The 72,089-nt window shown below is 41.8% G+C and overlaps 1 protein-coding gene across 2 annotated transcripts; it reads left to right on the top strand.

Moving 5' to 3' along the window:
* Positions 1-28,319: 28,319 nt before the first annotated feature.
* Tbx18 (T-box transcription factor 18) lies at positions 28,320-55,888 on the top strand. 2 transcript variants are annotated; one of them, XM_050118912.1, is made up of 8 exons: positions 28,320-28,629; positions 29,602-29,806; positions 31,759-31,860; positions 34,702-34,873; positions 42,279-42,446; positions 44,770-44,834; positions 51,150-51,244; positions 53,132-55,888. In XM_050118912.1, exons 1-8 carry the CDS (start codon positions 28,320-28,322, stop codon positions 53,854-53,856), a joined length of 1,842 nt encoding a protein of 613 aa, XP_049974869.1. In that variant the 3' UTR covers positions 53,857-55,888. The 2 variants fall into 2 exon arrangements, with proteins under 2 accessions (XP_049974869.1, XP_049974870.1); XM_050118913.1 differs by lacking the exon at positions 28,320-28,629 and adding an exon at positions 29,044-29,147.
* Positions 55,889-72,089: the final 16,201 nt, after the last annotated feature.

A 72,089-nucleotide genomic window follows, 5' to 3' on the forward strand; every position in this document is an offset into this window, starting at 1 on the left:
CAGGAGAAAAATTAAAGCCTTCCTTTCTACACATTAGATAAAACTCAAGACAAAGTTGATTGATTAAGATGTTATTATCAGTGGGGGATGGTGGCACAAGCCTTTAATCCCAGCACTGGGGAGGCAGAGGCATGCAGATTTCTGTGAGTTTAAGACCAGCCTGGTCTACAAAGCAAGTTCCAGGACAGGTAGTGCTCTTATATGGAGAAACCTATCTCATAAAACAAACAAGAAAAAAAATAAAACTGAAATACAATTCCAAAAGAACATGGATAAAAGGGAAACCAGAAAGAAGGAGGAGTTAATACTAGGGTGTGTATCACAGTACACTGAAGAAATACAGACGTCTTTGTGAAGAAAAACATATTCAATGGTCAGTCATGCAGGATTTGTACAAAGGTAACGAGGTAGTGTGAAAGCCAAAGTTACATTTCAAGTTTTAATTACTGTGCCTAAGGAATCCATGAAGAAAAAATGTCTCTGATCTGTAAGCTTCTTGCTCAAGGACAGATAGCTGCTGAAATTCTGGAGACTGTTGTGTATGGGAGATAACACGTCAGATGTTTTTCTCTCCCCTAAGTAAGTTTGTTTGACCCATCTGCACCACGTGTGCTTGGTCACATTGTAGGGAGGAGGTTCACAGGCAGGAAATACGTCAGGAAGTACGCTTGCCTCTGCTTGGATGTAGGCTGGAGGCACACCAGGATGTATGCTTGCTCTTGATTGGACGTGATGGAAAATACATAAGTTGCTGCGAAACTTGATTTGGGGCCATCTTCTGGAAATCCAGAGGTGGACCTGGCCAGTATTTAGTTAAAGCTTGTTTCAATTTTGGCTTTAAACTGTGGTAGTGGATCTTATTCTTGACTGGTGGGGTTAACAGTAGCTTAATCTGGAACAGCTAAAAGACAGAATGACCATCATACCCTAGAAGAAGCAGAGCAGTCTGTGATAGAAGACACATCAAAAGAGGCGGTGGTGGCGGCAGGGACTTTGGAACTGCAGGAAGGGGGTGAACTGTGACTGCTAGGAAGTAAGGCAGCAGCTGAGATCCAGGGGATATAAAATGTCAAGCAAGCCAGGCGTGGGGAAAATGCTGCTCCTTGCACCTGTAACATCCAAGCTCATTCTTTTACTGTAATCAGATCCAAATGGGAACAAAAGTTCTTCACTTATCTGCTCCCCCCCCACAAACCCCCAAACTGCCGCTAGGATAAGTGCAAGTCTCCTAAGTCTCATCCTTGAAAATAATAGCCAGTCACAATCTTCTAAATTTTTCAGTGGGACTCTCAGTTGGGCTGTAATTCCTGATGGTAGACTTAGTCGATCCCAGGTCCTTATTCTGCCTCATTCTAGAATCCCCTCTTCCTTGAATGGTTTGTGCTAATTTAGTGGAGCTGGATAGATTGTCATTTCTGAGGGGACTAAGCCTCCAGCTGTGTAGTCTGAACACAACAACATAGATTCCTCATTGTAATTAAGATTAATTATCCCAGCTTTTTTTTTTTATTGAGTTCAGGCAGACTATCATAGTAGCTGAAACACATGGAAGAACAGTGTGATGGTTGTTAGTATCTTGACAGTATCTTGAATCACCTATGAGATAACTTTCCAGATCCCTATGAGGGTAGGTTAGCCTCTGGGAATACCTGAGGGGATTATCTTGACTACATTAATTTAGGTGAAAGACTTACCCACTCCGGGTGGCACCATTCCCTAGACAAAATAGAGGAAATAACTAGGCATAGTGGTATTCACCTTTAATCCCAGAACTCTGGAGGCAAGGCAGGTCTCTGTGAATTCAAGGCCAGCCTGGTCTATATAGTTTCCAGGAAATTTCCAGGAATAACCAACAAGAAGGAAACAGACACTGGAACTTTACCTGGTAAGCCATGGGTAACTTTCCAGGTTCTATCTCACTACAGTACTAGGATCATATTTATACTTCCAGAACATTGGATTATTGGATTTTTTGTATGATCCTATAAATTCTCTTACCCTGCTCATATGGTGTACCTCACTTCCTCAAGGCCTTACCCTACACACATTCTCATATCCCTGCTTGCATTTATATATATATATATGTATATATACACACACACACACACACACACACACACACACACACATATAGTTCAAGGACACCTTTCCTGCGGAGCTGCAATGCACACATCTACTTATCCCAGATAGGGAGCCCAGGACAAACCAAGTACAGATACCACCAAAGTCCAACTTGGTGAAGCAATGGGTTTTATTGATGTTATGTATAGGAATATGGGGGAGGAATTACTTATAGGATTAGAAATTCATGACAGATGGTTGCATTACCAAAGCCCACCCCACATAACCTGGAGCACACTGCATAGACTACAGGTAGTTCAACAGATTGCAGAGTATCCTTTCCAGTTGCCTCAGTTGGTCTAAGGCTCTTTCTGGGAGCATGGCTGGTTTAGGCTTCTTCTAATCACCTGCTCCGGTCTCAGGGTCTTTGCAGTTTTGCTTTGCCTGAGAATCTTCTTTGAAGTGTGGCTTGTTTGAGAGTGACTCTCAGCAGTCTTTATTGCTTATTCTGGGAGAGAGGGGTCTAGTGAGTCTGGTCAGTTTCAGGGACTTCCTGAAGCTGTTTTGAATTGTTGTCCTCCGGCTTAAGAAGCTTCCCTGCAGAATGGAATGTCTTAGAGGAAACTGCAGCCCAACAATATGTCCTGGTCCTAGAAAAGCAAAGTTTCTTTTTTTAGGCAGTTTTGAACTTCCCTGTTCAACCTACGTAGAGAACTGATACAGGTTATTGTCTAGAACAAAGAAATACAGCAAGGAAAGACCTTAACTTTCCATGTAAGAGAAATCTATGGCGTCAAGTAAATGAGAAGAACTTGTTTCTGATGATCAGGGAGTCTGAAAAATTGGGGATTAATTGTTCCCAAGTACATTAACCCATGTGCTAACATATTTCACATCTTAGCTTCTGTCAGTGTCATCTGCAATGCCATCAGATACACCCAGTTGTTCCAGTACCAGAATTCATTCCCCGCCAAGTTTTTTAAATTTATTTGTTTTTATGTGCATTAACATTTTTTCCTGCACGAATGTCTGTGCAAGGGTACCAGATCACAAACAGTTGTGAGCTGCTATATGAGTGCTGGGAATGGAACCCAGGTCCTCTCAAAGAGCAGCCAGTGCTCTTAACTTCTTGGGCATCTCTCCAGTGCCCTAGAATTCTTATTTAGACAGAACTATTGAGGCTTCATATTTTCCTTTCTGCTTTAGAGTTGTCCTATCATGATCAGATTAAACATCTGAATTTCAGCCCAGTCAGTCCTTCAGTTTCAAGAAATGCAAATTTCCTTTAAGCCGCCATGAAACAGCTCTGGCTCATAGCACGATGCTGGTTAAGAGCTGTGTGAGTCTATACTGCTTTTGTGAGGCTTCTGATGATGTCAGAAGCAGAAATTCTAAACTACAGTTCTTATAATTAACACTGCAACCACACCATTCATGTAGTGAAGGCTCAATCTTGTAATGTTATGTCTCATTTGTACCTAGGGAAATTACCCGTGGTGGAAATTCTCATAACTGAGATGCCAGAGTACACCAGAGATTGTTACCAGAAGGTACCTACACCAATTGCCTTTTCTTGTATTTTCTACAGCTTTGTAACAAAATGTAATTGATGAGCTAGTGATATTGGCACCCCATGGCAGCTTGTTGGAAATAACCTTGGGTCCAAGTCCAAAAGATCGGAATCTAAATCTCTGCTTTATAGAATTCTCCAGGTAATTCTTCAGAACATTGAATGCTCCAAGTAAGTCTCAGCATAAGGATCTTAGCTCTAGGAAGCATCTTGAAGCAAACATAATCTGTTGCCATGTAATCCCAATGAGACTGGAGAAAAAGGAAATTGAGACAGAGACAAACATAAAGTAGAAGTACTGACAACTCACCACAAATACTCAAGAAAACACAGTCCAAAAATTTAGTCATGTAATATATGTCCAGAGAAGTACCAAGGAGTCATTGTATCTTGGAACAGACTGTCACGGGGAGGGACGTGGGGGGAAAGTGAGACATGTATTTGCTCAATCACCTATTTCCTATTTTTCATGTTGAAAGATAAACCCAAAGTGTTAACTGTACTCCTAGATGTATTACTGGCTCTTCCGTACAGCCATATAGGAAGTCTTCGCTTCTTTGGATCTCATTGGATAATGTTGGGGTGCTGGAGCCATTAGCTATTGCCAAGCATCCAAGAAAGCCCTCTAGTATGAAAACTGGTAGAACAAAGTAAGTAGATAAAATGGGCATCTTAGAGGAAATAATGTAGAAGGACAAAAGGGTTTTAAAATTCTGATGATAATTGCAGAAAAGACAAAGTAAATTGAAAGGTACTGCTGATTACAGCATTCAACATTTCACTTGAAACTATAATTCAATCATACATCTTACAGCCAAGCTTTTTTATCAGTATCTTCTACTGTTACCAGAAATAATTTTGATATATGAAAATATGAAATACGTTAGTCTTCAATGAGATGAGAGAGAGAGAGAGAAAGAGAGAGAGAGAGAGAGAGAGAGAGAGAGAGAGAGAGAGAGAGAGAGAGAAAGCTGCCAAAGCAAAAGGGAAGTAGTTTTAAGGAACAGTCAGAAAAAAAAGAAATAAAGAAATCTTGACAATGAAAATTCATAGCAGAAATGAAAGTTAAATGGAATAGATGAGGGATAATATTGAGAGACACTCCAAAAAGCATCAAAAAGACATCATGGAGATCTGCTGAAATAAAATATAAAAATTAAAACATTAAGAGGTAAATTTAGGTCTGACAATAAAAACGAAAGTAGTTTTGAAGAAAGGGATACAAAGAAGTAAATGGGGCAGAAATTTTTGAGAAATTTTTATATGTAAAGAACTTAAATTCATAAACTGAAAGAAACTATTTCATGCCTAGCTTAATAAACAACAAACAGATGTCCATCGTCCACATCATTGTGACATTTCAGGACACCTAGGACAAAGCAGCTAAGAATTTTCTGTCAGGAAGGGGTTTGCAAGCCCGACAAGAAAACCAGACTTACCCAGTAGGACACTGAAACCAGAGAGAAACAGATATATGGATCTAACGGCTTTAAAAGTCTACAATAAATTTGGAGGAAATTCTATAGCAGTGAACTTTTCAATCAAATATAAGAGTAAAAGAAATACACTTTCAAATATTAAAGTTCTGAAAAGTGTTGTTTTGCATGTGCCCTTTAGCTGTGGGACAAAGCTCCAGTAACATAGGGGTGTTCAGAAACGGGGAGACTAAGTCCAGATGTCTAGAGGTTGAGAATGAATGAGCTACGATGAAGCTAGTATCCCAGGACAGGAGCTGTGGCTTAAGTACAATTGGGAAGTTGAGAGGGCTCAAGGGATAGAAATGTTCACGTTTAGCTATGCTGAAGGGTGGCCTTTAACAGGTAACCCAACTGGTGGTAGCACGTGAGGCTGTAATAATGTAAACACCAGAGGCAGATTTAACTTCATTATCAGTTACACAGCTCTTTCCTTCGGAGGGAAGACGGGGCGGGGGTGGGGGTAGATGGGGGAGAGCACAGGGAGAGCAGGGATGAATGGTTCCTCTTCCACACCAAATGTCAATTAAAAATCAAACATATGAAACACATGTTTTATATGATATGAGCTTTTATTGTCAGTCTTTCTAGCCTTAATTATGTTGCCATTAAGTGTTTGGCATCATCTGGACCTGCCTTTTATTAATCGCTGGATTGGAGCATTTGTACAATCATTTATGTTTAATTACTCAAAACTCTGTCGTGCTTACTTCTCTTGGAGTTCAGTTATTTAAACACACCGAGCCTTCACACAATCTTTATGTTAAATTGAGAATATTGACAGTGCACTTTTGGCTTCCTGCTAAAGTCTTTAGCAGGCAGTCATACTTTTTCCTATGGGCAGCTGTTCATAGCATTTTTTCAGACATGCTGTGGTGATTTATATTCACTCATCGCACTAATGAAATACATGTTAAAAGATTAATTAAAACGCTTATTTTTAAAATGACCAGAGGGCAATACTTCAGCAGTTACAACTGGCCTAAATGGTTCTCACTAAAAGCAGGGGGGAACTATTTTTTGTGTAATGTGGTATTAATCTCATTGTCTCCAAAAATAGCAAGACCTTTTTTTTTTAATTGGCTTAATTTATAATCCGTAGACAGCATTAGAGTGGCGATCATAGAACTATATTTTGGAGGGTATAGAAAATTAAGAAAAGCGATCATTATTACTATCACTAAATAAATGAATTTGCCAAAGCTATTTTGCCCTTATATAAATATGGCATCTGCTCGGATTCAGCAATTATTTGTTTGCACATCAACCTCTGACATGAATGCTCTCCCATCTCTGTCATAGTGCTTCATTTTCTCCTAAGAACACCGTGTAGAGGTACGTTTTAATATTATCTCTGTTAAAGGAAACAGAAATTCAAAGAGGCTGTGTACATCTTGGCCAAAACCCTCAGCTTTAAACGTTCGGGAAATAGCCACTGTGTTCTGTTCTCATGCTGCTCACGTCACAGGTTAGGGCGGAAGGCTTCGCTAGTGAGCAGAAGGGCCGTGTCTTTTCTGCTCTACCTACTCTTCCTTTAGGATGCCCCCCCCTTTCTTATCCCTAAATGATCCAGTTGTTTCCCAGCTTTGAGGCTCGGAAGCAGTGGTTCTCTAAGCCTGGACCAGCAAAAAATAGAATTCCCAGGAACTTATTGCCTTTTAGCTATCTCAGAACTTTTGGATCAGAATGAGGACTAGTGGGTGTGCTTAACAGGTAATTCTAAAGTTTGGGGTTCTCCACACTTACTGGAAACAGCTCCCTACAGTTACCTTTGGTAAAACCTTAATTCTGAAGTCCTTGGCCTGAGTCTCCATGTAGTTCGCCTCTGTGGTAGTTAACGCTTGATGATTTCAGCAGGTGTATCACTTCTAAAACTGACTTTTGTTATCTTGTGGGACAGATTCTCATCTGATCGCCATTTCTAAGGTACCTTCACTGCTTCTCTTAGTGCCTGCTCTCCTAGTTAGGTTTGTATTGCTGTGATAAAGCACAGACCAAAAGCAACTAGAGAAACAAAGAGTTTATTTCGTTTTAGAGCTTCTAGTCCATTGCTAGGGAGATCGAGGCAGGAACCTGGAGGCAGGAACTGAAGGAGAACCCCTGGAGGAAGGCTGTTTACAAACTTGCTCTTCATGGCTGGCTCAACAACCCAGGATTACCTACTAAGGAATAGGGCTGCCCACAACGGTCTGGACCTTCCATATCAATTGTTAATCAAGAAAATGCCTCACTGACTTCCCTACAGGCCAATCTGATGGAGATATTTTCTCAAGTACCTTCTTGACCAGGGTCCGTGAAAAAATGACAAGACAAAACAAACCATCCAACCAAACAACCAGCACAACTACTGAAACAGAATCCTTAAAATGTCTAAGTTCCCACAGCCTTGAGCATCAGGTATATATTCAACACTGGTTTCCAAACTGCTGTCTCCTTTCCAGAAAGCTCCATTAGAGAGCTGCTTTGCTGTTGTTAACTCAACCTGTGTTTGCTACAAAAAAGCAGGCACAGTCCAGCACTTGGGGAGGGGCTTTTCAGAAGCAGAAAGGGAAATTTACAGAGGCCTTTAGAGCACTACCTCTTCATGTCCAAGGGCATTAGCTGATCTTGACTTACAAAAGTCACCATTCTTACCTAAACTGAGTTGAGTGGCAGGCAAAGTATCATCATCCACATTAAAATTATCTGGTTCTTCCCATTTCCTTCCTGTCTTTTCCTTGGGGACTGGAGCAGTCCTCAAGCTTCCATACTTCTTTAAATACATGAGCCACCCATTCCTTGTGGACAATGCAGTGGGTCCTGTGACAGGCTGCAGTTATATACTATAACTACACCAAAGAAATACACTCTACCCATTTCTCCATTCCTTTTCTATCAAATACATCTTCCATAGTGTTTTCTGATTCATTTCCTTCAGATGTGAGATTTTGTCTCATCTTTACTCAGCTTAGAATCCCTCCGATAAACAACTGGAATGAACGCTTGAATGGTTCCCAATTGCTCACAGAGAACAGACTCTTACACACACTTGAAGTCCTAGATGCAGCTTTAAATTTAACTTCCCCCATCACAGCCTCTCTGGACTCCTTGCTGTGCCCCAGTATGTCAAGCTTTTCTGCTTTGCTGTCCTGATCTGTGTCTGGGCGCAGGGACTTCATCAATGCTTCTTCCTGCTGAGCTGTCCCATATCTGGGCTCAGTTTTGATGTCCCCTTTCTTGAAAGTCTCTTCTAATGCTGCCCCAGTTCCCACACAAGCCACAGCTTTCTCCTTGAGGCTTCTAGACTACTGTGTTGATTTGAGTAACGAGGGCCTTTGGATTTTACTCACCTTGAGAGAAAGGACGGCATCAGCTCACCTAGAGAGCCCTGGAAACTCACCTCGTGCTTTGCACATTAACAGGTGGTTAATAAACCAACTGGACTCTGATATAATCAGTTTGGTTTCTAGACTGCTGCTCTCTGGAGGCAGAGAACATTCAAAGGAGAGCAGTTTGACATCCTAGACAGGTACATTGTGAAGCTGACGTGAAGAACAGAACTACAAGCACCATCCTCCCAAGCACACAGCATGGGTGATGCCAGGTTGTTGTCCGCAGTGTCTTCAGGCTTTGGGGTGGGGGAATGCTTGTTTACTTAAAAGACATTAGATCACATTTACAAATGTTTTTTTGAATAAAAAAGCCATTCTTTCTTAAATATCTTAATTAAAGCATCAGGAATTTAAACTGATATTTATAACATCTGCAATTGGTAAAAAAAAAAAATTAACACCAAGATAGAATTGTTTTTAAAATAATGAGGGGCAATGAAAGGATCATAAGGGTAAAAATGGTCAGAGTACATGATATACTTGAATGAAGCTATCATTTTAAAGTGTATCACTCTAGTAAAAACTTTAAAGATAAATGAAAACTGATTTTTTTTAAATGGGATCTTTTTGCTTAGTCTTGCTTTTTTTGAGGCGGGTTCTGTCTATATAGTCCTGACTTTCCTGGAACTCATTATGTCGATCAAGCTAGCCTCAAACTCACAGAGATCTATCTGCCTGCCTTTGCCCACTCTGCAAAAATGAGATCTTTTTATTTGTCACACAGACTCTGAGACTAAGAAAGAATACAAAAACTTGAATATGAACAGTTAAAACTTGCAGTAGTTTTACATCTTTGTGGCAGCCCAGTCCTTCCCTTGTGTACTGACCTCACTGGAAAGAGTACAGAGCAGCTCTGGTGTGATTTGGTTTTCATTTTAAGTCATATTATGCACTAACAATGTTATGTCTCTCTCTCTCTCTCTCTCTCTCTCTCTCTCTCTCTCTCTCTCTCTCTCTCTCTCTCTCTCTCCCCCCCCCCGACACACACACCAAAACAGACATGAAAGTTTTAAGATTTTTTTAAAAATTGTGTTGATTGGTGTGTAAGTGTATATGTCTGTGTTAGGCATGCACATGTATGTGCAGGTGCCCATAGTGACCAGAAGAGGGCAACAGATCCTCTAGAACTGGAATTATAGGAGGTTGTGAGCCATCCTATTTGGGTGCTAGGAACCAAACTCAGTTCCCCTGCAGGAGCAGCAATGGCTCTTAACCATTGGGTCATCTCTCCCCATAGCCCCATAGGAAAAAAAAATTAAAGACATTTTTTCACAGGAAGTTTGGGGCACTTATAACTACATCAAGTTAAGGCAAGAGCTAATGCCAGAACTTGATGCTTCTGGCTTCTGGCTCAGCCTCAGCTACCTGGATTCCTCACACCTCTCCGATGGTGGCAACTTTAACCCACATCTCTGACCCGTTGGGAGCTCCAGGGCCATTTGTCATCACAGCTAAGCCCAATATGATGGGGAAATATTTCTAAAATTTCACTAGCTCAGAACTGGTGATGAACTTTAGAGTGGGTTCCAAAGTTCCTTGGGGGCACATCCTCCCAATATTGGCCTCCACTTATAATTCTTAGCCTCAATCCCATTCTGGATCTTGCACTGTATGGTCACCAGCTTTGGAAATCTGCATTGCCTAAAGGTTGCCAGTGCACTGTCTCCTCTTGCCTAAAGCACATGCATGTGTGTGTGTGTGCGCATGCATGCGCACACTTGCTCAGAGGAATTTGGATCAAGTCCACTTTCATTTAAATCAATAATCATCATAGCCAGGAAGGGTGGTAGTACAAGCAAATGATTCTAGAACTTGGGAAATTGAGGCAAGAGTGATGATCACTTGCTGTACAGCAAGTTGGAGGTTTAGTCTGTGTTACATGAGTTATGAGGTTCCAGACAAGCCTGGACTTCAGAGTGAGACTGTCGGTAGATAGATAGATAGATAGATAGATAGATAGATAGATAGATAGATAGATAGATAGATCATAGATAAACATGCATGCTGGGTATAATAGTTCATGACTATAATTACAGAATGCACCTCAAACAAACAAAATCATCTTATTTTTGGCAGAACTGAATAATCAATTCACTGAACTGCTTCTTTCCAAACATTTACTTTTAATGGTTGGTCCTGTCAGGCCTGTCAGATGGTTCTATGGGCAGCCTGCTTAGCCAGTTGACTGTCAGTTTCCCATGTAGGTCACACTGCAGATGCTGCAGCTCTTTCCTAGGGCTCTCTATTCAACGTGTGAGTAGAAGGGCTTTCCCTCCATTACACTTCCACATGGCTCTGCATGTCTACAGGCTGTTCTCTGCCTTGGCTCTCTCTACCCTGCAGGTGGGGAGGCTCCTAAAACTTCTCCACCTTAGAAACAAACAGTGTGTGCCCACGGACATCCTGAAAATTGGGGTATAGAGCCATCAGCAAGTGCCACCATGCCTGTAGCTGGATCATGTTTCTGACCACACAGAAATGCTTTCAGTGAAGTCTGGAGGGGAAACCTGATCTCTAACAAAATGGCTGCTGTGACCTGTACTCATAGTGCCAACTAACACGCCACAAAGATCACGGGACCACTAGCTCTGCCTAAGTGTTGTTTCCTCTTGGAGTCTTTCCTTGTGTTGCAGAGAGGGACCACAGCCGCTTGTGCCTGGATGAAAGTGTGGTGAAGGAACACAGGGAAGTAGAGAGAAGACAAGGGAGGATGGTGTGCAAGAGCAACGCCTGTCTGCCTTGACCTCGTCTGAGCACGTGGCCATTTCAAAGCTTCCAAGTTTACATTTCTTTCTATGCTCAGCATCAGTTAACACGTTCTCAGGGTCCACTTTATTCTCCCCCTCCCTTTTTTTCAATTAAAGACGTTGAGGCTCATTTTATATATATAATATATATATATAAATATATATATATAATATTTATATATATATAAACTTCCTGTAAGTCATAGAATGGAAGCAGGGAGCAAAAGAATGGACTCCAGAAACCACTGCTCAGCTTGGACTCAGCTTGGCCCTGACTCCTGCACGGTTGTGTTATTTATTTATTTATTTATTTATTTATTTATTTATTTATTTGACATTTTCGCCTAAAAGAATATTGGCCAAATAGTTTCGCCAACATTTCCTTTAGGTAACGAGTTTGCTTCTAGCCATGACTTCTCTGCTCTACTCATATAGTTAAATGGCCTTTAAATTTTTTTCCATACAGCTCATTCGACTCTAAAGTCTTAAAGGCAGTTCTTCTTCATGCTCCGCACAGTTATAATATAATATAGGTGCTCCAGGCCCCCATTTCATTCCTCCTTTGGCTAGGAGTTTCCTTTGGGTACTTTGAATATAGCCAGTGATCATCAGCCAGTCACACCAATCACACAGTTCTGGCTGAACTTAGACTCACACACAAGTTCAAGAAAGAGACCAATGTCAGAGTATTTAAACAATAAATGCAATTGTTCTAAGAAGAGGCAACATAGGACTCCTTCTAATCTCTTTGCCTCACCACAGACAGCTCGCAAGGCTCCTCGTCTGCGCTAGAAGTGGCTGACGTCCTCGTGTTTTCTGCTGTACTTATCATCTGGAAAATTTGACTGCCGTCGAATATGTGCTAAATGATACGCCAATACACTCTTCGGCCAAAAGGTAAAACTCAAGATTGTGTCGGGAAAACCTTCACAAGAAGACTGCAACCACTTTACATGTGTAAAACTCCTTCCATCGGGGAGCAGGGACCCTGAAACTTCCAACAAAGCACATGAAAATGACATCAGTGGTCTGTTTCCCTCCTCGTAAATGAACCAGACCTAGGCAGAGACATTCAGGCAATGTCAGCTCTTGTCAAGCCAAGACAAGGTTTGACATCTGTTAAACCGTTAAAGACACAGATAAAATGGTGACCAAGATGGAGGAGGGAAGTGTGGAAGACATGTATAAAGTCTGAGAGTGACAGGTCAGGGCTGATTGAGTCCTGGATTTGGAAATATCACTAAAGCATATTGGCTAAACCTTCCCAAGTTCTACATCAGTGCTAACACACTCAAAGTAAAAGGACTGTGGAAGTCTGTAACAGAAAGCCTTGGGGCTTTGAACACTGATGAGGTCATTCCCAGACTAGGTGGGTATCCTTGGGTGCCTCCCAGCCTCACCTTCTTTCAGGAAGCTTGTTTTGATTCTATGGAGTGTAATTTGCCCTGACCTCTAAGAGAACATTGTCCTTGAAATTGCCCCATAAGAGCAGACCCAAACACAGCTTACGATTACTCTAGGTTTGAATCCAAGTTAATCAGGAGAACCGCCTTTCTCTGTCCTGAGGGCATAGTGGCTTTGAAGTTTCCCTTCTAAGTTTGTGACAAGGACAACGCAAAACAGTCATCAAATTATTTTATTTTTACTTTTCTGGGGAGAAGAAATCACATCCATTTCTCCACAGGCACGTGGGCTTTGGAGTCGACTTCTCATCAGCAGAAATTGAACAGGAGTCACAGGAATCTCTTGGACAGAGGTGATGGAGAAAGAATGAGCCTTCTCCATAGGTGCTCCTCTTTCCACGAGAAATTTAGGGGTAAAGTTAGACAGCACAGGTACAGAAAGTTAGCCTCTAGGTCCTCAAGTCAAGGAAAGATGCCCCCAAAGCCACCTCACCCAATGGTACTGGTTTACTCTGCTGCCATTTGGATACACCTTACACTGGATACACCAACAACTCTTGGATATACCTTAGCATTTAGTTTCATGACTTATGAATAACTTTTGAGATGCTTACTTTTCTCAAGCAAGACTAAACCTTCCTTGGTAAATATACCATGAAAACAGACGAATATGCATCCAGGTGAGCTCGGGAAACCTCAGGGCCCTGAGCAAGAACAAGAACAGTTTCCATACATGGATAAATCTTGATTTCCTATAGCTACAAGGAAGTACAAAGAAAGCATCCAGCCAGTGGATGAGGGGATGTGAGTAAGGATGGCCGCAGTGCCTTAACTCATGTCTTAACAACTTCCTGTTGTGATAAAATGCCATTATCGAAAACAACTTAAGAAAGAGTTTGACTTACAGGTCGAGGAGAGTCCAAATGGTGGGGAAAGCATGGCAGTACACAGTAATTCTAGCTGGGGGTAGCCAACAGAAAATGTGGCAAGGTCATAAACTCTCAATGTCCACCTCCAGAAACACTTCTTCCAGTAAGACTGCACCTGCTGAAGGTTCTGAACTTCCTAAACAGCATCACCACTGGGGACCATAAATACATGTGCCTGTCGTAGGTATTTCTCAGTCAAACCACCTCACTCACTGAAAGGAACTTTCATTGCTGTGTGAGTAGGGTTGTGGAAAATAGGAGATCCATAGCTAGAGGAAAAGGCCAGAAAACTGGACCTGGTGAATAGCGCCTCCATCCAACATGTAAGACTCAACTTTGTACTAGGTCCTAAGATGGGTAGTTTTTCTAATACAGTCTCAATAGCAAAGGCAACTTGGTAGCAGATGTTTTAGAAGTGTCAATCTTGTGAGCACTAAGCACCAGGCTGAGGATCTGGGCTGGACATAGATACCAAGAACTGTTTCTTTCAGGTGAGTGCTAGGCACTGAGGTGGGGGCAAGGGGGACACAGCTGCAGCCTAGGAGACGCCAGGAAATGAATTTTTGTGAAAATTCACCATGTTCTTCTCCCTTTGGGATTTTTCTAGGGAGTGGTTTCTGGTTCTGGCTGTAATCTGTTAGAAGAGAAGAATCCAGAGATACAGTGTCAGAGCGCAGTTCCCTTCCACCTCCCTTCCCTTGGTAGACCTTGAGCTTAGACAAGAAAAGGTCACAAGAGCAAGCAGGATTATTTTAAATGCCCTCCTCCAGAACCTGGATAGACCTGTTACCTACTCCCAAGGCTAGGAACTCTCCCCCATGGTGCCTCTATCCTCTGCCACCATCAAGTCCTGCTTCTCTCCAGCAGCACCTATGCCTGAGCTAAGAAATGGACCTGACATCTGTCCTGGATCATTCAACCCACACCTGACAAGATTTAACCAAGAGGAACTTGCATCTCTGCTGTCTACCTAGACAGCTGCCTTGCAGGACACTGCTAGCCTTTTATAGAGTTGTTGGCATTGTTTTAAAAGACAATTATTTTATTTCACTAAAAATATTTATCAAGGAGGCTATATACACACACATATAGAAGAGGGAAAGTCGACTTTATTTAAGGGGGTGGTCCTTGGTAGGACCATGCTTAAGGGAATAATCCCACATCCAAAGAGTGTACGGGCAGCACAAATTAGACTTGGTGGATTATTAAAATGAAAAGAAAAAGAGAACAAGAAATTGGGAGGGATGGGGAATTGGAGGATTGATCTCAAAGGAATTAGCAGAGCACTGAGGGGTAAATATGACCCAAATACATTGCATGTATGTATTAAATTCTCAAAGAATTAACAACAATATTATACTAAAATTATTTAGTTGGGATGGTGTAATTGGTGTTGACCACTTGCCTAGCATTCACAAGGCCTTAGGTTCCATACACAGCACCATGTCCAATGAACGAATTAATTAATTAATTAATAACAAAGTATTGAGTGCAGTGGTGAGTTTGAGGTGACCCCAAGCTACATGAAACTGTCTCAAAAAGAAACGTGTGTGTGAGATATCATAAGAAGACAGTAGATTTTAAGTGTCAAAGTTAAAAATGTGCGTGGGAGTTAATTCAGAAGAAAGCTTGACTACTCTCACTTGGAAGGTGAATTTAGTATCTCAGAACGTTGGCGCTACATGGTACCATTGCAATTACCCCATCTAAAGATTATTTCTGGGTATCGTGGAGCCAGTGACAAAGTCAGCAAGCTCTGACCTCCATTTGCTCATGTCAAGCCCTTGGCCATTCGCCCATCCTAATCACTCCCCCCCTGCATGGAGCTACCTAAAGTGGAAACACTACCTGCTGTTCTGTTTCCAGAGAATCGATGTATACACATCAGGAGGCTTCTGACCTCAGGGAGCTTAGGACCTAGCTGAAAGGAAGATGCTCATATACTTCTTTGATTTAAATTGGGAAATAGACTGAACTGCACTGGGTGGATAAGTAACCCATTCTGAACCTGCAAGTTTCAGCAGGAAAAGGATGGACCCCCCCACCCCCAGTGTGTGCTGAACAGATGGGAGGGAGGAAGGGAGGCAGGAAGAAAAAGAGGAGGAAAGAAGGGAGGCAGGCAGGAGGGAGGGAGGCAGGCAAGGATGGAGGGATGGAAAGACACTTGAGGAGAACACCTCCCCAGTGAGCCAACTTCTGTAGTCTTAGTGGATGATCCAGGACAGAGAACTCTTCATAAAACTCAACCCATTTCCTTGACTGAGCAGTTCAAGGTGAGAGAGAACAAGAGAAAGACAACTTTACCTTCTTCTTGCCCGGTTTCCAATTCTATTGTTAGGAGAACACTGATGATTTTGTAATGACCCTCAAAACCATGGTGACACACTCTCCTTCCCAAATACCCAGATGTATATAGCCGCTGTGGGAACGCATTCACGGAGTAACCTATGCCACATGAAGGTAATCCTGACTACCCCACAGGCTGACGCACAGAGGCCAGGTGGGCCTGCACCCTCTGTACTGACAGGTCTCCGAGGCCACTTTGCTTGTTCCCATTTGCTCCAAAACACAAACATAGAAATGCCCTCAGACTTCACAACTGCCAGAAAGCGAACTGGGAAGTAACAGTTGAGGCACACGGGGCGGGGGGGGGGGGGGGGGGGGGGGGGGGGGGGGGGGGGGGGGGGGGGGGGGGGGGGGGGGGGGGGGGGGGGGGGGGAAGACAATTAAACCACCAGGGACAAGCTGGGCTTTTGAAGCTTCTTAGGTTAGGTGTGATGGTTCAGGACTATAATCCCAGCACTGGGAAGCTCTGAAACTCCTGTGCATTTGAGGCCAGCCTGGGCTACATGGAAGACCCTGTACATTTCTTAGGTGTCAGTCTCTGGAAGGTCCTTTCTATAAAGCAAATGCCTTCATATTGTAAAGCGTATTAGGAAGAAGGGAGGGAAAGAGAAAGGAGGAAGGGGGAAGGAGAGAGGGGGAAGGAGAGAGGGAAGGAGTTTAGGCACTTTGCCAATGTTTGTACTTCTGTTGGAACCCTACGAACTCAGCACTGAATTCAAGATTCCTACGTTTCTTTAGATAATCGGCATTCCTATAGCATGGCTGCTTTGATTTATAGGCAGCAAAGTAAAACCACAACCCAGGAAGTGTTGGGTGAGACAGGGCCAGGTGATTCCCTAATGGAGCAGGACATAGGACATATCACTCCTGCTGCGGCGGCTGCTTTGGACCTCATCATCCTTGTCAACTTAGGGAATATATTATATTCCTTACTGTGAAGACATGGTTTGATTTCTGAGGATCCTGCTTTACTTCTTACCCTTGCTGCTAGGAAGCTCAGAGGCAAATTTAAGCTCCCCTTCCGTAAACTGTCTACTGTTCCACGCGCACATCAGAGCTCTTGTTTTCTTCTCATCTTGACTCTGGATTCTGATTTCAATTTTACGCAGTCTTAAGTTTTTACATAGCATTTACATGCTTGTTGTAAGTATTCTCACAAGGCATCCCCAAACCTTAGCAGACTAAAGTAAGGCATGCATGACATTAAAAAAAATAATAATTTACCTGGGCTGTGCTTTCATCTGTTGTACCCTACAGATTCTTCAGTGCTTTGAATTCTATTACTTAAAAAAAATCTGAAGAAAATTCAGACACCATCTGGCTGTCTTTAGAAAGACAGAGGTAATTCGGGTCTTTGATCTGCACTGCACATGGGCTGAAGGAGGGAAAGAGGACCAATCTCCCTGACACAGACAATCGCTCGCTTTATTAAACAAGTGTCTTGTATTACACACAGAGAGCATGCATTATGTGGACGCACACGGGAAAGTTAGAATGAAAAGTAGATAGGGAGCGAGGGTAGGAGACTCTGGGTTTGAAACATTCCCCTCACAGCTGTTTCTAATAAAGTCCTCTAAAGGCGAGCTTATTTCCACAGCATAGACTAATGCAACTGTAACTGCCCCGAAATGTTGTATTTATTTTTCTAAATATAAAGTATCAGAAATAACTGAGAGTCCATAACCACTGCAGGTCACCACCCTGCAGACAGGTTACTTTGCATTTTTCTTTTAGTAATGCTATCATTCAAGACCCGGGCCATTTGTCACCGTTGACCTAGTAATAAAGTTGTGAACGTAATCACAAGAAAAGAAGAAGAAGAAAAAATAGGGCTAGGGGAAACAGAACCACACTGATGAGAGAAGTCAAAAAGGTCATTGGGGATTGCAAATGGAAAGGATGGCTGGCGAGAGGCTCTTTCCAACTTGCTGTGTGGGGAAAAGAGAACTGGATGGGTCCCGGGAACTTCACCGGCAAGTGTCCCTAAACTGGCTCGGGTTTGGGGAGACTAGGGTGTTGGTCAGTTCACTGGCTCAATTAGCCCTGAGGTTAACTTTCTCATCAGTCTAGGAACGCATGTTTCCATTTCCCAGGTTCCCCTCAAGTTACCTTTTTAATTTCCCAGCGTCTTCCCCCATCCCATGTGGAGGCTTCCGCTTCAATGCAGTTTTGCAGTTTTGTAAGGAATGGGAGATTGCGAGTTTCTTTCAGTGGAAGTTGGGAACAACAGTAAAGGCCAAGTCCTTCCGTGTCTGGGCTGGTTCTCCAACTCACAGCCGTCTCCAATCTGGCAAGAGGGGGCCACCTGCAGAGCTTCACTTTCAGGGGACTTGGAATTTCCCGGGTGTTCCAAGGGGTCCAGGAGATGCCCTGTACTAGACACAGGCAGAGCCTGGATCTGCAGGGAGTGTGGTGCCTGGCAGCTCTGGTACACTGGCTCTTGACTGCACCAACAACTGTCCCCAGAGGGCGCCCTGGGCCGGCACCCTGTTTCCCGACCAGGCCTACAGCTGTAGGAGAGAGTGTGGGAGGGAGAAGGAGGGGTCTCTTGTGGACCCTCGAGCAGGGTGAGTCTTCAAGTCTTCACTTCTGCCTGGGGCACGGGGGTGGGAGGGGGCTGGAAACAGCCACCCAGCGGGATAGTTGACAGACTCTCCGCCACCCCTTCCTTTCCCCGACCAGAGTATATTGACCCACCACCGCCCAGTCATCCATCCAGGGTGGGATTATTATTCAGGCTGTATGCAGAGGTTATGGCTGGGACTTTACTGAGTCTTGTTGAAGCTCGCTAAGGTCAGGGCCCTGTCCCCTTCGTATAGCCCGGGAGTGTTCCGGATTCCTTGCTTTGGGCCAGACTACCACGCCGGTTAGCATTTGTGGCAGATTGGAGAAGCAGCACGCAGCAGCGTGTGCTAAGGCCCTAGATCCCTGGGCCGATCCAGAACTAGCGCGAGCTGCTTCGCAGAGACTCAAGTTCTCAGGTAGCCGCCACGAACCACCGCGGATGACGCTGCCAACACGGAGCCTTGGAGAACTGCCCACACACCAGTAGTGGCAGTGTCGCCCGACCACTGGAACATTTCCCTTAGAAGTTTAATTTTGCGCTCAGTATTCTGAAAGTATTTTTTTTTTAATTTTTAAGGTATTCTTAGTTCAAATGTTCAAAAGGCTCAACAACCCCCTTTCCGGCACTGCGTTTCTTCTCTCGCTTTCCCGCGGTCACTGAGGGTGACCTAAGGAGAATCCACAGGCGCCCGCATGCCAGCACGCCGCTCTGTCTACTGAGTTACCGTCACTTCTTAGGATAACGTGGTGGCAAACCGAAGGGACGTGGTTTCTCGGGCTCCAAAAGTTTCTGGGGATTTTGATGTGCGCTGTTAGCCGCGTGCCTTGCCCGAGGGATAGAGAGGTGCAAACTCTTGCGTAACCCAGGGACAGCTTTACTGTCAACCCGCAGACGGGCGCGAGTGACAGACGCTGCTAGAGATGAAGTCTTTACCCATGACGCTCACTGTGCGCCTCTTCGGAGGGGTGACCCACACGCGCGGTTCCCCGAGGCCCCACTGGCCGCCTGCTGCTCCGGCTCTCCAACAGGTGCGCTGGCCGGGGCATCGGACCACTCTAGGATCCAGCTAGTCAAACAAACCAAGAGGAGACGGAGGGCCGCTTCCAGCTCTGGCAAAAGGGTTGGGGGCTAAGTGGGAGCCTGGCTCCCAGGATGAGGCGCGTGCTCTACGGAGTGGAGGCACCAACAAGCTGCACGGGGAAAGCCCGCACCGAGCCCAAGAGCGCAGAGGGCCTCCCTTGATTGTCATAAAGGGCTTGCTGGTAAAGAACGGAGACAAATCTCCCGACCAAGGGACAGGGCCAGCAAAGGGATCCGTGGAGAGAGTCCTGGCTTCAGCACTCCCCTCTCCACCTCTCCCTTTTTAGCCCGTTTTGGTTGCACACACATCACCTGGGAGAACTGTTGATAGAGAATTAGTTAGGAGTCGCTTAGGAGTGGCCAAGCGTTTCTCACCCTACCCCACGTATCACGCCCCTTCCACGAATGACTTTGAACTCTATGTCCAGTCCGACCCCCATTTGGACCGCGGCTTCGGAGCCACGAGAGTCTGGCAGATGCACAGGGGCAAGTGGGCGCACAACGCGGACTCTGATTTATGATCCTGCGATTCGCGAGAACCCCAACGCTTTGGCTAGGTTAATTTTTGTCATTGTTCCTCATTAGCGTGAGATAGCTCGAAGTTTGGAGCGGGTTTTATTTATCACCCCACACATTTGAAATACAGTCAGACATAAAAATAAGTGACTCTGGGATTCTGGCGCAATATTGGAACCGTCGGGGGATAATTTGGCTAACTGACTTGGACGTTTCACCTTCTAAACAGAAATGCAGCTCTCAGTCAAACTGTAAATCAGATTGTCTTCAGCAAGGGGGCTGGGGAGTGGTGGTGGCGGTGGGGGCAACCAAGACCAGAAGGAACAGAAACCAAAATGAAAGAAAATGCGGATACTGACCCAAGCAACTCAAGCTTCAGAAAGCCTGGCTGGATTTTAATTTCAGGTGTGGAACCTCATAGGAAATGTGAATTCCTAATGTTTTGCCAGCGTGTTTTAGGATACCCAGGAAATTGAACTATTTTCTGCCGTTTTGTGTCAATGCCAAGGACTAAATGACCGTTTTAAAACAAACAAACAAACAAAAACAAACACCACCCGATTAAGCGTGCTCTGGGTTGAAACCGAGCTCCCCTTCTAGAATTGTAATTACAGATGAACATAAAGAGACAGGGTCTGGCCTGGAGTCAGACTGGGAGGGGGTGTCATGAAAGCGACTTAAATTTTGATAAAGAGAAATTTCTCTTGCAGTTCCCTTGTTCCCAACTTGCTCGGAGTCTTGGGAAAGGGATACGATAGCCTTTTCTTCTCAGGGATTCCCCTCTCCATCTATCTGGAAGTCCGAATATTAAACGCTAGATCTCTTACTGCAAAAACCTCTGCAAAGAAGGAACTGGAAAAGAACGGAAAGTCAGTCCAGGCAGCTACTCAACTGATCACAAAGGACAATGCAAAATACAACCAAACTAGACCGTCTTCCCAGGAAGGGAGCATCTGTTACTATTTTTCATTATGTCCTCCCCCCCCCCCACACACACCCCGAGTTTCTCTGGAGCTCAGGCCTGGACGCGGAGATCAGGACGTTCCTCTTCCACTATGGAAAACCAAGCATGGTTTTCTTGATTTCTTGATGCTTACCTGCAGTCATAGCGCCTGTAATCACCTGCTCCACTTTTAAGGCATTTAAACAAATATGTATTGATTTAAACTCACCTTTTTATGCCATTCACGTCACTTTTTTAGGAAATATCTTCAAATGGGAGTAAGAAACCCATGCCCCCCCTTTTTTTTAAAAAAAAAAGTCATACTATTAAATTTTAATTTAAAGATAAGGCAGAGACTTCTGGTAAAAAAAAAAAATCACTTTAACGTAGCTCTGAACTGTGCTGGAAGATTTCCCTGGTAGTAGATGGTACTTAGTGTCGGATGATAATAGTGAATGTACAACTTAAATTATTCTTGCAATCAAAACACACTTCAAAAATTTTAAATAAAATAATTAAGATCAAAATACATTTGATAGGCAAAGGGTTGACAAGATGCTGGGGTTTTGTTTTGTTTTGTTTTGTTTTGTTTTGCTTCCCCCAAATTGAAAAGTTTTTGACATTTGTAAGGCCAAGTTCTTAATCTGATGGTGTTTTGTTTTGTTTTGTTTTGTTTTGTTTTATATCGGTTTCAAGCTAACTTTGCTCAGATTCATTTATCTGCTTCAGAACAGAAACTCAAGAAATGCAACTTAATCTGCTGGGCACCTTTTTCCTGTGTTGTGAGTGATCTTTTGCCAAAATGACCTGAAGTCTTTTTTTTTTTAGGCTAACCAGCTGGGAAATAAAACAAAAATGTTTGTCTTTCTATACATTTATTTTTATTTGTTAGACTTTTCCCTCCTTTGCTTCTAATGAATCATAAAGAAGAGTTCTTTCTCTTTGAATTTCAAACCACAAATATTTTTAAAAACATGTATTTCAAGAACTAAATCTACAGATGTAATACATACTGTGAACCCTATAAAATGCGTTTACAATGCTGACTTAAAAAAGAAATTTATAACTTTCATATGTACCTTCCTTGTGCAATAGGCAACCACCATATGTTTCCGACTTTCATAATTCAGTTTTCCTGGACATCTGTAGCAGGTAGTGAGTGCTTCTTGAAGAACATTTTGGGTAATTTGAGAAGGAACCACACTGAGGACTAAAGGTGAACATAAAAAAAGTTTTTCTTTCTAGAAACGCTAGTTACTATAACAATTTAACCTGAGATAACTGTTTTTGCCTCCTTGACGGATGTGACTGAATGTAGAATGTGACAGTTTTGACACAGGGTGGTGATTCTGCTGAGGGTTCTTCCCAACCACTTCCTAAGAACCTGTGGAGTCACTCTTGCTACCTCCAGGCCGCTCTTTAGCCTTTTGCTTGAAGATTTTCACCGACTCTTCCTGAAAGTCCAATTTGAGAGTTGAAGAAAGGGCTCAGCAGTTCCCAGCTCTGATGACAGGCAGCTCACAACTGCCTCTAACTTGATCTTCAGGGGACCCCCCCCCCCCGCCACCTCCATCTGTGGGCACCTGCGTCCACCTGCATGAACCCACACTCACAGTTAAAAATCATTTAAAAATATTTTTAAAGAAACAATCAAATTTGAACATACATTCAGTATGTTTTATTTTAGATACTTTCAAATATTTATAATAAAAAGGGAGAGAATACAATCTTTTTCATTTTTGACTACTTAATTGTTCATGTACAGTTCTTAAATAATAGAAGGCTTTGTCCAATTCAAAGAGAAAACAAAACAAAAGGTATGTAGGCAGGTCACTGCTTTTGGTCCAGTTTCTCTCATGTACTGAAAGACAGGGACCATTTCCAACGCTGCTTTTCAATAGCTTAATTTGTTTTGTGCACAATTGTAATACTAACCTTAAATTAATCTGCCAAAAGCCCTGTCATTCAAGTAAAGGTGAAATGTGTCTTTGCTAGTATGAAATATGAATAAATTCCATCTACATTTTTTGTTGTTGTTTCAATAGATTACATGGTTGTGCACAGATTCTATTCTTTAAGAAGAGCAGGTATCTACCAATGTAAGGTACAAAAACAGTTTCAATAGAGAATAGAATAATTTTTATAGAAAGCCATAATCTTAAAACTTGGCATAGTGGCTAGAGCCTGTGCTCCCCTGTGAGGCTATATGGCTGGAGGACCACGTGGGATCAGGTGTGGAGGCCAGCCTGGATGTACCCTCTCATCACTAAACAAACAGAAACCGAAGCACCAAACAGAGGTTCTTGAATAGGGTTTATGCTTAGTCCCATTTTCAACCCACTTGTTAAACTGGGAGCCACAAGGTAGGTTACGTTTGCTTACAGGGAGAAATGGGATCAGTTCAAAGTATATGAAGATAACTAATGAAACTGAGACTTTTTATAGCATAGACTTCTTCTCGGTAACTAGAGAATATACATTATTTTTCAGGTTCCTTTGTTGTCTGGTCCAAATCGTTGCTATACTGGTGTAGCAATGCCCAGCCACTCCCCACCCCCACTGTGAATTGCATGAGCTCCTTAGGTCTATCTTACTTTATCAGTTTTAAGAAGATACATTCAGTGTATTTCACATCTCATAGTACCGTATGAGGAGTGTGGGTCAATAAATGAGAAAGAAGGGGGACCCCTTCCTCAATTACTGACTGAGACAGAGCATATATATCTGGAAATAGTTTGAATGAGTTGAGATAGGCAGGTTTTTCACCTAGAGCTCGGTTGGGTTTTCTTCTTTCTGGCTGTATATGGCAAGTTCCTTGTCCCTTAGGTTGGGAGAGGGAAGATGGAGGATTGATTTGCACTCAGACTACACTTCACTTGGCCCTCCAGAAACCATATCTTTCCAGAGCCCAAAGGAGAAGGAAGTCTGTGTTGAGAAGAAGGCACCAGCTGAGCCCTGTAAGGGGGTTCTTGTACTGTCTGAGCAGGGTTCTTGGGTTCATTGAAAGGATGAACTAATTGAAACTGAGGAAACCCATTTTTTAGGAGACAGTAGAAGAAATGGGGGGGGTGTTTAAAGTATGGGGAGTTGGTGAGGGTTGTGAGTCAATAACAGAAGCCAGTTGAAAGGAACCCCAGTTTTGGGTCTTTCCAATCCCTTGGCTTTGCGGTTACATTCTAGGAGGGTGTCCCTTGCATTCCAGCCAGCCCGATTTACTTAGGGAGCCTTGGTAAACGTGTGGGGGTTATGGTTTGTTTGTTGTAAGGGAGAAGCAATGAAACGTGTGACCAGATTGAAGAGATGCGGAGCAAGCGGAGCGGTCTGAACTGTGGGAGGCGTTCCTGTACAGGGTCCTGAATTGGATCCCGCATCTCCTTCTGCGGTTCAGTTACAAAGTAACAACCAAACAAAGTAACAACCAAATACCCTTCGTTCTTGGCGTTTGTATTCTACCAATTGCTCACCCCAACACTCTGGTCAGTTTCTGTGGTTTTCAACCTTTTAGTCAAGATTTGAAAATATTTATTTTAGCATGTAAGAAGGATCCAGGGACCACCGCAAGTGCCCCAAGTTCAGCTGATCGCTCACTGTATCTGTGTGTGTGTGTGTGTGTACTGATACAGCATGTGTGTGTGTGCGCGCGCGCGTGCGTATTATCGTTTCTACTATAAAAAATCAAACGTAAAAGTTAGGATATTTTACAGTGATTGTGAAGTATAAAAGAAAAAGGGTGCCTAGTATAGAACGAAGTCTGGGCAGGTGGGCCTACTTTTAGAAAATCATCAATTGTTTATAAAAATAGGTGGCTTATAGATCAGATAAAATGAACCGCAAGTAACACACACACACACACACACACACACACACACACAGTCGTTCAAACAAGTTCCAGGCTAAAGTGCATCGTGGAAGCAGATGGGAGAGAATGTTTCTCTTCTTCTAAAAAGGATGTTTCAAGAACTGCTTCAAGAAAAACAGAGAACAGATATCCTTTTTTAAAAGCCTACCCTTCCATTCAGCGTCGCCCCCCCCCCCCGTTGTCTTGTGGGATTCTGATTCCAGCTTGCATCATTGCCCTACCCCACCCCTAAATACGGACAACCCAGGATTTTCTGCCTTTCCTTCAGCTACAAGTTCGCCCAGGCTGACTCCATCTTTAGAGTGGCTTTTATTTAAAATAGTGTCTGGCTGGTGCTGGGAAAGGCCCCGTTAGTGAGTATTGTTTCGGTTCTAATCCATCTTTAGTGTAAGGAATACAATGGAAAGAGACATTTTTCTCCCAGATACTTAGCTCTTTCCCGCGTTTTTACAGGTGCTTAGGTGCAGGCGCGCGCACTAACACATGTACAGAAGATGTACAAACACAAACAGACCCTTGCAAATGAAACCCCAGGATTCGGAGATTCTCGGAGCCTCCGCTCAGGAGGATTCATAGTGGAGAAGGGCCTTGGGAGACCGTGCTTCTCTGAAACCCCTTTCTTTGAATCTCAACTTACTGGGGTCTAGTTTCACTCGCCAGCCATGATAAGATTCTTAGTCAGCTTCCAGGGAGTATGGGTCTCACTCTATGTGTACAGTTTCCAACCCAATAAGAAACCACTTGTTATCGGTCCTGGAGCGGGAGCCCTATTCTAGCAGTTGGTCCTGGAGCTGAAGCGCCATTCCAGCAGGCGGAGAAGGCAAGTGACTGCGCGGCCCTGTAGCAAGAATCGGCAAAGCCCAGCCAGGCCCAGGACTGAGGGAGTTAGCGCCCTCATTCACACGCACGAGCTTGCGCACACTTGGACGCATAGGGGCTACTTTTTGTTGTTAGTTTGTACTTTTCCGGGTGTCCGCCTTTTGTTATGCGAATCTAACCTGCGCCTCCAGCTGCCACGGGTAAGGTCGCAAAAAGAGGCAGAGGAACAGAGAAGGACTTGGAGCCCTGTGATCCTTAGGTCACCACTGAAGGCCTGTTTAATCATCCCAAATCAGTTTGAACTGGGCGACATCTAAAAGGACAAGATCATAACCACAAAGCAGGCTTCCGGGCTGGAAATCCGGGAGGTTTCTTGTAACCAGTCGCTCCGCCAACTCCTGCTGCCTGGTCAAGTAGGCCAGAAACCTCTAGTGACTCCACCCCTGGGTCACAGAATTTATGAATCTCTTGGGCTGCAAACTTGGAGAGCCCCTCGGATCGCTCCACTGCAGGATCTAGGAGGGCCAGGGCCCGGCACTCCAGCCTATCCAGCCTAGGGGGCTACGGAAGATGGCTTCATGCGAGCTGCTGGAGCTTTACACACAGTCGGAAGCTGCGAGTGTAAACTCCGTCGACTTCTGAATCCCACTTCATCCCCAGACGCCCCCCCCCCCCTGTCAGTCCGAACTTTGCAGGCTGTCTCACCATGCTCTTCTGTGGGCTCCAGCTTTCGGCCAAAAGTCACAAACAGGGGTTGTTTAGTGTATTTCTTTACGACACAATGTTGTCCTGCGCTCTACTGAGTTTGGAGATCTCCGGACAGCTCTAAGCCAGTGACACAGGCTCTCATAACCCAAAATAAAAACAATGCCTTCCAACTGAACGTCTTTCTCAGGCATTTAAAATCTGCATCCTCAGCAAGTCCTTCACAGAGAAGGTTGTTGCGGGGTTTGCCCTGGGCCTGTGCGAGAATTTATGCACCCCCCCCCCCTCGGTCCCATCTATCCCTAGCATTCTGGTTCTGAAGAAACTGCGGGTTTCTCCAGCTATGATCAAAACAAAAAACAAAAAAATACTAGTTCCAGAAGTGATGCCACTTCACAAGCCACTCTCCTGAAGGCTGAAGGGAAGCCAGAAGAAAGTCGAGAGTTACAGTGTTCAACTGAACACTGAAACAAAACTAATCGTTCGCAGCGTGTTTTATACTGAAGATTTATGACCACAGTGAATTTCATTCTACACGAGATTTTTAAATTTACATCAAATGCATAGCCTGTTAGTGCTAAGAAAATGTTGAATTTAAACAACAGAATTGCATATACGTGTTTGCTGTCGTTCAATTTTAAAGTTCTGCTTTCCTTCAAACTTATTTTTAAAGAAGCACGCCGATTCTTAAAAACCCAATATGAATATGAAGGTACTTTAACTTACAGATACTTAAAAATGTACAAGTGCGTCATAAAACAGGTTTTACTTTGTGAAGTTGTAAGGCTTGTTTTAAAGTTAAGCCCATATCATTAAAACATATAGAATTAAAATTCCATGACCTACGTTTTAAAATAATTACCCCGAAATAAAAGGGATCTCCAGAAAAGAGGCGTTCATTCTCACTAGTTTATATGAAGGACTGAGAGATAATACAATAATTAATTTTAAATATTAAAAAAATCAAATATCCTTAAATGCATCTCACCTAAAAAAATCCTACAGAGTAAAGTTTAAGCCCATGGCCATGCTCTGTGCAGTGGGCATTATTAAATGCGGGACTGTTTACATGAAAAAGCGACAAACATGTTGGCTGTGAGTTCTTGCCCCCTCCAAATGTTGTGCTTTATAGCTACATCGATAATGATGTGGGACTGGGGATTAAAGGTTCCTTGGAACCTTTGATAGTACTAATAACTTCAGTGCTCTTTTTTCGTTTAAACCTGGAGGCTCAACCTTTCCTGGTCCTGATAAGAAAACTCTGAGCGTCAGGGGTCTGGACTGGGTTGGTGGGCGTCCGCGAAAGAGCGCTCAGTTTTCGCTAGGCTGGCACACCCCAGCCAGCTGGCGGCGCTTCTCAGTCCCTGATTTTCCGACCTTCTAAGGAAGTGGGCGCGGGCTGAGCGGAGTCGACGCCTCCTGATTGGTGAGCGGTCTCGGTGATGGACAGCTCTGGAGGCTCCGCCTTCGCCGCTTTATTGACACTAATGAGCAAGTTCTTCCCACCGCTCTCCTGCCTGGAAGTGCTGACAGATCAAGGCAACAAATTTCAATTACAATCCCTAATTTGTGTCCGCAGAGTGTTTTTTTACCCGTGTTAGTCCTCTCTGGCGCATCAGTCGAGGCAGATCTTGGAGCAGCAGGAGGAGGTGGAGGGTTGGGAGTAAAGAAGTGCATCACTGAGCTGTAGGCAGAGACCAAGGGAAGGAAACTTGACTGCCGCGTTCCTGCTTCCTCGGATCCCAACGCCAGAGAGAAAAAGGAAACTGCAATTTTTTTTGGGGGGGGCCGGCCGCTGCGGGGGGGGGGGCAGATCTCGGGAGGCGTCGGGAGCTGCAGAGCGTTTGGTGGGGCCAGGAAGGCGAGCGCGTGCGTGCGCCCCAGCCGCGGGTATATGAGAGAGGGGCGGGCGGGCGCGGGGCGGCGGGGATGGCCGAGAAACGGAGGGGCTCGCCGTGCAGCATGCTAAGCCTCAAGGCGCACGCCTTCTCGGTGGAGGCGCTGATCGGCGCGGAGAAGCAGCAACAGCTTCAAAAGAAGCGGAGAAAGCTGACCACGGAAGAGGCGGCCGGGGCGCCGGACGACGCTGGCTGCAGCCGTGGTGGTGGCGCGGGCGATCAGGGCAGCTCCGAGGCCGACGAAGACGCAGCTCCCCCGCAGCCGCCTACCGGGGCGGCGTCCGGAACAGCGCGGAGCTGCACGGACGTGGAGCGGAGCTGTGGCTCCCGCGGAGCGGCGGGTGAGTCGGCCCCTTCCCGTCCCAGCGGCTTCCCGGAGCATCCTCGCCCGGGTCCCGCGAATCTACGCTTCGGGGAGGCTGTGCTCGTGCCGGGGTCCTCTCCGGTCTCTGTGGCTGAGCCCCGGGTGTCAGGCGCTGACCTGTCGGCCTCGCGCACCGTCCGACCTGGCTCCCAGTGGGGCCCAGCGGGCTACCGCCGTCGTCGCCCCCGCGTCGGGGTTCCAGCCCAAGGTGCTGCTCTTCGCGAGCTAAGTTTTGGCAGCCCCGGGGCGCGTGCCGGAAGGCTCAAGCTGAAGCACTGAAACCGGGTTGGACGCCCCGAAGCCGGGTGTGCCAACTTGGGGAGGCTGCGGCGAGCTCGCCCACGCCCTTTCCCGGGAAGTTGAGCGCTTCTCGGCCCCGGCTCTGGGCGCCCGAGGGCTGGCTTTTCGCCCTCTTCTAGCGGCTACGCCGCGGGGCTTGGGACGCCAGCAGCCGGGAGGATCGGAGGGAGCGGCGTCTGGAGATGTTTCCAGAAGGTGCCTCGGGCCGGGCCCTGCAAGAGGCACGGCAGTTGCTCAACTGAAGGGAGGCCCGGGGCTATCGGGAGCGGGGCGGCCGGTGGCCGTGGGATCTGGAACTTGAGCTCAGGATTGGGTCTCAACCCTAGGAGTGAGATTGGGTGAGTGAATGTGTGAGTGAGGGTGTGTGTGTGTGTGTGTGTGTGAGTGAGAGAGAGAGAGAGAGAGAGAGAGAGAGAGAGAGAGAGAGAGAGATGCGCCCGGGGATCCGGGGCCACGCGCGTGGGGGAGAACCCGGCTCTGGCTTTCAGAGAAGGGCACTCAGAGGGACCCCGCAGGCCTCTAGGCAGCTCCGACCGCCCCCGCGAGCGGCAAGGACTGCGGGCGACTCTCCTAGGGCCTGGCCCTGAGAAGGTCCCCAAGGTCGGTTCTCCCTCTCACTGCTTCCCCGTCTCTGCCCTCTGCTGTCCAGGCAGCTGTGAGGACGGCTTCCTGCAGGGCGCCTCCCCGCTGGCGTCTCCGAGAGGTTCCCCGAAGGGGTCTCCGGTACCCAGCCTTGCCCGGACAGGGACCCCACTGCCCGCGCCGCAGGCCCCGAGGGTGGATCTGCAAGGAGCAGAACTCTGGAAGCGCTTTCACGAAATAGGCACGGAGATGATCATCACCAAAGCCGGCAGGTAAACTTGAGCTGGGGTGCTCCGGCATTCTGGCTTCACCCTACCCCTCGCCTGGTCACAGCTGCGACCGCTCCAAATGGGCCCGGGGCAGTAGGCCCTCTTTGGAACCTTCTTTGCCTTCTATACCGAAGCGCTGTCGATGAAGGGCGCAGCCGGGCCCACTCTTGTTCAAGTCAGGGAGATCTTTGTCAGTATGGATGTTACAGTCTTGTCGATGCTCTGAGAATGTGCGGAGGTGCATTTAAGGCTCTAGTTGTCTGTCCTGGACTCAGTAATAGATTGACCACTCTCGCTTTAGTTATAGTTAACTTACATTCTTTAACATACTTTTTTTAGTTCAGAAATCTCTCTCGGGTTAGTCCTAGCACCGTGAACTTACGGTGTTTTGTACTATTCCGATATTAGGCAGCCATAAAAAGTTACTATGGGCATGTTTGCTATAAGAATAGCAGTGCATTGCTTAAGAATTATTATTCTGCTTTTTAAAAACTGTACACACACACACACACGAAATGCAATCCACTGCCTTAAATTTACTGAATACAAAAGCCTTTGGAGAGAAGTAACTTTTTAGACTATATAATTTGTTCGTCGTTCGTTAGCCAAATAAATGGACTTGTTGACCACATCATACTAATTTGAGGTCGGTGAGCGAAATTTGCGCTTTCAAGTTTTCAGCTCATTTAGTGTAACGAAATCTAAGAATAATATGTGTCCTTTAAAGGTTCTTTAAAACGCACGCACAACTCTTTCGGGGAGTACACATGGTAAAAACCTGGGTAGCATAAAAGTATCCAAACTTATTAGAAATTACAAAAACATATTTTATTGAATCCATATGCTACCTTCTGCATTCTCAGAGAGGTTTTTTTTCCATTAATGATCCAAATGCGTTCTTCAACAACACAAAGCAACAGTTGTCTTATAAAGGATGTAGTTAAAGACCTTGACTCTTTATCTTACAGGTGCACTGGAAGAACACTAAAACAGCCAGCACATTAAACCCCTCTCACGCTTAGTTAATAATCATGGACTTTTCTTTGTCTGGCAGTGGTCTTTAATAGCATTGCTGTAAAAAAAAATTGGTAGATAAATTTGTGTTATAAGGTTAAATTAACAAAAATGAGATTAGTTGGAGGGTCCTAGACATAAATCATTAGAAGAAAGTCCGAAACTTACGTTGTTTTTAATACACAGTAATGTGCTGCTGTATTCCTTGCTTCTGTGCCCCTTTTAAAGGGATTATGCGCATTTACTTCAGCATCCCCTTTAGTACACATATCTGGGAAGTCAAAAGAAAATGGAATTTTCGTTTGCTTTAATTAGCAATAACTGTGGTTAGAAAAGAAAACATTTTGGGGTTACGGTGGGGGAAGGGAATTCGTAAATATATGTTGTGTTTAGTTTCTGCTTCCAATAAAGAAGTTTTACTATACCTTTCAAATTCAGAGCGCCTTTTGCACTTCGCCGTACCAGGCTGCAGACAGGAAGTCCTGTCTCAATAAAGAACATATTGTTTGGTTACAGCATGGCACATTGGCTCCTTGCGGGTTTTTTATAACCTCCTTTAAAATTTCACATTGTAATATATTTTATCGCTTTCAGGAATTTGAAATTTCGATCAGTGATGTATTCATTATTTGTAGTAAGATAAGTAAGCTGGTTGGTTCTGCTTCAAAAGCAAAGTTTCTTTCCATGTAAAAACCCTTTCACTTTTAAGATACATTGAAGTTTCGGTAAACATGGAGCGTGTGCCTGGTGCAACAAATCATGTTTCTAAAGCTATAGTTCTGACGTAGCCTATGCTCTGACACCCAGAATTGTGTTATCTACGTGTATGTTATAAACTTGTCTGCATTAAAATGAAAATTACTGGAGGATTCTAGGCTTTATTCAGTTTCCATTCTTAATCAACCCAACCCCCGTTTCTCCCTCCCTCCCATCACATACAGGCGCATGTTTCCAGCGATGCGGGTGAAGATCTCCGGGTTAGATCCCCACCAGCAGTATTACATTGCAATGGATATTGTACCCGTGGACAACAAGAGATACAGGTACTTCTAGCAGACCCATAGCAACACCAGGACCCTGCTGGCTAGTGACGTTTCCTCCATGGCCCTGTGGTCCTACTTTCCCAAAGTCTGTCGAATTTCCAGATTCAAGATCTAACTCCCATGGGTTCTAGACGCTGAAATGGTGCCTCTCCCCTAGCATGTGTGGAAACTCAGTGTTCGTTTTTAATAGGTAAAGAGATGTCCTCAGTCTCTGAGACTTTGAGTTGAGGCCAATCTGCCATTGCTATGGCGAAATCTATCTTTAATGTTGGTTAGCGGTTCAGTTAGAATTTTTGATAGGAGGTGTTTAATACAAAATTTGCAACTACACATGGTAGTAAATGCTCTATTTTTTTCTATTTTTGATCTTACGTAAGTTTTCTTGTTATATTAAAAACCAGATGTATTTTAGACTTTCATATGAAAAACCGTGTTTATAAGGTAGAAAAATAAAATTTCACAATTCACTGTGACTTAAATTGATCTGTGAGCGAGTACTGAATTGTTATCCCTGTCTTGTTTTTAAGTTGGTAATTGACAATTCTTTAAAAATTTCTATAATACTTGAATTTTGAAACAGAATACATTTGTCTGCGCATCAAGCAAACTCTGAAAAGATGAGTTCTTTAGTTTCAAGCCTGTTTGCTTTTACTTATTCAAGAAAGCAAATTAGAGGTTTTCAATGACAATGCCTTTGGTTTATTGGAAGAGTGTAAAATGCTAATCTTTTTAAGAGGAAGTTTGAGATTTTGGGAGAGCAAAAGACGGATCTCTATTTGAAGACTTCTTTCTCATGTAGTGTAGGTCTAAATGAAATCATCCGGTTTCTATCGCTTTTTAAAGAAATGGATGTTTGTTTTGGTAGAACAAGTTTTTGATGTCCAAAGTATTCAGACTGAAATCTGTATATGAGCACAGGAGATACTAAAAGTGTTTAATAGTTTTATTTGTGTTTTCTATTTAAGCTATATTACTTAGTCTAATTAAATAAGTTATTAGAAGTTTTGCTCACATCTCTTGACGAACAGAGAGTAGAAGATACTAAATTTATTAATTAAATGTGCACGATTTAAACCCATATTCTGATTTGAGTTTTGTGTTGAGGACGATAATGTAATTCTCAGTGAGTTTCTAATTTACTCTTTCCTTTTTCAAGTTTCTATTTTGTTTCTTCCTCCAGTTCCCCCCCCCCCATATACTTTAGATTTTTTATTTTACACAATCCATATTTACTTTCATAGAAGGCAATGAAAATTTACATCTTAATAGATCAAACTATGAAACACAACTTTGCCTTCTTCCACTGTTTTTTAAAGAAACATTTAGATTTGGTGCTTGGAATGCTTTTTGAGGAATGTTTATATGTCATTTTATTCTCTTCGAGGGTGTTGGATTTTGGACTATCTAATATGCTTAATTTTGCAAGGTTTTGTTAATACAAGTTGATTAAATTTGACAGAAACTCATCTTACCTGAAGTGTAGGCTTTTTTTCCCGTGTGTCTCTACCGTTCCTATTTTATTTTCCAACATTTTTCATTAGTATCAGAAATTATTTTTGGCTTATTCTCTGTCAAAGAATGGCATTCGATCCAAGTTAAGAAACCTTATGAAAAATTGCTAATCTCAAAATCTTATACAAATTTATTTATTAAAACCACACCATACCAATTAAAGGAAGGTTTTGAAAATTAATTTAAGTGCTATGCTTATATATTTTAAAATGCAAAGGATATGGGGCTTGCAGTTGAGCTCACTGAAATATGTAGCCGTAGTTGAGACAAAGAGCTTCATTAAAAATAGATCTAAGAAAATGTTTCCTACTCTTTTTAAAAGATGTGTGTTTGCTACACAGGTATTTCTGAACACTTATCACTGTAAATTGTGTGCAGTATCTTAACCCATGAGCAGGAGGCAATATATCTAAGTGTATAATCGCAATCATTTCATTGATATGCTACTTTCTAGTTTTTAAATTCCACATTGGCAGATAATAATCTGAATATTCAGCTAAATTGTAAGATGTTGTTTATTCCTGAAAATTTTATTATTTAAATGTTTTCCTTGCTAAGTCAATTTATTTGTGTGTATTTAAAAAAAAAATAAGCTATTGTTCTTAACTGTGAGAATAGCATTAATTGGCTGTACTAATCAAATGTGCTTTGTATGTTGAATATTGGTAGTTGGAAGCTAGTATTTGCTAACAAGTAATTTTCTTAGAATGAAGAAGAAAGAGAAACGAGAAAGATTAATTACAGCATACATTTTATAATTCCTCAAAAATTTAAATTAGCCCGAATCATTTTATCCTCTACTTACAGTGTTAAAGAATTGGGGGAAAACAATTGTTAATGTTAAAATGACTAACTCTCCCCCAAAATAAACAGTGTGGCATTTTCTGCTCACCTCCCCAACTGTTTATTCCACTAGGCTGTTCAGAGCCGAAAAGGGGAGTGACCTCTCAGGAGGCAGAAACCTTTAAAAGTAGACACTGAAGTATTTTGAGATTTGCTCAGAGGTGAGATTGACAACTTCATAGTGTCTTCGGGTCAATTAAATATTCAGATGGAAAATATCAGAATAGAAATTATGTGTATTGCAAGTGTAGTGCGTTAGAGTCAAGATACTTGGTGTGTATGGGGGAGACAGCCTGTATATTTTCACTAGGCTGTCAATATGATGTTTACTCTGAGTCCATTCCCCCCCTCCCCAGTACAATCCAAAAAGTTATCGTGTGTCCAGAGATATAAGTTTATATTTAGAAAAGGGTGCACACTTGGTCTTGGTTGGTAATTCCAGGAGCTGGGGTAGTCCACACTTGACAGTTGGTCTTTGCCCTGTAGGTACGTTTACCACAGCTCTAAATGGATGGTGGCAGGCAACGCTGACTCCCCTGTGCCACCCAGGGTGTACATTCATCCCGACTCGCCTGCCTCTGGGGAGACTTGGATGCGGCAAGTGATCAGCTTCGACAAGCTGAAGCTTACCAACAACGAACTGGATGATCAAGGCCATGTAAGTAGACAGCCTCTCTGGCAAGAACCAGCAGGCCACACAGCCCAGTGCCCGGCTAGAACCTGCTAAGATTGTCACACCTCTTTCTGTTTGGTCAGTATGTGAACGGTACACGTCAAATCAAGGTTCTATTTGTATCAGAAACCATGCCTATAACTGAAGTGTCCCGTAAAGCATTTAATAGCTTTAAACCAGATATTGAATGAAAGGACCCAAGGCAGAGAGACTCTTTCTTTTTTTTAAACCAAAACATTTATGTGAAATCTCATGAGGAGCTAATTATTATACTGAAATGTGCTTGGAAGTTTGGTCAGCAGTGATTTATTGTGTCCTCTCTGCATCCAGCTCTTTTCCCAGCTGAGGTTCACCACAGTAATGACCTGGGCCTGCGTTGTTTGTCTGCTCCATCTGCGAGTTCCCAATTGTTCTGCAATGACAGCTAAGGTGTCGAGTATATTATAATTCCCTTTCTTCCTAGAGCTGCTGAAACCTGATACGTGGGACAGGGCCAACTGTTCCAAAAAGACAGTCCTTGTTAACAGCTTGCTGACTTAGGCAGGATTCTACGCTATTGTTTTAATAACTCACTACCTCCGGGTTATGCTCCTTCCTGTTCAAAGCCAGCATTTCGGTTAGGTGTGTCGAGTTTTGATGAAGGTGAACTGAAATGCCTTTGCCAACTTCCTCATTCTCAAATAAAGAAGATACTTCGCTTATTTGTAAATAAGCCACTCGAAATAAAGCTGTGAGCTGTAATCGCGTTCACACAGCTTGTGCTGTGGTTTGCAAGTGTCTGGACAGGACTTTAAGTGCCCTGGGGAGCTCCTGGGGTAATAAGCTTCCTGTGACAAAGGCGGTGTCTACATGCACAGCTAGCAAGATTTCACATGACTAGGCTTGTGTGTTCCCTCTATGATTTAAAACGGAATCGGAGAAAGACATTTCATTTCTTCATATATTTTCGTATATGACTTCACATTCCTTCTTTTTATTTTTACAATTCCATAACCAAGTTGAGCACTTATGGTTCATTTGGTTTTAGTGTTGAAAACAGCACCAGGCTGCTCTGTCTGACTGAACTATTGATGGCACATTCGTCTGAGGGATGTATTTTTCTGTCTTTTAGTAGGAAATTTAGACAAAATGCTATGTGGTATTGCTTGCTTTCAAAACCTTGTTTGTTGGATTTTCTGAATTCTACAGTTTAAGAGATAATTGTACCTCAAACCATATTCTGATAGGGCACTCAAATCAATATAATCATCTTTTAATTCTAATTCTTAGTTCTAGGTACTGGCTTTTTTATATATGGTATGTACCACACCAAATTTTATATATAGATTTATAAACCTATGATTTTAGATTTGCAATTTTAACAGCTTTTATCTAGAAGAACATTCTCCAAAAATATAGTATGTGTATACGTATATGTAATACATATATGCATATAGAGAAAACAGTTATATATGTGTATGTCTCACATATATATGTATGTATGGGAGAGAGAGGAGACAGAGAAGAAAAAGACAAAGGTAGGAGAGAGTACAGAAAGAGAGGAGGAGGATATGAGAGAGAGAGAGAAAAATAAATGTGAATATTGGTTTATGTGATTGTGGGAGAGTTGGCCAGGTCCATGTTTTGGAGACCTAGGAAGGGTGAAGCTGTAGCTTGAATCTGAAGGTAGTCTGTTGTCAGAGTTTTCTCATCTTCCAGGGACTTCACTCTATTTTTTCTCAGGGCCTTTAGCAGATTGGACAGTGGCCACTCACTGCTACTAATCTGCTTTTCGCGGAGTCTACGGACTATTTATCTCTAAGCCATACTTTCACAGCAATATTTTTGGTGCTGTTTGGCCAAAACTATGGATATTGTGTCCTAGCCAAGTGAACAGATAAAATTAACCATTACACAGTTATTCATTTAAAGCATAAAAGAACAGTTCCAAGTTGAAGTTCAGTTACTTGGACATAAATAAAGAGTCTCACTGTTAGGAAAATTTATAAAAGCAGCGAAGAACGGTTAAAATTAAGGAAATGTTCTTTCTGCTGGTGAAATTTTCTGCTATGGTTGCGACAGGATGTACTCTCTTTGATCAGGCAGTATAGAGAATGTGCACAGGGAGCCTCTGGGAACTGGGTGAGATCAAGAAGCGGGGCATTGCCTTGGGGAGGTTAGTGCTCGCAGGGGCAGCAGCTCTGTCCTTGAAGACTGCTGCCTGTGATCACAGACACTGACGGAAGAGACTGGCTTTGTGAGGTTCTTGCCCAGATGGAAGAGATGGGAGTTTTGCAGACTGTCTTCCTGTCTGTTCATAGAGGTTCAGATGTTCATCCCAGCTCAGAGAGACTGGGAGGAACGCCGGAAGTCCTCTTCTGTGTGCACTCTCTTTGATGGCCCCAGTGGAAGCAGATTGGGAATGTGCTTGGGATTCTACCGCCATCTGTGACTGGGGCCTGAGAAGGCAGCACTGTCATGGTGGGGCCTTAGAGGAGACCCTCGGGGACTTTGGTCCTTTCAGTCTTTGGCTTTCTATCATTCCATCAGTTCTAAAAGAAGTCATTGTCACCTCTAATGAAACTGTACCTGCAATAGTTAATTTCCTAAATTCCTTTCCTAAATTTTGATTCCCCGCCCCCCCCCCCATTTTACTGTGCCGAAGATGTACACACACGCGGCTTTGTGTGAGAACTCTGTGGCCCTGCGAGTTTTACTAAGTTAGCAAAAGGTGATCACGGGAATCAAAGTCTTGTAGGCAGTGACTACACTTCTGAACATATGAGACGATGTGTTTTCCCCAAAGTAACTTTTCAGCTTGCCAAATACCAGACCTGGTTCAGAAAAGAAAATGAAAGCGGATTTGGAGTGGCAGTATCCCTCAGAGCCATAGCAACTCCTTGGATTCTGTGCTCACTTTGGAGTCCGTTTTGTTCCTTGGGGGTCTAGCCAGCTCTGTGCCGGCTGTGGTAGATGCTGAGGCTGGTTCTTGGGCTGCCCTTGTGCAGGGGATTCGTGTGCTTGAATGGCAGTTTCTCACCACATGCATGCCTCCTCATTTTCCTGGAATCCGTCCTCTGGAGAAAAGTAGGTCCATGAGCATCTCTCTGAAAAGAAGACATTTGATGGTGTACCATAGACAGCAGCAGCATCCATACCTACGCTACCAGAGATTCTGGCAATCGGCCCTGTCAAGTGGTCACAGTCATGGGCTCGTAGGAGTGAGTGTGTTTCCACTGCTGCTGACTTTGTAACACACATGCCCACACTCTCTTACTGTTTCTCCTTGAAAAACCAGACAGAAAAGCAGGATGATGCAGGAGAGGTAGCTGAGCTCTCTCGTGGGGAAGGAAGTTGGAATGGTTGAGGATGTCACATCAGTAATCTGGGGGAAGTTGGTTCCACTTTCTGAGGCCTTGTTCCTCTGGGTCATATGGAATTAGAGACCCAAGGAAGCTGGCAAACTTGAAAGTATGCATTTAAGGAGAGTCTGAAACACACTATCACCTATGAACAAAAAGGAAAAATTCTACAATGCCTGTGACTGACTGATAAAGTTTCAACACTATTTAAAGTGAGGTGTAGCTGGTATTATAACACGTGCAGGAAGTGGGGGTAGGGTTGGGGGTGGTGTCAATTTGGTCCTTTTAGGCCATTTGCTTGGCTTAATCCACTCTTTTATAAAAATTTATTCTTCTCTTGTATATTACACCCTGATCACAGTTTCCTTCTCCCCCTAGCAACTCCCCTTCCAGATCCATTCTTTTTCCTTTCCCTTCAGGAAAGGGCAGGCCTCCCAGGGATATCAATCAAATACAGCATATCAAGTTATAATAAGACTAGGTACAAACCTAATCCGATCTCGAGAGTTTGCCATCTAGAAAAATTGCAGTTCCACTGTCAAGCTGAACAACTAGACATCCTATCTGTTAGACTTGAAGCACAGTTGACATGTCAGATAACTAAGTATGCTTTTCATGTAAACCTACATTATTATTAATTAATTAGTTAGTAGTGTTAGAAGTTAAGCCCAGGGCAGGTGCCTTATATATCCAAACCCCTCAAAAGCAGTCTTTAGGGTAGAAGAGCATTTAGAAGCCTCTGAGTGCGAAAGTACTCTGTGTTTGTGGACACAGGTCTGTATGCTTTTTCTAATATTATAGTCTTCCCAAATTCTGTCTAAACAGATCAGACAGTATAGAAAGTACACATAAGATATAATTATTGTTGTAATTATGATCTCTTTTTTTAAAGGCCAATGGTCCCACATATCCTACTAAGTGAACAAAATATTGTTGATTTACTATGATTATAAATGGGACAGTTTATTGTGTTTACTTGTTTATTGGGTATTGAGGTTGTGTGTCCCTGCATGCCATTACACAAATCTAAAGGTCAGAGTACACCTTGCAGAAGTCACTTCTCTCTTTCCACCATGTGGGGCCAGAGAACAGAGTCTTCATAAAACGAGACTGTAAATGGGAAAGAAACATTTATTACCTCCATTCCCAGTTACTTTGTCCCAGTGTCTGAAGTTGGCTGTACACTCTTGGCTAATTTGTGTGGAATATTTTATGTTTGATTTTTTTTTTTTCTGCTCTGGAAATGACTTCCAAAGGGATGATGGTTCTCTCTTGGAGTTTCTAGGTCCTGCCCTGTATGAGCCACTGGCGGTTCGGTTCTTAGCTTGGGGAAGAGGAAGATCTCTCCTTTCATCTTTTCAACCCCCAAAGATACCCATTGCAGGACAGTTTTCCTAGGAGAAAGGTAGTTAAACAAAGGAGTGCCAAGTTAGAATGGACATGAAAGTTATTACTTTAAAGTGGTCGTTTGCTATTTTATGTTAATAATGAAAAGAGTGTGCTATGACAGTATTAAGTTTGCTAGTTCATGTTGACATTGAGAAGGGTACGCTATTACAATAATAAGTCACAGGAAAAGGACCAGGACAGTTAGGTTTGCAGGTGGGGGCTGAGACACAAGCTGCATTCACAGGTTCAAAATCATTCTTGTGTTTCCTGTATTGGGCCGGACATAGAGCCTGTGCCTGCCCACATGGTGTAAATTCACCAGGAAGGTACGTAGACAGGAATGGAAAGAAAACTGGCCCTGGGCCTAGGGAGCTGTGAGGACATGGAAATTTCTAGGTTCTGTAGAACGTACCATTTTTTTTTTAAAGTTGATGTTTAGAAATGTCATGCTGGACCCTAAATAGTACATAGCTACGCTCCTACCTGGAAGTCAGGGAATAAAATGCAGCTTCCCCCTCTGCTGTTCCCCTCACCTGCATATCTCAGAAAAAAAAATAAAAAGAAACTCGCAAGGATATAAACTGCATTAAGGATAGAAGCTGAAATTTAGATATCTGTTAAAAAACAGAGTTAGCCGGCATAATCTAGTAATAAGAAAATAAACAAAAGACATTCCCCACCCACTGAAAATCTGTTCACTAGACAATGCTAATGGTTAGACTCTTTGAGGATAATTTTGTTTCTGCATTTTCCAAACTTTCATCCTGACTCACAGCAAGGCGTAGCTTTCGTGTGTTGGCTGTGTGCACACCTACTAACAGCCAACAAGAGCTTTTGAAATAAATAGTACATATCTCTGGTATAGGCAACACAGTGTTTATACTGTATAATTTTACTTATTTAAACTTGTTTGGTCAAAGCTACTAGTAGTTCATTCAAATTATGCCCTTAGTCCTAGAAAGAGGTGGTGGGTTGCTGTCTGTATCTCTCCCTCATGAGGCCTATTTTCCATTTTGCATTTTCTTGTATTCATATTGCCTCCTTCAGAGGCTTGTCTGGTTGGCAAGATCTTTAGATCTACTTCTCAAGTGTGTCTTCCATTTGGCACAAAGAAAACCGTAGGGAATAAACAAAAGCAGAGCCCTTGACTGCAGGGTTGGCTGTCCCGAGAGTAAAGTCACGCTCTCATGACAGACACATTCTCTGCGTCCAGGGATGTTTGTGTTTGAGCTGACCCAAGGCTCTGAAGTTGGCTTATTAAACTGCCTACATTCTGAACAAAATGAAGCACATCAAACACCATGTTTCCCGTGACGTTTGATTAGGTGTTTTCGTTCTAGATTCATAATAACCAAAACCATGGATTTAAAGCTTACAGTTCAGAAAAATTGCATGCTTGTTAGCCAAAGTAAATTATGAGTATCTGAATATAGAATCCAAGAAACAAATAAAAAACCTGCTGTTTATGGAAGTATTGCAACATAAAAGGCATATATATGCATGTGCATGCTTGTGCACACATACACACACACCATGCACACCCATACACAGGCGTGTGCATGCACACACATACCTACCTGTGATGCCATCATCAGAAGTGATCACTGTTCATATCTCTGTATGAATCTACTGTACTCAGTTTTAATTAGCCATAAAATATGTCTAAACAACTAGGTACCATTTTTACCATTTTAAGTTTAAAAGCAAAGCCAGGCGTGGTAGGGCACACCTTTAATCCTAGCCCTCAGGAGGCAGAGGCAGGCAGATCTCTAAATTCTAAGGCCAATCTGGTCTATCAACCCAGTTCCAGAACAGCAAGTCCATTACACAGAGAAACCCTGTCTCAAAAGAGCAGAATAAAAAGTTTAAAAAGAAGCAATTTTATTATATTGACTGAAATTTGCCTAAACACCATTTGCAACAGCTTGGTAATACCATATCTCACAATGTAAACTTCTATTGGTAACTACTAATCTACTCATACAAGTGGCTCATAGGTCTTCCACTGTCCTAGATTACGTAACGCACATCTTTGTGTATGAAACGATTTTATGGATGTGGAGCAATACCTTAGGACAAATCTGAGAGGGGTTGTGAGACCACCTGAGAGACTCAGGGCAGGATGAGCTCGCTGTTCTCCAATGACATTTGACCGAGAACATGGGTGCTGTACTCTTCCAACAAACCAGAGGTTTTGCAGAACAAGCCCAGGAGACAGTCAGGTGGTCCTCCCTGTGTGCGTGCTGTCACTGATGAAAAAGCAGTTTGCTTGGAGTTTGAAATTCTTGCCTGTATCCCTTAGGAAGTGGATTTGGTACAATGATCATTTCATTCTCATTTTTAGTCTCATTGTTCTAATTCAGCTCATTATAAATAAAACCTTTATGAATATATTATTGTATTTTAAGCAATAGAAATTTGATGTTGACTTCCTGGGGCTGTAGTGAGGGTTTCTTTAAAGTGTTTTGTATTTTTATATAAATGTCACAGATGTCTTCCTAGCCTTTCCCTGCAGCTTTGCTGTATTTTGTTAAATTAACTTCCTGCATCTTCAGAGATGTAACTTTCCTGCAAGAACTTATTTTCCATGTTGCGTATTTGTGCGTGCCGTCAAATTGGGAGCGATTCCTGTGTAATGTGGCTTTTCCCCTTTGATCTAGATTATTCTTCATTCCATGCACAAATACCAGCCACGCGTGCATGTCATCCGCAAAGACTGTGGGGACGATCTTTCCCCCGTCAAGCCTGTTCCTTCTGGGGAGGGAGTGAAGGCGTTCTCCTTCCCAGAAACAGTCTTCACCACGGTCACCGCCTACCAGAACCAGCAGGTATTGTTTCCAGCAGTCCTCTTGCTAGACTCCTGCTCTCCATATGATTATATCCAAACCTTAGGACTTACTGTAAGACATTTGCTCTGCATGATGCCCACAGGGTATACATGTGTGCACACAGAGACAACCCTAGTGTGTAAGTTCCCAAGCAGGCTACTCCAGTGATGACTTAAACTGAGCATATATCTTGGAATTAGCAGTGCAGTTTTACTTTCCATCTTGAGATATTGAATCATAGTGTCATAATTAAAGTTAGAATGTTACTTGCCTAGACAATAGACAAGTAAAATGTGAAAAGCTAGTTGTATCTTAGCATGAGATGTGGTTTTAGTACTGCAGCCTGTGAGTTATAAGAAAAATTTCAGACAGGTTTATCCTGTACATTCATTTTGTATATTTTTAAAATATACAAAACTATTTTTAACTATGTTTTAAACTATTATTCAGGGTACTGATAGACATTATAGTCTGAGAGATGGGCAATTTTGAAGTGATGCTTTTATAATGGTTTAAATAATTTGAGAAGTGAAATTTTTTATTTTTATATGGGCAAATGATTGTGTTTCTTTAAGGTTGTTTTACATGGGTCAAGAGTGTGAGTGTCTCTTACTGATTATTCAGTGTGCGCGCGTACACACACACACACACACACACACACACACACGGCTTGGCACATTATGGTGCAGGACACTGCTCAACAAATGCCAACGACTTAGTTAAGAGTCAACAAATTAGAATGGAAATGGGAAATGCTACCACCTTCTGTTTTTAATTTTTCAGAACTATCATTTTTAAGAATTTAGGATATTTATAGACATTCTCATTAATGTCAATGTGATATTCGTATCCTGGGTTCATGAACCATTGTACATAATTTTTAAAGTATTGCTTTTAAAGAAAACATAAAACTAGGGTAATAGCTATGAATAAGTTGCCATAATAAGTGAGGAGTTTGCACAAAACTCTTTATGGCATCCATAACCTATGCTGAATAAATCTGATAACATTAGCTAGCACTAAAAATAATGATGATAATAACAGAACTATATTTTTGTTTAGAAAGGTGCTTTAGAAAAGTATAAATCTATACTCATAACTAACATCTGAAATATTTAAATTATTTAATGTTATTTAAACATTACTTAAATGAACAGAGAGTTGAGCTTAAATATAGTCTGTAATAGAAAATTCTTTTCAGTGATAGAATGACAATTAATTAATGATAAATTAATCAGCAAGCTTTCATAACATCATTTATAATGTAGTTATAGCTACATACCAAGACGATATCTGATGGAACTCTTGTGTCTGAAATATTGCAAGACTGTTGAGGCTAGGGGCATGCACAGGCCAGGGAGGCCTTCCATCTCCACCATGCTACCCAGCCAGTCTCATTCTTAGCAGGTTAATGTAATCACAAACATGCTCATTAATGTCATAGATTTTATAAGCCCAGGAATTTAGAAAGCAAAAGACAGGAAATGCCTTTGTGCAAAGGACAAATCTTTTAAGAAACGGAAGTGTTACTCAAATGTCAAGTTTAGGATGATGTGAGTCCACCATTAATGGAGGTGGTGAAGATACTTGTAAACTACTTTCTTCTAGACTTTGAGACCTTAGTGGGCAAGAAGCCAGTTTTGAGGCAACAAAATTAAGTATTTTTAAGCTAGCATTTTTTTTCTGCCACTTTCATATGATTTTGCTCCATTAGAAACTTTAAGTCAGATGTTTAGAATCATTACAGTTCGATGACCGGCTAGCACTGTACGGATGAGAGATGAAAGAAAAAGCAAAGGGTAGGGGAGAGACAGAACAATGCTGTGGCAGGAAGGTTAGGGAGTGTGGGGACTTCCAATTCTGAAGAAGGCAAACAAGCATATAGTTTGTCAATAAATGCAGGCTCTGGTTGACATTCAGTTCTCAGCACTTCAAGATAATTGGGGTTAAACCATACTCTAGAGTCGAAGGGAGTAACTTCAATTTGAGAGGATGGTCAAATAGGACAGTGTGGCAGGAGGCTATTAAATTCAGGTTCTTCCTGCAGACATATTCAAAATAAGCCTTTATCCGTGTATTAAGATGGAAAATGAGTGAAGAAATACCTTTTTCACAGCAGATGACTGTTCTGGATGACTTCTGAAATCTTTTATCTTCACTGTTAGGATATTATACCTAGAGAGGGGAACAGGGAACACACACACACACACTCCTCTGTCAGTTAAATTTTGCATTGTCTGTATTTCTACAGTTATCTTAAGTTTTAAATAATACTCTGTAATGTTTATATAAGATTCAATGTGGTTTCTTCTCTACTCTGCAGATCACTCGCCTTAAGATAGACAGGAACCCATTTGCCAAAGGCTTTCGAGACTCCGGGAGGAACAGGCAAGTGCAAGTAAAAATCTCCTGGTTGTTTTAGTAAATATATATAAAGTTTTAGTGTGTTTTTTTTCTGTTATGAACTTTTAAAAGTTAACTTAATAAACATAGTGTTGGAATCACTTGTGATGAGAATTTAAGTTGGTAAACATTGTGTCTTGGAGGTAACTTAGGTATAGAGTGTAGTCATATGGCTGCCCTAAGGTGAGCTTTAATGTGTGAGGCTGGGGTGACGATGCCAGCTCTTGGCATGTAAATTGCATGTTATTTCTAGAGAGGCCATGCAGCAGCCGACCCAATGGCCCCTGTGTCTTCATACTCCAAGAAACTGTTCTTTCTGCCTCATTTATTTATTTGTTGGTTTAGAATGTTCTTAGTGATGACACACTGTCTACTGATTCTGTGTGATGTGGTAAGAGTGTGATACTCTCTTATGAACTCAGATTTTCAACTGGACTATGAAATAATTTCATATTTCCAAAAGACCCAGACTTCTTCAGTTTTCAAATTTGTCTTGGCCCTACTGACAGCCACACACTTATTATTTTTTTTCTATGTTGTGTTTTACGGTGTTTGCACTAAGTGGGCCAGCAACAACAATTAAGTCCACTCTATCATTTTTATCAAAGAATAGGTCACCCAGGCTGTTTGCTGCAAGTTTCTAAATTTATCGATATGAGTCTATTCCAGTAAAGTTCAGTGTTACATTTTCTAAAATAATTGCTGGACATAGAGGGTGATAATAGAGGAACAGTCTCTAAATGCCTTTTCAGGTAAGGCTTTGATGTGCATATGATAAATACATTTTTATAATAAGAAACACTTGAACTCTATTACTTCACTCCCCAAATTATTCTGATGTGTTTTGAAACTGGAATTAACTGGGTTTGTCTACACGAACTGAAAACCCTCAGTTATCAAGAAGCAATTTCACTTGAAACTTTAGAAGGAAAAGCAATCAGGTAATATTTTAGGTTTCCAGTGTTTTCAGCTGATTAGGCCATCGAGATAGGTGACAGACAGGACTCAAAATGTGCCAGAGAGACTGGGTGTCATCCTCGTTTACAGTGCTGTTAGTTACCTAAGCCACACACAGCTGAAGTACTAAAAGGCACCTAAGATTCAATGGGACTAGAGTGTCCTTCCACTTAGTGTTAGGAGGATCAACAAGACTGGCCAATAGGAGAGTCCTTTGAAGTGCTTCACTCTGTGAGGTTTGCAGGAGTTAACAAATTTATCTCGCCCTGAAATTGCTTTAATGTCTTTTTGGAAATGTTTCACTGTGGTGAAAAGTTGTGCCTGGTGGTTGTTATATTAAGCTTCTAGTTAACTTGCTTTTCAGGGATGTTTTGGAAGATTGAGTCAAAGACCAATAACTTAGTAGCTCTAAACTGATGAGTGCAGTGGTAGAAGGCAACTGTGAAGTGAACCTTTTTCTGCCTTGGAAAATGTTTGGGTGAACTCTTCTTGAGAACATCAGAACAATACTTTAAAGTCTTGCATTGGCTCTAGTTAATGTTTTTCGTTAGCAGAAAAACTATATTTTAAAACTCTATAGGAGGTCCACACTTAAATGCCAGAAGCCATACCCAAGTTGTTGATTAGTCTGGGAAAGATCTCGCGGCTGCTGACACTGGAGAGAGGGTCACTATGAGGCAATGGCTTATGAAGTCTTAAAATATATTTTGGACAAAAAGTAACAAGTGACGTTTCTATAAGAAGCTGGATGATGGGACTGGAGAGATGACTAAGTGTTTAAGAGCACTGGCTGCTCTTCCAGAGGTCCTGCGTTCAATTCCCAGCAACCACATGGTGACTCAAAACCATCTGTAACGGGATCTGATGCCCTCTTTTGGCCTGCAGAAATACATGCAGGCAAAGTACTGCATACATAATAAATGAATTAATTTTAAAAAAAGCTAGATTATGGGTTTATAAGATAAAATTTGAGGTGGAATTTTAGATATGCCAGTGTAATGAAAAGATTTGGTGACTTCAATTGTGCCATTAAAAATCCTCAGTCTAATTGGTGAAAATAAACCACGGAGCCTGTTGTTCAGTTTGGAGGCCACGGGCTTGGTTTGACATGGGTTCCCTTCACTTCTGGCTGTTTGGAACTACGCAGGCTTGTCATCAAATGGTGCTTTGCATTATTTCTTTTGATTTTAATAACACCTGTAATGTTTTAAATCAACACACAGAAATAATGAATTATGTTTTAACACTCTGAATTCTGTTAAAATCAAAATTCTTATTTTGCTTCAAGTGATGGTCTTGCTACAGGTGAAGTGAGTTGTGTTTGTATAGAGCTGTGGTTCTCAGCTTGTGGGTTGAGACCCCTTTGAGGGTCAAATGAGCCTTTTGCAGAGTTTGCCTAAGACCACAGAAAAACACAGATGTTTACATTACAGTTCATAACAGTAGCAAAATTACAGTTATGAAGTAGCAATGAAAATATGTTATGGTTGCGGGGACACCACAACCTGAGGACCTGTGTGCTCAAGGGTTGCAGCTTCAGGGAGGCTGAGAAGCACAGTGTTAGAACTTTCTGGTTAAATAAAGGTGGAAATAAAGTTTCCACCTCTTCTCATGGAATACTGTTCCATGTTTAAAAAAACTGACCTTAGCAGTGTGAAAAAAAATCCGCCAATTTAAAATATTTCAAAGTTATGTGTTATTTTTCTTAAAAAATTAAAAAGAACCAGTGTTCAATGAGAGGCTTCCTTAAAAGTATAGTGTCTCTGAGGGCATAGAGGGACAGAATATTTTTTCAAATATTAATAGAGGAAAGTCTATGAAAAATATCCACAATATTCCTTTATTTTCTCTGGTTCTGCTGTGGAGGTTTACTGTTTTCTAAAACAAACTTTGATTTTTATTTCCCTCGTATATGAAATAAACAAGTTGATCAGGACACAAAATAAATACAGGCGTATGATTGCTTCGGCTTTATAAACACCATTCTGTTTAATTAAAAAGTGTCCTTCTCTGGCTGCTTGTGGCACTGCGGCCTGTTTTACGGGAATCAGTAGCCTCGGCCCTTGCAGCCCTCCTGCAGGCCTTTGCTCCGAGAGTGAATTTATGTGCTGAGAATAGCTCCATTCCGCAGTTGGGCCTTAGGTTTGACCCTATAAAAGTTTTTACTCAGGAAGGTACAAAAATTTCTTCTCTTAAATACTTCAGGAAAAGCATAACCATTTTACTAAATAAACTCAGCCATTTGATAGCATAAATGAGGGAGCTGGTAAATGTGGAGGCTGTTCAAAGGCACCTTGTATAAATTATCGCCTTGGCTACTCTCCTGCAGGAGAGACCTTTCATCTTCTCTTTAACTAGATGGGAAAAGTCTCCATTACTGGAGAAAATGAAGGCTTTTTAACAAAAGTCCAGATTCAACTAATAAATATTTTATAACTGTTTCCTGCAAAATCTCTGAAATCCTCGGTGGAATGGGCAGTGTGAAGTAGCAGCCTCGGGCAACGTATCAATAGCTCCCAATCAGAATGCTTGTAGTAGGGGTGTCCCCTCCAAGTTGTCACTTTAGGCATAAATATTTGCTCTGCTCAGTAACTTCTCCCTATGAATTTGATTTGTGGATTTGAAACATAAGTCAGTTAACATTGCTAAAATAAATAAAGCAGCAAAACACATCTATTGAGTCTACAAACTGCTGGTTTTAGTAAAAGTGTTTCATAATTATATTGGTATTTTCACTATCCAAAACTACCTTTATTAAAATTAACCTGCCTGAGATTAAAAGGTAGGTAGTTTGTTTTTAAAATAAAGGTGTGAACTAATATACTTTAACAAAAAGTGCTTTTCTCTTGAAAACAGTAAAGACTTAGTATTGGTTTAAGCTAAATACAGAGAGACCATCAAAGCAATACTCAACACTCGTTAGACCAGAATTAAATAAAACCTACAGATAACACGGTATTGAGACAGACAAGGGCCACAAACTTCATAGAAAAAAATTAGTTTACCATAGAGAAAATGTTATTGTGTAGTATGACCTCGGGTATTTGACTTGTAGTTTGGCCGCAGGTATAATATCTGATTTACAAAAAGTAGAGTAAAATAAAAGCCATTTAGAATGAAATGAATTATAGGTGGATATAATAGTGCTTTGGAGCTTTATAGTTCAGTCTCTGGAAACTGAAATCCAGGGAGGGCAAATGAGTTAGAGTGACTTGGAGTCACTGGTTCTTCTGATTCCAGGCTAGTACACACACATGTATGTACCCCATACAGTTCTTTCTGTGACACAGCGATTATATCAGAGGTCAGACTCCTCTCTTCCCACCCACGTAGCCCGGGAGAAACAGCTGGGGGTGTTTTCCCTGTGGCAGACTGCGGTAGCCTCTGTATGGGCTGGTGATGGCTCCTCCGAGACTGAAGAAATTAGAAAGGTCCCCATGCGAGTCACGGCAAGAGGAGGTGTAAAACCTTGAAGGATGGCAATGGGAGATGTTTTCCTTGCGTAAATCGTTGCTGCTCTTGGAGGAGCTTTCACGGTTGGAGAGGTCATACGACTGGCAGGAGGATTTCTCTGCCTTAGGTTTTTGTTCATGGTTCGTGGGTGCAGGGAGGCAGCAGCTGAGTTGAAAATAGTAAGAAATGTTAACAGTCACGAGAAATTTCCAGGTAGAACCTTACCCAGAAGAAGGTTTTTCTGTTTCTGTAGTGCTGAGGATGAACCCAGGTCTTTGTGCATCCTAGATACACTGGCTGGTTTGTAGGCATCAGAAAGGAAGGAGCCTCAGCTGAGGAAATGTCTCCAAGAGACCCAGATCTAAGGCATTTTCTCCACTAGTGATCAGTGGGGCAGGGCCCAGCCCATGATGTGTGGTGTCATCCCTGGGCTGGTCCTGGGTTCTATAAAAGAGCAGGCTGAGCAAGCCAGGGGAAGTAAGCAGCAAGCAGCACTCCTCCATGGCCTTTGCATCAGCTCCTGTCTTATTGCTGCCTTGTTTTAGTTCTTGTCGTGACTTCCTTGAGTGATGAAGAGCAATGTTGAAGTGTAAGCCAAATAAGCCCTTCCCTTCCCACCTTGCTTTTGGTCATGGTGTTTTGTTACAGCAATAGAAACCCTGACTAAGACTCTAGATTTCTGGTAAAGTACTGACATATAACCCTGGCCCTGACTGTGTTATCTTTCTAACAAACTGCTCAGGGTTGAAGTGGTTGAAGATGACTAGTGAAGTCCCAGGCTGTCTTGAGAATGGCTAATTGAAGGGAAAGGCTCAACCCCAGATGCCAGGTTGTAATCTTTAGCCTCCACATATAAGAGGGAAGGAAGACTGAGTCACTATGGTAGGAAGTTATGTTTGCATTTAGAGGAGTTGCTTTTTTTTAAAAAATACACAGATGAGATACAAATAGTCTGCCACGAAGTTTGTCACTTTACACATCAGTTCACTAAGTGTGTTTGTGAGGCTGATTAATAACTTACAGTGTTGCTACTAACTCTGCATAGAAAATAGGTAGCTTTGGTGATCCCTTTCCACCCTTTCAAAACTGAGGGGGAGGTCAGTGCTGCCCCCTCCTGGCCTCCTGGTTGGTAATGGAGATTGTGCCCCAGAGCAGAAGTTGGTTTTCTTTGATTGGTTCTTCCTCTGAGCTAGCTCCTGAGGTACCAAATGATAGCAGAAATGTCTCTTAGAAAAGAGAACTTGGCATAAAGATGCTTTTGTAACTATCTCCTCCATTGTCAGAGGGCAGACTTCTTTGACAGGAAGAAAAGCCCCAGAGTTCTACAGAGCCTTGGTCTCAGAGTAGCCAGGATGGACTCAGATCCTCAAGTCCATGTGCTAGCTTTAGGGTATTGAGAAGTTTGGCAGGCATCTTGGTAGGTTTCCATTTTCTTCCCTACATCCCTGTGTGATGATGGAAGTCGCAAAATAATCCGACACCAGTTCAGAATTACGAATAATAAAAGGGTTATTTATTTAAGGGAAACACATACAGATCACTGTCCTAGATAACAGTCTTCTAAGCGAACAGGAACAGAGTCTAGCAGCTGAAAGCGGGAGCTGGAAGCAAGAGAGAGGGTACACGCTTTACAACTGCTTTTAGAGTATCAGTGACCACATCCAAGTGGGCTGGTATCTTAAAGGCTATTGGCTGAAGGAGTGGCATGTGCTCCCACAGCACCTGTGTGAAGCATCTCTTTTTGCCCGTGGCAGTCTCCTAACCTGACACTGAGTTTATAATGCGTACGGCATTGCTTACCATGGTGTTTATTCAAATGCATATTTGAATAAACTACTAGTGAAAACCCTTCCCTAACTAGACTCCATTTGTCCTGACCTTTCCATGTAGAATGGGATTGGAAGCCCTGGTGGAGTCTTATGCTTTCTGGAGACCATCACTACGGACTCTCACCTTTGAAGACATCCCTGGGATTCCAAAGCAAGGTAATTCAGTTTCCTGGGTCATGCAATCAGACCTGAGAAAAGGTGAGGCGTAAGAGGTGCACACTTTGATATTTATACCCACAATGTTGACTCTATCACCAACATCCTCCTACTCCAGGACCGATCTCTTTCCTCCATGACAGGAGACAGGCCAGGAAAGATGGCTGTCCTGTGGCGTTAGAGGTTAAATAATGCACGGTTTAGCTGTTTATTTCATAATGCTTGCATCTTCCTGACATCTCTCATGGAGACGTGTGATGCTGGGCTCCAAAGTCAGGCGTGTGCTCTACAAGAGTTGCTCATGCCAGTTCCTCTTATTCATCTATTGTCTTTCAGCAGGGTTTTCTTATTGGGTCTGTGGTGAGATTTGGCACACTGGATCAGACCATTTTGAGCTCATTTCTCACAAGCCCGGAACTTCTATCTCCTTAGAGAAGGGTGACATCTTCACTCTGGTCTGCTCAGACGGTAGACTCTCATGTCACCCATGTAAGCAGATTTTACCAGGATCCTGCCAGTTCCCAGCGAGAATTTCACATACTCTGGTTTAGATTATTATCATTGGTTGTTTTAGGCTTTTAGATTATTTAAAGAAGCAGATGAAATACCGTTGTTAGAATAATGAAGGTTTTACAGCTTAACCAGCCCTTTGGAATTTTCCATTCTTAAGTTATGTCAAGTTTGTAAGTATCAGTCTGCCAGCAAATGCAGAGAAGGGAGTTGGAGAGCAGCAGAAGGGAGTTGCTGGTGATTGGTTGTGAGATTAAACCACCCTCTCTGAGTGTCACAGTCTTGTTTATTTCTTAGACCTTTGGTTTGCGTTGCATGTGATTTGCCAACCTGGTTTCTAGCTGGAGTTGAGATTTTGAGGGTCAGAATGATGGCCCAGCGAGACCTGAGTGGTACAGGTGTCGATGCACACAAGCCTCAGTGGGAAGCTACAGAGGTTCGTGAGGCATGGCACCCTGACCAGGCTGTGCTTTCCTCTGTGAGGAAGTGTATTGAGCCTGAAAAGACCGTGGGGAGAAAAGAAATAACACAGGAGGAGAAGAGCAGTTTATTATACTGTTGAGGCAAGAGGCAAAATGAGATGAAATTTGATTTTATAAAATTTCTGCTAAGTTTGGCATTTGTAATATTTGTTTTGGCAAATAAGAAACTTCCAAGAAAGCAAACTGAGATAGAACATGAAAATTCTATGTGATCATGTCTTACTGTATTTTGTTGTTGCCAAACATTTTGTGTTCATCATTATCTAGAAAGATTTAGTCCTAAAATAGTCTTCCAAAATTTCATCACATTTAATCAATTAACTAATTTATTATTATTATTATTATTATATTTATGTGTGTGTGTGCACACATGCGCTTGTATGTGCAATAGCACATGTGTGGAGATCAGAGGACAAATTTTGGGAGTTCATTTTCTCCTTCCACCTTGTGGGTCCCAGGAGTTGAACTTAGGTTGTTGGGCTTTGTTGCAATTATTATTACCCTTGGAGCCATCTTACCAGATCTTGGCTTAAAAATATTGAGGAAAGGTCCAGGAGGTGATGGTACATGCCCTTAACCTCAGCACTTGAGAGGCAGAGGCAGGTGGGACTCTGAATTCAAGGCCAGCCTGATCTACAAGAGCTAGTTTGAGAACAGCTATCTGGAAAGAGAGAGAGAGAGAGAGAGAGAGAGAGAGAGAGAGAGAGAGAGAGAGAGAGAGAAAATGTTTGTTACTCAATATGAGTTCAAAGAAATGAATTCATTGGAAGCTAAACCACTTTTCACCTTTGTAATTCCCACTCTTGAAACAAACCTTATGTATCATTTGCTGACCAAAATTTAAAGGAAAAGATGACAGTTGGAGTCATTCTTTACATTGCAACTTTTATTATAGGAAACACAAGTTCTTCCACTCTACTGCAAGGTACTGGGAATGGTGTTCCTGCCACACACCCTCACCTGCTGTCTGGCTCCTCTTGTTCCTCTCCTGCCTTCCATCTGGGGCCGAACGCCAGCCAGCTGTGTAGTCTGGCTCCCGCTGACTATTCTGCCTGTGCCCGTTCAGGCCTCACCCTCAACCGATACAGCACGTCCTTGGCAGAGACCTACACCAGGCTTACCAACCAGAGCAGCGAGACTTTCGCCCCACCCAGGACTCCTTCCTATGTGGGGGTGAGCAGTAGCCCATCCGTGAACATGTCCATGGGTGGCAGCGATGGGGACACCTTCAGCTGCCCACAGACCAGCCTGTCCATGCAGATCTCGGGGATGTCCCCTCAACTCCAGTACATCATGCCATCACCATCCAGCAATGCCTTTGCCGCCAACCAGACCCACCAGGGGTCCTACAACACTTTCCGGTTACACAGTCCCTGTGCCTTGTATGGATACAACTTCTCCACATCCCCTAAACTGGCTGCCAGTCCAGAGAAAATTGTTTCTTCCCAAGGAAGTTTCTTGGGGTCCTCACCAAGTGGGACCATGACTGATCGGCAGATGTTACCCCCTGTGGAAGGAGTGCACCTGCTTAGCAGTGGGGGCCAGCAGAGTTTCTTTGACTCTAGGACCCTAGGAAGCTTAACTCTGTCATCTTCTCAAGTGTCTGCACATATGGTCTGACGAAGCCTTTAAGTGAAATTGCGTTTGAATCGAATGGATCTTCCTTATTCTTGAAAAAGGCAATATGGAAAAAATGTGCATATACTAGAAAATGAAGGCTCTCTGAGGATTTGTACTTTCTCCTGGCAAGACTGTAATTATCTATGCATATATGTATGCTGTATATTCATAGCATGTAGTATTCGGAAAGCTTCTCACTGCCGTGTTTATCCAGTGTCAAAGAATATTGACTACATGTACTGTGTTTATCCAGCGTGAGCAGACTCTAAAAGCGAAACGGTACACTTGAAAGTTGGTAATGATACTAACCAAAGACTTCTCTATTGCTCCTGTGCAAAGTGATGGGGTTCATCCCGGCAATTCCACACATTCCTAACCAAAGATTTGCAGCTTCGGTGTCAGAAGAGCGCTCTGAGCAGTTCGTATCCGGGTGTTGGTAGCATTATGATCTCTATTTCTGGACATGATGTGAGACCCTCCAGTGCAAAAGCCAGTTAATTCGTAGTGCGTTTCTGTGGTGTCTGTAACAATAAAGGCTTAGCTTTCCATCCCTGCTTATTCTTGTTTACCGTCCACCTTGGGTCTAAAAAGCCATGGCTCGGCTGGTGTTTATTTCCTGAAGGAAGGTGGAGCAGACACTTGTGGCTTTTCACTTTCCATTGGACAGAAAATCTTACCTGCAAAAAATGCATCTCTACTATTTTAAAATGGTTCCCCCATTTCATTTTGTTTATCAAGAAGGCCATTAAAAATGTTCTGTAAACAATCTGAAACTTTAAATTGTCAACCAGGGAAGGGGTTGGATTATGTGGTATGAGAAATTGCAAAAAGAGAAAGTCAGTCCAGCTCAGATTCTTTTGTCCCAAGGAGTAATCCTTATTTATTGACTTTTAATTAGAGGAATACTGCCATCCCCCCCCCCCCCCCCCCCCCGCGGCCTTGGTGTGGCTTGGTTTTTAGATTTAGGGTCATTTGTCCATCTTTGAGCTGCCTTGACCCCTGGTCTGTGAGTAAGGAAGAGGCATTTATGCTACTTATTTATGTCTCATAACTCCAACAAATCGAACAGTTCCCCCTCCCTAGCCTTATCTCCCTGTCTGACTCTTTTCCAAAGCAGATAGGTCCTGGCTTTATGGTGCTAATGCTACAAGGAATTTCAGAGGGTTATCTCCAGCAATCTGTCTTGTGTTGTAGTCAAAGGCCAAAGGCCATTTCTAGAAAGGCCTCCTAGGAAGACCAAGGAGGAAGACACTCATTATGATAAGTGAGCTCTAAAACTTTTAACCTCAACAGCATTCTAGCTTTGGAAGTGAAGAAATGAAAACACAATTGACTTCTTAAAATGCCTGAAATGAGCATGACTTGAATTTAAAAAAAAAAAAAAAAAAAGGAACTTTGATAGTAGTTAGGGAGATGAGCAGAAAAAGTGAGGCGTGTGGGATGGGGCCCAGCTCCTTCTGCTGAGGACCCACAGCTTTCCTTCTGATTAGCCACAGGCTTCCTCTAATTGGTCCCTAATTTGCATGGGGAAGGAAACTACCCCAGTTTACTTCTTTACTGAACAGGATCATTGTTGGATATTTAGGGGAATGTTATGTTTAGACAGAACGCATTGGATTTGTCTCTGTTTATAGATACTGACAGATTTTCCCATGGATTCTATAAGAACGTCATCAGATTAGTAACAATTTGAAAATCTCACATTAGCATAAAGGAACATGAAATTTGTGATAGGTTTTATGCATGGTTTTATTAACTTGACAGAGATTTGGGGAAAAGACTTTGACAGTGAGTTCAATCTTTGTGCTCAAGGAGATAGTTTTCCATCTTGAGAAAACACTAAGTAGAACATTTCCCTTTTTTGCTGTTGGTAATTTGAGATGACACCATGATGTGGGTAGACTTTTTTTTTTTTTTTAGTCGTTTTGGTAAAATTTGCAGTATTGTTCAAATGCTGTTTTAGGTTTTGCAGTAAATAATAATCACCACTTCTCTCCAAGGACTAACCTTTTATTGTTGTATTAATGACATGCGTACATTGAAAATTATAACTATCTATCTGTATTTTATTAAGAAGTACTTAAGAAATTATATTAAAGTGCATTATTAAACCTTTCATGGTTTTGGAGGGTAATCATTTGAATTGCTTGTAAATATTTTTTTTCTGAGCATAAAGACATCCATGTGTGTTCTAGAAACAAACTCTGTAGCTCTCAACTACCAAGCAGGGAGGACTGGGTCTGATGTTCATTTTTCAGGTGTTCAATATAATTTCTTGGTGTGGTGACCATGTCATTGAAGGTGAAGGCCCTGACAGATGTTGAACGCATGACTGTTTGGATGCGTTTTTCAGGTCCAGAGAGAAAGGCACGGATGCAGGAATGATCTGCTTGAGCTGCTAGCCAGTGATGACAGATTACGTCTAGGCCTCTTGACTGGAAAACATTCCAGGGCTCATGGAGATGGGAAGAGGGTGTTGTTATCAAGACCAGTCACATTCTGAAAATTAATACCTGCTTCCATACAAGCCCCCTTCCAGAGGTCAACAGCTTTTCACAAGTGGGGCACACTGTGGCTGACTCCTGATTTCAGGAATGCAGGGGGTCAGGAGACCTTCATGCCTCCCAGAGGAGGCACAGTGTGGCCTCTAGAAGGAAGGGCTCACTCTTTATTTCAGTTCATGAAATTGTGAGAGATAAAGAAACCACTTAAAATGCAAGGAGGTCTTCACTGCCCCTGCAGGTTTAAACTTACTAGTAGCTGAGATTTTATTGTATAATCAACAGCAGCTTTGGGAGATAACTGGACATTTGATTAGGAGAAAAATAAAGACTAGGTTTTTTCTGTAGCAAGTTCCTTCTGGAAGATTTGAAGGAAGGAGAAGGTACAAAAAGAGATCCTTAGTGACAGATTTTTCTACATGAAGAATTTCCCACAGTTTGCATTGACAACTAGATATTCATTAGATTTTTACCATGTTATATTTTAATCTCATCATCTTTTCTGAAAATAAATGAAAGTTGGGAAGTTAGACATGAGGATTTAGGTTAATTAATATGACAAGTTAAAAGTGGATAACAATACAAATAAAGTATAGGAACCTCTAACAGATCTTAAGCTTGGTATTTTTCTATATCCTGGTATGTTTTCAGGTAAGTTGTTATTTTTGAGATTTTTTTGGCAGAGTGAAAATATAGTTGTCTTGGCAATTAGAGAAATTGGTTTTACATCATGGATTCCTCAGTTAAGATTTTGTGTAAAAATTGTGTTTCATTTTTCTAGCGTGTAAAAGGTATAGTTAGAATGGGAATCTTCACCATTGCTTTCAGTTTTGAATTCATGTAACATCTATTTATTAATACTTACCTTAATATCAGTAAGCTTGTTCTATTGAAATAGTATATGCTTTGGAATGTGTATCTTTATTTCATGATATACACATACATATTTATAATCTATGCAAAGGTCATAGCAGTGTTAGGATTATTTTCAATATACTGGATTAATTAAAGATGACTAAGTGGAATGGAGCTTTACTCAGTTATAAGATATGAACAGATTTTAATATTTTCACATTTGAATAAAACTATTTAGTAATGTATTTTCTACTGTATAGTATACACAATGCCATTTCCTTTTCATAATGGTTTTAATTGCATGGCATAAATCATCCCATGGAACAAGCATGCAAATCTTCTTTCTGGTCATCTTTCTAAGTCCATTAAATTCTTGAGAAGACACTCAAACTTGTCTTTCTGAAGCTTCATTCATGATGGAACTCAGATGTAATGATATCAAGTAATTTATTAACTGTGTTGTTGACTGAGTTTGTACAAGACTAGATAGAGCCACATAGACATTCCAAGTCCATGTTTGAACCCTGTTTCTATCAATCAGTTTTATTGAGATACAGTTCACACATCATACAAATTATCTTTCTGAAGTGAACAATTCAAGGGCTTTAGTATATCCACAGATCTGTAAAACTATTATCATTATCAATTCTAGAACATTTTCATCACCTTTTTTGGTTCCTTTCCTCCCATGCCTTTCTTACTCCCAAATCCTAGGCAACTATCAATCTACTTATTCTGGGAATGTCATGGGAATGGTTTCATTATATGTGTGGTCCTTTGTGACTGGTTTCTTTTACTTAGCATAACAATTTCAAGGTTCACCCATTGAATACACATACTATATGGCTGAACCACAGTGTGCGTGTGCTTATAATTTGAGGCCTTTTTCACTTTTTTGTTTGTTTGTGAGACAGAGTTTCACTGTGTAGTCTTAGGTAGGCCCCAAAACTCATTTAAGGCTATATCAGACTAGCCTTAAACTTGGAGTAATCTCCTGTCTACTTCTTCCTCCCAAGTGAACCTCCCAAGACTGCAGGTGTGAACTAGCACACTAAGCCTGTTTTTACTTTTAACTATCATGGGTAATGCCATTGTAAACACTGTAGATATTATTGTGAGGACACACACCTTCATTTCTGTTGGAGCTGTGAGATGCTGAAATATTCTTTCCCTGTCTTCCAAAGCCTATTTCTCATGTTTTCCAGAAATGCAGAGCTATGATTTTCCCATACCTTTGCTGACCTTGTTATTGTTAGTCTTTCTGATGATAGCCAGTGGGTATGCAGTGCTATCTTACTATGGTGAGATTTGCTTTTCTTTCATGACAAGAATGATACTGAACACCTTTTTCTGGTCTTTATTTGTCATTTGTTTATCTTCTTTGGAGAAATACCTATACAGATTCCTTGCCCACTTTTAAATTAGGTTGTATCTTTTTAAAATTGTGCTATATTTTTCTTTGTATGTAACTAGATCCATGCTTTTTATAAGATACAGGATTTGCAAATATTTTCCCTCATTCTGTGTGTTGTCTTTCAGCTTTCTTAATGGTGTCCTTTATAGAACAAAGACCTTAATTTTTGGGAGGTCTTGTTTATTTTTCTTTCCTTGATAGTGCTTTTGATGTAAAGACCAAGATATTTTGATGAAGTCTTCAAATCTGATGTTTTATATTATTATTATTAGTGCTATCATCATCCTTAATAGTAGCAGTAGTGATAACTGATATGCATTTTAAAAGTGCTTTTAGGGTCCATAAATTTAATAGTACTTGATAAATTACCACTCCTCCCAACAGGTCTGAAATGTTCTTAAGGAGATAAATCATCTCTTCAGTATCCTGATAAAAGGATTCTAAAACACCATGAAGTTTTTATTTCCATAGAAAATGGTCAGCACTTTGAACATTTATTCAGTCAATGACTATTTATTAAGCCTTCACTATTTGTCTGATATAGTTTTAGACAGAGGGTAGCATTGAATGACGCCATTGGTGCCATCAGTGCCTTGTAAAATGGTTTCTGAAAAAAGGGAAAAAAACATTCTTCAGACTGCAATATATCAGAGTTGGAGGAAAAAATATTGTAGCTTGATTTTTCTATGAAATGATGCCCTTGCCCTTGTTATAACATTACATATCCCAGATGGTCACTGCAAATTTGCTTGCTCATGTGCCAAGGTACAAGCAGGATGTATTATTGACTTAACTATGAGTTTGTTTTGTGGTTTTCTTTGGAAATCCTAGCATCATTTAGGATTCATTTTTCCAATTGACATTATTTATAGAACAGTAATAAGATATTTCTCCATTATTAAAAGGAAAGGAAAAATTCTGCTTATTTAGGGTTTTGGAAAACTGCACATTTTTCTTAAAGGTTTTTGGGGAAATGGATTGCAGAGATTTACAGACTCCTTTTTCTTAATTTGCCTAATTGAATCTAAAGGAAAATGAGTTGAACCAAATGTCTCTCATACAGAATAGAAGCTCTCACTGTGCAGCAGGAAAGGGATTCTTTAAAGAGGCTGCCATTGAGAAATGTTACAAAATGTCAGAAGGCCTTGCAATGAATGAGCATATATTGGGACCCTCATAAGTTTGTGCCCCTTTGTTTCCCTAAATTTCATAGCCTTGGTGTGTGGAACTATAAGGTTGTTTACATCTGAATGTTTGCTGCCTATTCAGATTTACCTTGAGGTCACCGAAAAGGCAGGGAAAACCTCACAAGTTCTTGATTGGAAAACCCTTACACATCGCATAGGAGATATGTATAAAGATGCTTTGTGGGTAGCTTTCTGACCCAGCTACAAATACTGGGATGCTATGGAACAAATTTAGTGCGTCGTCTTAATAGCTTCCTCCAGCATTTCTAGCCTTCCTTGCCTTTCCATGCCATTCTCTCTGTCCTGAATATCCTTCCTCTTCTGCTTTCTCAGCTGAAAAGATTTACTCAAGAGACTTCTTTCCTCAGTGAAGTCTTCTTCAGTTTCCGTTCCTCCCAACAAGAGACACAAACTTTCCACAAGAGAAACAAATTATTCCTGGAAAGTATAACAGCACTCTGAACACTCCAGTTTTTGTGTTTATTTACTTACCTATGCAAGGGTGCTTGTGTGAAGGTTAGAAGATGACTTGTAGGAGTGGAGCCTACCTTTCTCCTTCCACCAGGTAGGTTTCAGGGACCGAACTCAAGCTGTCAGACCTCGGGGCAAGCACCCTTACCTGATTGAACCAATGTGCTTGCCCTGTATATTTCTCTTAAAGAGTATACATGTGTTAATGTGTGATTTTTTTCATTTATGTCAGTCAACCCACCGAAAATATGTACCCACCCACTGCTAATGGACATGTATTTCTGCCTCAGCACCTAATACTAAGTAACAGAAACCAGAGATTAAAAAATATACACCTGAAGAGTTAACTATGGTCATTTCTATTGTGGTTTAAATGTGAAGCATCCTCCCCAAAGGCACATGCGTTAGAGACCTGGTCCCAGTTTGTAATACCAACCACTGAGAGGTAATTGGATTATGAAGTTTCTGATAGGTTAATCCACTGATAGAGTCAGAATTTGATGATGATTTGGGATGGTAGTAGAAGTTAGGGGGTAGGACTTAGATGGAGAAAATAGGTCTTCAGAACTTGCTCCTTTGAAGGGTCTATCATGTCACAGGATTTTTCCTTGTTCTTGCATCTCTGGCTCACAACACAAGTGTCAGAGACCACTTTCTCTGCTAAGGACACGTTCCCAGTGAATTCCTTTGTCCTTTTCCCACATTCATTTTACCTAAAGGGCACCCATTGTCAAAACACTAGACAGACCCTTGCCTGTTATTTTAAAGTCCTCTTCCAGTGTCAAACCAGACCAATAATTTACTTGTGAATGCAGTTATTTCTCTTGCCTTACTCAATTAAATAAGATAATTCCTCATAGAAAAGATAGGAAAAAGTCAGTGTTGAATCTTCCTCACACTAGATAGAAAAGCAGCTAGAGTTTACAGCATGATAGTACATAGAACATTGTTTTATTTAGTCTAACAACTGTCAGACGAATTTTTGTCCAAGTTTCACTAATGGGAAAGTAAAGATCATAGAAGTTAAAGACTTGAGTTTAAACATTTGACTATTAATGATAAATTGGGATTAAGCCTAAATTCTCTAATGTCTAAATGGTGTATGACAGAAAGAAAAGGAGATTGAAATAATAATAATGGTTTGGGAAATAATCTTGACTGAGGAAGGAGGATGAATAAAAAAAAAGGGAAGCACAGAAAATGTTCTTTGTTAGTATTTATTTCTCTTTTACTGGGATCCCAAAGCATGTTAGAGAAAAGCCAGTGAATAGCTGATGACCTAGCAGCTGACGTCCCTTTAGGGCTGAAGTTCATGCTAAGGATCAGCCATTAATTGACAGTTGTAGGTGGACTTTTCTCTCCTTCCCACTAGTTTCCAAATAATCAGCACATATACTTAATACTAATTATAAACACTTGACCAAAAGCTCAGGCATATTACTAGCTAACTCTCACATTTTCAATTAGCCCATATTTTTATCTGTGCTTTGCCACATGACTTGGTACCTTTTCTCAGTACAACATGTCCATTTTGCTTCTCTATGAATCTGCTCACTACTCCTCTGACTCTGCCCTTTATATTTCCAACATTCTCTGTTTGGCTCTCCCAGTAACCTTATACTATAGAGCTGTTGGCTAGTCAGCTTCTTTATTAGGCTAACCACAGTGATATATATTCACACAGTGTAAAAGAATACTCCACATTCCCCTTTTTGTCTAATTAAAAAGGAAAGTTTTAACTTTAACAGAGTAAAATTATATACAACAAAACAGTTATTAAGAATTACAGTTGCACTATCATTAATTTGTATTTGGCAAACTCAGAAAAAATACTCTGTTATTTATCTTTGTGACTCTAAAGTTTTATATCTAATTTACCTTTTATGATAACTAATAAAAACTTTAACTATGACTATCTACTCTTCAACTACATCAAAGACCCCAGAAGAATTAAATGTTACCTAATGACAGGGACGTCTGGCTGCCTGGACAGTCACCCAAAGTTCTTCTGTAATTCTGAGACATCCAACTTTGTCCTAAAGGTCTAGTATATCTAACAGATATTTTTGAGAAGCTGAGAATTTTGAAGGACTTACCTACCTAGTCTTGGTAAAGTTTGGCAGTTATCTTTTTTTTTGGTGTGGCATTCTACTGGTCCAGTTTGGACAGTATACAGACAGCAATTGAGACAAGGATAGTTTCTTTGCCCAGATGGCTGGCTTTTGCCATGAAGAAAGCAGAATGTATACAGAGTTTCTTCAATGCCCATTATTCTCTTTTTTTTTTTTTTTTTTTTTTTTTTTNTTTTTTTTGATTTTTTGAGACAGGGTTTCTCTGTGGCTTTGGAGCTTGTCCCGGAACTAGCTCTTGTAGATCAGGCTGGCTTTGAACTCACAGAGATCTGCCTGTTTCTGCCTCCCTAGTGCTGGGATTAAAGGTGTGCACCACCACTGTCCGGCCTGTTATCCTCTTTTGAAGTAAATTCATGCTATAGGAGCAGATGGGTCTCACTGTTGTGAAAAGTTTTAGGTTATGAAACATATTATTAAATGACATACTCTGTAGGTCTTTGAAGTGTTTGAAGACTATCTATCTATCTAAATAGATATGTGTATGACCTTGAAAACATACCTAACATGACTATAAATTTGGCTATTAGAGATGACTATTAATCTGCATTTATTAATTATATATTACATTTTTAAAATGAGTTGCATAAGTACAACTCCCAAATAAGGGTAAAAACATACACATAGTATGGTAAAAAAAAAAAACTTTAAATTCTTATCAATAAACCATAATCCATACCAGTGTAAAATATTTTGAGATTAATAGTCTCATTTTGGGGTTAAAGTAGGTTCAATAATCTCTATTCTTTAATCCTATTATTTCTATACCCCCCATTTTCCAGAATAAAATCCCTGAATCTAATCTCCTTTGTTCAACTTTTTTTTTTTCTGAGCATTACCAGTAACAATATGTAACCAATGTCCCTAATTGATAACAAGCACCCATAACCAGTATTTTTGGAATGTAGGGACCATTCTCTAGACTACTTCCTGTTGTATGGGGGTGCTGGTATCTTTGAGGGAACATAGAAAAAAATTGGGATAATAATGAAGTCCTGGCTGGGAGTAGTCTGCTTTGGATGCAGAAGTTTGAGAGGACCATAACAGATGCATTTTAAAATGCTGAGTCACCTAGGCCATTCATTTTCATTGTTGTTTGGTCCCCTTGTTCTGAAAACATATAAACTTTTAAAGCTAACATATATTATAAGTATGGAATATGTTGGTATAGGAGGTCCTTCTTTCTATGTGTTGCTTGTATTGGTTAATGAATAAAGAAACTGCCTTGTCCTGTTAGGGCAGAACTTAGGTAGGCGGAGAAGACAGAACTGAATTCTGGTAGGAAGAAAGCAGAGTCAGGGAGAAGCTGTGGATCATCTGCCTGAGATGGATGTTAGTTAGAATCTTTTCCAATAAACCATTGCCACGTGGCGATATACAGATTAATAGAAATGGGTTAAATCAAGATGTGAGAGTTAGCCAATACGAGGCTAGAGCAAATGGGCCAAGCAGTGTTTTAATTAATACAATTTCTGTGTGGTTATTTTGGGGTTAAGCTACCTAGCAGGTTGAGGAAGCCACAAGGAGCAAGCAAATCAGAAGCATCCCTTTATAACTTCTGTATCAGTTTTTGCCTCCGGATTCCTGAGTTTAGTTCCCACCCCAACTTTCTTCATTGATGAACTGTGATGCAGAACTGACTTCAGTTCCCACTCTAACTTCCTTCAATGATGGACTGTAATGTAGAGCTGACTTCAGTTCCAGCTCCAACTTCCTTCAGTGATAGACCGTGATGTAGAACTATATAATCTAAATAAACCCCTTCCCAAGTTGTTTTTGGCTATTTTGTCTCATCACAGCCATAGAATCCTTAACTACAACAGAAGGTGAAAGTTTCTGGAGATTGAGGGCATAGAGTTGGTTACTATATCAAGTGGATCTAACACTTAAAAACTAACAGGCTCGAAGCATGCTTCAGCAATTAAACAGTGCTTGCTGCTCTTGCAGAGGACCAGAATTCAGTTCCCAGGCTCCATGGTGGGTTCATAACCACTTCCTAATTCTGGTTCTGGGAGGTCTGATTCCCTCTTCTTGCCTGTGGGCATACACACAGACATTCGAGTGTGGGAGAGAAATAGCCATAAGTAAATAATAAAATAAATCTTAATGAATCATCTAAAAGGTGAATATTTATGTTTATTTAATATATGTAAATAGTATATATACATATCTATACTACAATAAAAACCCATTGTGAGTGGGACAGTGGTGGCACATGCCTTTAATTCCAGCACTCAGGAGGCAGAGGAAGGCTGATTTCTCTGAGTTCAAGGCCAACCTGTTCCACAAGAGCTAGTTCCAGGACAGGCTCCAAAGCTACAGAAAAACCATGTTTCTAAAAACAAAAAACCAAACCATTGTGCTAGTATATTCATAGTGCTATAATAATCCTTGTAAGGAAAATCTAATCTTCATGGATTTAAGTAAACAAATCATGACATTAGTTGGTGATTCATTTCAGTTTTAATATATGTGTTGAGCTTTGAACCAGGCATAGTTCTAAATGTTAGAGGAAGTTGTGCTGAAGGAGGCATAGGATTTCCCTGCACACACAGTGTATGAAATTTATTAGAGAAACAGAATAATCATACCTTGACTCAAATAAACATAAACTTACTACAGAGTGAGCGTTTCTTGTGGAAAGGCATTGGTGAGATGTGGTGGTGTACTCTGATTGAAGGGGGGGGGGGGGCATGTATGTTTGACACTATGAAGAATCCCCGAAGTGTACCCGTGAGTACTGGACACAGTTGTATGCTCTTACCATAGCTAGAGAGGCAGTAGCCTCCAAGTCCTCTTTCTGCAAGCAAAGGACATTGGTAATAATGTTCTAGCATTCAGGCATGGTGGTACACTCTTACAATCGCAGTACTCAGAGGCTGAGGCAGGAGCTTTATGAGCTCACAGTCAACCTGGCGCATGTAGCCACACCTCATCTAAAGATGCGAGCAAGCAATAAATAAAAAGAAAGGATGAAAAGTTTTTCTTATGTGAACATCTATGTATGGCATCCCTTTGAGACTGTCTCAAACATAATCGAAGTTTACTTTCTTTGTTGTTTGCTCCCATCTGGTACTGAGCTGCTGTTTTTACAGAAAATGTGCAATGCATGCCATTCCTTCCATGATAGCCTCGCTAGTGTTACATTCATGCCCCATCCTTCACGTCTGGTGCCTTTTCACACGCGCATGCCTTTGTTTCAACGCTGTGTTCTCAGGTAATAGTTAAACTCATTCTTGAGACAGTTGTGCAAAGAAGTCAGTAAAATTGGAGCCGCATGCTGCCTGCCTGTCCCACAGTGTTTGTGAGCTGTTGTCCACTCTAAGATGCATTTCTTTTTGGGAGATTTTTTTTTTTTGAATGTGAAAAAACACCACATAACCGCAGACCTTTGAACTTCGGCACAGTATAAGTTACTTAAAATGTTTTATGGAACACTTATGGAAAGTCGTGTCATGATTGAAAACTAAGTGTCAATGAAATTAATGTGGTGTCTGATCCCACGCTGCTCTACCTCCTCCACACTCTTCTCAGTTTTGCAGGCTTCTCTTTCCTGAGGGAGTAGAGGCCTGGAAGATACCTTTGAGGTGTTGTCATGAACTTAAACCTGGTGTCCAGATTCTTGGCTAGGCTCAGCTAGAGACACCTCAATAAATACCGAACGGCTTTTCTCGCCTGATCTGTGGACACTTGGCAGAAGCATTGATGACAGTTGCAAGAACATGATGCACAGCAGTGTGCTTTACAGCCATTTAATCTGTGTCGTCAGATCCCCAGAAACCATGATTAATAGCAGCACTTGAGGCCGTCCTCGAGTTGTATATTTGGCAATGGTGAACTTTGATCTGTGGCCTCACTTTAAAGAATGATTTTGACACGAACTTTTCCTGTAGTCCTCCTATCTCATTAAGGCCCGCACAAATAGCACAGCCGAGGATGTTTAGTAGTATTTCTGCTAACGGTGTGTTTATTGTAACATTTAAGCCCTTTGATAAGGGGTTGGGATCACGTCTTGTCCAGACAGTGAGAAATCAGCGTTTCGGAGAGCTGTATCATCTCGGAACCTGCCATTGTAGGCTCTGCAAGGTCAGTTTTGATGAAGGAGGAATGAAAGCCTAGGTCTATGGGGAACTAAGGACCTAAGATTTAGTCCTAAATGGGATTATCCTACTTTCATACAGTTTTCTGGGCTAAATAAGTCTTGTTTTCTCACTTTTATCAATTCTCTGTCCTCTGCATTTCAATGTAGAAGAAACATTCTTTTCTCCTTATAATTTTCTTTCTGGAGTATCATTACTCAGTAGTTATAGAAAACAAACCGCATACGTAATTTAACATTTCCTGGTAGCCATATTACAAAAGAAAACGGGTGAATTAAATTTTAGCAGTGTACTTAGCCAAGTATATTCAAATTTAATTACTGTAAAACTTCTTACTGAGAGATTTTTATATAGTTTTGCTGTTTGTACTGAAAAACTTTGTAGTTTGAATTCCAACAACACTTACAGCACATGCAAATTGAATACTAAATTTTTATATAGTCCTTTTTAAATGGTAAAGTTGTATTTAATAAGAATAGTATGGGGCTGGAGAGAGATAGATTAGAGATTTAGGGCAGTGACAGCTCTTTCAGAGGTCCCGAGTTCAATTCCCAGCAACCACACAGTGGCTCACAACCATCTACAGTGAGATTTGGTGACCCCTTCTGACATGCAGGCTGAACACCATATACATTATAAACAAATACATCTTTAAAAAAAGAAAAGTATTTTACATTGCCCTCAGTTCTTTAAAATTTGAATTTAATTTAATTAAGATTGAGTAAAGGTAAGAACAAAATTCTATAATTACATTGGCCACATTTCAAGTACCCAGTAGCCACATGGCTGCCATGTTGGTTAGACAACACAGTACTAAGAATCAGTGAGAAAATGGTGCTAGAACCTACAAACTTCATTCATTCTATTAATATCTTAACACATGCAGTGTTGATCCCAAATTATTGGAACAATGAGAAGTCTAAACACTGGAATTTCTAGGACCTCTGCAAAGGCTTAGAGCTAAGACAGTAAGGACTGGAAAGAGAAGCCCACCCTGGCATCAGAACGGTCATGTTTTAGATCTTGTTTAGGTAACCCAACAAGTTGAGATTTCCTGGGTTCAGCTTCCCTCTCTAAGCAGACATCCCATGTGGTTCTCTGGCTCTGACAGTCTTCCCACGGCCTCATCTGAGACATTTCTTGAACCTTAGGCGTGTGGGTTGTATGGTAGACTTCTTGATTGGAGCTGGGCAACCCAAAGTCAGTTTTCCTCTGCATTTTGGTTAGCTGTGGCTTTCTGCAGTCATCTCTGACTGATGCACAGCGAAGTTTCTTTGGTGGGGAGCAAGAACTTGTATGTGTGAGGCTGAGGTTGGGAATTATGCTGTGTTAGAAAAGTGACAGAGGTCTCTTCTAGGCTCTGTTGGTGGTGGTCTAGCTTTCCTGTACCAGGCACGAATTCCCTCTTGTGGAGCGGGCCTTAAGTCCCATTAGATGACCATTGTCTGTTCCCAGGATGTAAGTGCCACTACTGCACCTTTGGGGAAATTGCATTACCATTCTGCTAGTGTTTGTAGGTGTTACAGGTGGGGAAGATGATTGTTTTCTTCCTTAACAGCTCGCACAGTTCCTTCTGCTACTGTGAGAGCTAGTCCTTAGAAAGGAGGCTGCTAGGTCAGTTCTAGTCCAGTTCCTCTAAGGTGTCTGGTCTTCAGAAATAGGTTTTTACCTTCAATTTCTGGGAGGGAACCAAGGGAATTGGCAATAGTTCATATTGTTTTTGGAAGGTTTCCCATCTGACACTATTTCTTTCCTTCACCCTTTCTTCCTTCTTTCCTTCTTTCCTTCTTTCCTTCTTTCCTTCTTTCCTTCCTTCCTTCCTTCCTTCCTTCCTTCCTTCCTTCCTTCCTTCCTTCCTTCCNCTTCCTTCTTTCCTTCTTTCCTTCTTTCCTTCTTTCCTTCTTTCCTTCCTTCCTTCCTTCCTTCCTTCCTTCCTTCCTTCCTTCCTTCCTTCCTTCCTTCCTTCCTTCCTCTATTCCTTCCTCCCTTCCTTCCTTCCTTCTTTCCTTCTGTTTGTTAATCTATGGCTTTTGGCAATATGTTTATATGACATATATCTCCCAACTTCATTAAAAAAATAACAACTTCATTAAAAAAAAATAACACACACACAGCACAAACTTGGGTGGAGGAAGTCTCAAAGAAGAAGAGTCACAGGCAATTAATGGTTGCTGAAAAATCAGTCTTCTCCAGGGAGGAGCCCTTTAATAGGTTAGCCAATCCCAACAACACTATAGGAACACTAAATGAGTTCTATAGGTGTGTGTGTGTGTGTGTGTGTGTGTCTAAAAATTAAGAGGGCATGAATTTGAGAAGAACATGGGAAGAATTGGAGGCAGGAGAAGGAGGAGGGAAAGAATGATTTATATACATTACTCATGTATGAAGTTCTCAAAAAATAAATAAAAAAATCGAAAAAGAATGAGCTGAAATAAAATATCATCTGACCCTCTTCAAAAGTGTTAGCCACTATTGTGAGCTTGTTAACCCATGTTGATAATATGAATATCATATTCTTAAAGTTATAGAATATGACCGACAGATAATGTCTGGGGCCTATCTTACTAGTGGAATAGTATGTAATCTAAAATAAAAACAAGCCTATTTATCCTTATACATGGCGAATGGTTGTGACTCAGGGTAGGTTTTTCTATAAAGACAACCCTTGAATAATTGTTGAAGAAGAGGAAATTTCCTTCATATTTCATGAGAATAGTCTTGGCTTAGTATTAGTAGTGTTATTAGCGGCATTAGGTCTATCTAAACATGCATATGAAATATATATGCATATTTCAATTCAAATATATACATCGTATGTATATATTTGAAAGGGGGTATAGTTTAAATCGAGGTTTGGATTTATTGAGCATGCAGTAGAAGTCTTGAGTGGGATGCGTTGGGCAAGTGGTATGCAGCAAATGAAACAGCTCAGAAACATGTCAGGCACTGATGGCCGGCTAGTAGAGCAAGTACGGCACTGGTGATTTTTTTTTTTTTTTAGTGTGTGGTCTGTCCCCGGAGAGTAATGCTATATTCTCAGCCTGAATCTACTCTTAATAGCCTCTTTTTGGTTTCTCCTTTGCCACATGGTTTTAGATACAATCCAGGCTCTGCAAGAGAGCCCCATACCAAGGCTTCTAGATTGGAACATAAGACAGCTACTTTTGATGGAAATATGCCTGGCTTGCATGATGCAATGATTTAATTAATGATGTTCAAAGTACTAAACTACCATGAGCCCTAACAGTTACAGGAACTGAGACTCCATGAAGAACATTGAAGTAATGGAAATCCAATAAAAAGCAAAGTTGAATTGGCTTAGATAAGGGGAAAAAGGGAGATATCAAAGAGAAGGCTGGGCTCATCTGTTTAGTTGACCTACCATAAACTTCAAGAAAAATCTGCAAGGCCCCAACACCATCTTTCATCCTGAAGTGAAAATAGGTTGGATGAGGAAGATTATCACTGTGACTTCTAGAGACCGTGATTTGTTTCTGCTGTTACTGAGTTTATAAAAAGAAACTGTGCTCTTCCGAATGACTCATTTATGGGCTTCCACATTGGGGCTCGTCTCTAAGATTTTATAGCATGTGAACATAAAATGTCCCATCAGGATGACTGTCACTTTTAGGGGCTGAGTAAAATGTAATATCTCATGAAGATTATGGTCACATTGAAGTTATTTTTGATAGCCTTTATTCTGTTGGCCTTTTTAGCTGCACTTTTAGGTATACAGGCCATTGATGTTGTGAAAAATGAGTAGTTTTTCTTCTAAATTATTTGGCATTTGGTGTTCATGTCAGCTCTCTTTTAGACAAGTTATCTTTCCAGAATGAACGGCCTGAGGTTTTTTTCCTGGCCTGCTTTTCTACCAGAAATTAGGGGTAGGCACTTGGAGATGGTTAAGCAGCCATGGCCTGAATGGAAAACTGTCAAAGGGCAGGGAGGTCCCTACTTCCTTCTCAGTGCTATTAGAACAAGCCTGCCCATCCCCACATCTCCCTAGCTTTGAGCAGGGGCTGGAATTTGACAAAGTGCTCGTGCACAGCTTCCACTTTGTCTAAAGGGATAGGAGAAGAGAAGGAGGGAGGGAGGGAAAAGGAGCAAGGTCACGTGGCCTGGTTTCTCTTGTGGTCATTGTGATTGTTAAAGCCTCCATCAGAGGCATGTGACTGTCAACAGGAAAGCCAGTGAGCATCTGAAACTACCCGCCATCCCATACCACCACCTTTTCCCACACAGAGCTGCCTCGCTCCGTCCATCCCTTTATTTCTGGGGATTAAACCCAGGGCCCTGTGGATGCTAGACCACACTCTACCACAAAGCTGCATCCTCAACCCTTTCTCTTCCTTTTCTTAAGTCACGGGGATCACAACACTGCTGTGGGGGTGCTGTTCCTTGCTGGCTTTTGGAAATGTATGAACTTTATATGGACTAAAGGTTGAAAAAGGGAGAATAAGCTTCGTTAGAACACAACAAAAAATTAGACAGACAAAAGAACTAGGAAGTCCAGGACAGAGTTTGGCCTAGTGAACGTGGTGGTAGAGGGTGGGGAAGGTTATGAAATGGAAGAGGGAGATCTTTTCCCCCCAATTCTGATAGTGTGAGTTGTGAAATAATCATCTCTCGAATGAGAGAGAGGGAGACTGGTTTGAAAAGAGCACGTATATAAAGCTTTGTGTCAAGCATGATTCTAAGGCATCACGTAGCAGACACGTTCTTTTATTTTTATTTTTAGCCAGCGATTCTCTATAATGAATTCTACTGTTTCGATAGGCCCTGAGTATCACCGAGAAATTCGAATTACTAAGGTTTAATAGGCAGCAAAGAGCAAAATCAAGATGTGCACCCAAGGGTCTGGCATCGGAGTCTGAGCCCCTTGTCATCACTCTGCTGCCCTATGACCTTCACCATGTTCTGAAGTTCTGGGACTCCAGAGCCTGTCAGCAGTCAGCGAGACTCGAGAGCTGGTGGGCTGCAATACCGAGTCCTTCTCTGTCCAGGACACTTCCTACTGCGTGCCACATACAGTTTCACTCTATGTGTTCAATTACAGAAAACACGACAGAGGAGAGACGGAGCTGGTGCTTCTCCAGCTCTGTGCTGCTAGCCATAGACACTCTTGGTTTTCATGTGTGATGTGTAGCATCCTCTGCATTCTACTCTCCCTCTCAGCACATGTGCACACACACACACACACACACACACACACACACACACACACACACACCACAGTTAGTGTCCAACTGGGATATTACCCCCAAAATGATGGGTGTTAAATACTTATGGCCATACGTCCCTTGGGAATTTCTTGCCAGGAAAGGGTATGCGGAGTTTTCACAGCTTTACCCGGATATTCCTTATTTCAGACTCTTTGTAGCAATTGCCTGCTTGGATCTTGGCCCAACCCCACAGAGATAGCCCTGTGGACAGAGCAAGACTGTCCTGGAGTGTCCGTTCAATTCTGCAGCTGAGTGTGGCCCTCCGCAGTGACTGAGGAGAAAACACGCGAGCCAAAGCACATGAGCTCCTGAGCGCAGCCTGTGTCGTCCCCCGCCCCCCCTCCCGCCCCCGCC

This window comes from Alexandromys fortis, unplaced genomic scaffold (assembly GCF_014885135.2).
Source record: "Alexandromys fortis isolate MF-2015 unplaced genomic scaffold, M_Fortis_MF-2015_v1.1 scaffold_164, whole genome shotgun sequence".
Classification (NCBI taxonomy): Eukaryota; Metazoa; Chordata; class Mammalia; order Rodentia; family Cricetidae; genus Alexandromys; species Alexandromys fortis.

Coding starts and splice junctions, on each gene's coding strand:
- Tbx18 (XM_050118912.1), top strand. CDS start 28,320: ATGGCCGAGAAACGGAGGGGCTCGCCGTGCAGCATGCTAAGCCTCAAG. Junction 34,874..42,278: donor AACTGGATGATCAAGGCCAT/GTAAGTAGACAG, acceptor CCTTTGATCTAG/ATTATTCTTCATTCCATGCA. Junction 51,245..53,131: donor CCCTGGGATTCCAAAGCAAG/GTAATTCAGTTT, acceptor CTTTTATTATAG/GAAACACAAGTTCTTCCACT.